Raw genomic sequence first — 72,089 nt, forward strand, 5'->3', positions numbered from 1 at the left:
TCTGTGAAACTGCTTTGTGAAGTATGAATCCAACTCACAGAGTTGAACACTTCTTTTGAAAGAGCAGTTTTGAAACACTCGTTTTGTAGAATCTGCAAGTGTTCATTTGGAGCGCTTTGAGGCCTATGGTGGAAAAGGAAATATCTTCACATAAAACCTAGACAGAAGCATTCTTTGAAACTTCTTTATGATGTGTGCATTCAACTCACAGAGTTGAACCTTCCTTATCATGGAGCAGTTTGGAAAGAGTCTTTTTGCAGCATCTGCAAGTGGATATTTGGAGCCCTTTCAGGCCTTTGTTAGAAGCGGGAATATCTTCCCATAAAAACTGGACAGAAGCATTCTCACAAACTGCTTTGAGATGTGTGTGTTCAACTCACAGAGGTGAACCTTTCCTTTGCTAGAGCAGTTATGAAACACTCTTTTTGTAGAATCTGCAAGTGTTCATTTGGAGCGATTTGAGGCCTATGGTGGAAAAAGAAATATCTTCATATATAAACAAGGCAGAAGCATTCTCAGAAACCCCTTTATGATGTGTGCATTCAACTCAGAGAGATAAGCCTTCCTTTTGATAGAGCAGTTTTGAAACTGTGTTTTTGCAGAATCTGCAAGTGGATATTTGGAGTCCTTTCAGGCCTTCGTTGGAAACGGGAATATCTTCCCATAAAAACTAAACAGAAGAGTTCTGTGAAACTGGTTTGTGTAGTATGAATCCAACTCACAGAGTTGAACACTTCCTTTGAAAGAGCAGTTTTGAAACCCTCTTTTTGTAGAATCTGCAAGTGATCGTTTGGAGCGCTTTGAGGCCTATGGTGGAAAAGGAAATATCTTCACATATAAACCAGGCAGAAGCATTCTCAGAAACCTCTTTATGATGTGTGCATTCAACTCGGAGAGATAAGCCTTCCTTTTGATAGAGCAGTTTTGAAACTGTGTTTTGGCAGAATCTGCAAGTGGATACTTAGAGCCCTTTCAGGCCTTCGTTGCAAACGGGAATATCTTCCCATAAAAACGAAACAGAAACGTTCTGTGAAACTGCTTTGTGAAGTATGAATCCAACTCACAGAGTTGAACACTTCTTTTGAAAGAGCAGCTTTGAAACACTCTTTTTGTAGAATCTACATGTGTTCATTTGGAGCGCTTTGAGGCCTATGGTGGAAAAGGAAATATCGTCACATAATACCTAGACAGAAGCATTCTTTGAAACTTCTTTATGATGTGTGCATTCAACTCACAGAGTTGAACTTTCCTTTTCATGGAGCAGTTTGGAAAGAGTCTTTTTGCAGCATCTGCAATAGGATATTTGGAGCTCTTTCAGGCCTTTGTTAGAAGCGGGAATATCTTCCCATAAAAACTGGACAGAAGCATTCTCACAAACTGCTTTGAGATGTGTGTGTTCAACTCACAGAGGTGAAACTTTCCTTTGCTAGAGCAGTTATGAAACACTCTTTTTGTAGAATCTGCAAGTGTTCATTTGGAGCGATTTGAGGCCTATGTTGGAAAAAGAAATATCTTCACATAAAACCTAGACAGAAGCATTCTTTGAAACTTCTTTATGATGTGCGCATTCAACTCACAGATTTGAAACTTCTTTTTCATGGAGCAGTTTGGAAAGAGTCTTTTTGCAGCATCTGCAAGTGGATATATGGAGCTCTTTCAGGCCTTTGTTAGAAGCGGGAATATCTTCCCATAAAAACTAAACCGAAGCATTCTCACAAACTGCTTTGTGATGTGTGTGTTCAACTCACAGAGGTGAACCTTTCCTTTGCTAGAGCACTTATGAAACACTCTTTTTGTAGAATCTGCAAGTGTTCATTTGGAGCGCTTTGAGGCCTATGGTGGAAAAAGAAATATCTTCATATATAAACAAGGCAGAAGCATTCTCAGAAACCCCTTTATGATGTGTGCATTCAACTCAGAGAGATAAGCCTTCCTTTTGATAGAGCAGTTTTGAACCTGTGTTTTTGCAGAATCTGCAAGTGGATATTTGGAGCCCTTCCAGGCCTTCGTTGGAAACGGGAATATCTTCCCATAAAAACTAAACAGAAGAGTTCTGTGAAACTGCTTTGTGTAGTATGAATCCAACTCACAGAGTTGAACACTTCCTTTGAAAGAGCAGTTTTGAAACACTCTTTTTGTAGAATCTGCAAGTGTTCGTTTGGAGCGCTTTGAGGCCTATGGTGGAAAAGGAAATATCTTCACTTATAAACCAGGCAGAAGCATTCTCAGAAACCTCTTTATGATGTGTGCATTCAACTCGGAGAGATAAGCCTTCCTTTTGATAGAGCAGTTTTGAACCTGTGTTTTTGCAGAATCTGCAAGTGGATATTTGGAGCCCTTCCAGGCCTTCGTTGGAAACGGGAATATCTTCCCATAAAAACTAAACAGAAGAGTTCTGTGAAACTGCTTTGTGTAGTATGAATCCAACTCACAGAGTTGAACACTTCCTTTGAAAGAGCAGTTTTGAAACACTCTTTTTGTAGAATCTGCAAGTGTTCGTTTGGAGCGCTTGGAGGCCTATGGTGGAAAAGGAAATATCTTCACTTATAAACCAGGCAGAAGCATTCTCAGAAACCTCTTTATGATGTGTGTATTCAACTCGGAGAGATAAGCCTTCCTTTTGATAGAGCAGTTTTGCAACTGTGTTTTTGCAGAATCTGCAATTGTATATTTGGAGCCCTTTCAGGCCTTTGTTGGAAAAGGGAATATCTTCCCATAAAAACTAAACAGAAGCGTTCTGTGAAACTGCTTTGTGAAGTATGAATCCAACTCACAGAGTTGAACACTTCTTTTGAAAGAGCAGTTTTGAAACACTCGTTTTGTAGAATCTGCAAGTGTTCATTTGGAGCGCTTTGAGGCCTATGGTGGAAAAGGAAATATCTTCACATAAAACCTAGACAGAAGCATACTTTAAAACTTCTTTATGATGTGTGCATTCAACTCACAGAGTTGAACCTTCCTTATTATGGAGCAGTTTGGAAAGAGTCTTTTTGCAGCATCTGCAAGTGGATATTTGGAGCTCTTTCAGGCGTTCGTTAAAAGCGGGAATATCTTCCCATAAAAATTAAACAGAAGCATTCTCACAAACTGCTTTGTGATGTGTGTGTTCAACTCACAGAGGTGAACCTTTCCTTTGCTAGAGCAGTTATGAAACACTCTTTTTGTAGAATCTGCAAGTGTTCATTTGGAGCGCTTTGAGGCCTATGGTGGAAAAAGAAATATCTTCACATAAAACCTAGACAGAAGCATTCTTTGAAACTTCTTTATGATGTGTGCATTCAACTCACAGAGCTGAACCTTCTTTTTCATGGAGCAGTATGGAAAGAGTCTTTTTGCAGCATCTGCAAGTGGATATTTGGAGCTCTTTCAGGCCTTTGTTAGAAGCGGGAATATCTTCCCATAAAAACTGGACAGAAGCATTCCCACAAACTGCTTTGAGATGTGTGTGTTCAACTCACAGAGTTGAACCTTTCCTTTGCTAGAGCAGTTATGAAACACTCTTTTTGTAGAATCTGCAAGTGTTCATTTGGAGCGATTTGAGGCCTATGGTGGAAAAAGAAATATCTTCATATATAAACAAGGCAGAAGCATTCTCAGAAACCCCTTTATGATGTGTGCATTCAACTCAGAGAGATAAGCCTTCCTTTTGATAGAGCAGTTTTGAAACTGTGTTCTTGCAGAATCTGCAAGTGGATATTGGGAGCCCTTTCAGGCCTTCGTTGGAAACGGGAATATCTTCCCATAAAAACTAAACAGAAGAGTTCTGTGAAACTGCTTTGTGTAGTATGAATCCAACTCACAGAGTTGAACACTTCCTTTGAAAGAGCAGTTTTGAAACACTCTTTTTGTAGAATCTGCAAGTGTTCGTTTGGAGCGCTTTGAGGCCTATGGTGGAAAAGGAAATATCTTCACATATAAACCAGGCAGAAGCATTCTCAGAAACCTCTTTATGATGTGTGCATTCAACTCGGAGAGATAAGCCTTCCTTTTGATAGAGCAGTTTTGAAAGTGTGTTTTGGCAGAATCTGCAAGTGGATACTTAGAGCCATTTCAGGCCTTCGTTGCAAACGGGAATATCTTCCGATAAAAACGAAACAGAAACGTTCTGTGAAACTGCTTTGTGAAGTATGAATCCAACTCACAGAGTTGAACACTTCTTTTGAAAGAGCAGCTTTGAAACACTGTTTTTGTAGAATCTACATGTGTTCATTTGGAGCGCTTTGAGGCCTATGGTGGAAAAGGAAATATCGTCACATAATACCTAGACAGAAGCATTCTTTGAAACTCCTTTATGATGTGTGCATTCAACTCACAGAGTTGAACTTTCCTTTTCATGGAGCAGTTTTTAAAGAGTCTTTTTGCAGCATCTGCAAGTGGATATTTGGAGCTCTTTCAGGCCTTTGTTAGAAGCGGGAATATCTTCCCATTAAATCTGGACAGAAGCATTCTCACAAACTGCTTTGTGATGTGTGGGTTCAACTCACAGTGGTGAACCTTTCCTTTGCTAGAGCAGTTATGAAACACTCTTTTTGTAGAATCTGCAAGTGTTCATTTGGAGCGCTTTGAGGCCTATGGTGGACAAAGAAATATCTTCACATAAAACCTAGACAGAAGCATTCTTTGAAACTTCTTTATGATGTGTGCATTCAACTCACAGAGTTGAACCTTCTTTTTCATGGAGCAGTTTGGAAAGAGTCTTTTTGCAGCATCTGCAAGTGGATATTTGGAGCTCTTTCAGGCCTTTGCTAGAAGCGGGAATATCTTCCCATAAAAACTGGACAGAAGCATTCTCACAAACTGCTTTGAGATGTGTGTGTTCAACTCACAGAGGTGAATCTTTCCTTTGCTAGGGCAGTTATGAAACACTCTTTTTGTAGAATCTGCAAGTGTTCATTTGGAGCGATTTGAGGCCTATGGTGGAAAAAGAAATATCTTCATATATAAACAAGGCAGAAGCATTCTCAGAAAGCTCTTTATGATGTGTGCATTCAACTCAGAGAGATAAGCCTTCCTTTTGATAGAGCAGTTTTGCAACTGTGTTTTTACAGAATCTGCAAGTGGATATTTGGAGCCCTTACAGGCCTTCGTTGGAAACGGGAATATCTTCCCATAAAAACTAAACAGAAGAGTTCTGTGAAACTGCTTTGTGTAGTATGAATCCAACTCACAGATTTGAACACTTCCTTTGAAAGAGCAGTTTTGAAACACTCTTTTTGTAGAATCTGCAAGTGTTCGTTTGGAGCGCTTTGAGGCCTATGGTGGAAAAGAAAATATCTTCACATATAAACCAGGCAGAAGCATTCTCAGAAACCTCTTAATGATGTGTGCATTCAACTCGGAGAGATAAGCCTTCCTTTTGATAGAGCAGTTTTGAAAGTGTGTTTTGGCAGAATCTGCAAGTGGATACTTAGAGACCTTTCAGGCCTTCGTTGCAAACGGGAATATCTTCCGATAAAAACGAAACAGAAACGTTCTGTGAAACTGCTTTGTGAAGTATGAATCCAACTCACAGAGTTGAACACTTCTTTTGAAAGAGCAGCTTTGAAACACTGTTTTTGTAGAATCTACATGTGTTCATTTGGAGCGCTTTGAGGCCTATGGTGGAAAAGGAAATATCGTCACATAATACCTAGACAGAAGCATTCTTTGAAACTTCTTTATGATGTGTGCATTCAACTCACAGAGTTGAACTTAACTTTTCATGGAGCAGTGTGGAAAGAGTCTTTTTGCAGCATCTGCAAGTGGATATTTGGAGCTCTTTCAGGCCTTTGTTAGAAGCGGGAATATCTTCCCGTAAAAACTGGACAGAAGCATTCTCACAAACTGCTTTGTGATGTGTGTGTTCAACTCACAGAAGTGAACCTTTCCTTTGCCAGAGCAGTTATGAAACACTCTTTTTGTAGAATCTGCAAGTGTTCATTTGGAGCGATTTGAGGCCTATGGTTGAAAAAGAAATATCTTCACATAAAACCTAGACAGAAGCATTCTTTGAAACTTCTTTATGACGTGCATTCAACTCACAGAGTTGAACCTTCTTTTTCATGGAGAAGTTTGGAAAGTCGTTTTGCAGCATCTGCAAGTGGATATTTGGAGCTCTTTCAGGCCTTTGCTAGAAGCGGGAATATCTTCCCATAAAAACTGGACAGAACCATTCTCACAAACTGCTTTGAGATGTGTGTGTTCAACTCACAGAGGTGAACCTTTCCTTTGCTAGAGCAGTTATGAAACACTCTTATTGTAGAATCTGCAAGTGTTCATTTGGAGCGATTTGAGGCCTATGGTGGAAAAAGAAATATCTTCATATATAAACAAGGCAGAAGCATTCTCAGAAAGCTCTTTATGATGTGTGCATTCAACTCGGAGAGATAAGCCTTCCTTTTGATAGAGCAGTTTTGAAACTGTGTTTTGGCAGAATCTGCAAGTGGTTACTTAGAGCCCTTTCAGGCCTTCGTTGCAAACGGGAATATCTTCCCATAAAAAGGAAAGAGAAACGTTCTGTGAAACTGCTTTGTGAAGTATGAATCCAACTCACAGAGTTGAACACTTCTTTTGAAAGAGCAGCTTTGAAACACTCTTTTTGTAGAATCTACATGTGTTCATTTGGAGCGCTTTGAGGCCTATGGTGGAAAAGGAAATATCGTCACATAATACCTAGACAGAAGCATTCTTTGAAACTTCTTTATGATGTGTGCATTCAACTCACAGAGTTGAACTTTCCTTTTCATGGAGCAGTTTGGAAAGAGTCTTTTTGCAGCATCTGCAAGTGGATATTTGGAGCTCTTTCAGGCCTTTGTTAGAAGCGGGAATATCTTCCCATAAAAACTGGACAGAAGCATTCTAACAAACTGCTTTGTGATGTGTGTGTTCAACTCACAGAGGTGAACCTTTCCTTTGCTAGAGCAGTTATGAAACACTCTTTTTGTAGAATCTGCAAGTGTTCATTTGGAGCGATTTGAGGCCTATGGTGGAAAAAGAAATATCTTCATATATAAACAAGGCAGAAGCATTCTCAGAAACCCCTTTATGATGTGTGCATTCAACTCAGAGAGATAAGCCTTCCTTTTGATAGAGCAGTTTTGAACCTGTGTTTTTGCAGAATCTGCAAGTGGATATTTGGAGCCCTTTCAGGCCTTCGTTGGAAACGGGAATATCTTCCCATAAAAACTAAACAGAAGAGTTCTGTGAAACTGCTTTGTGTAGTATGAATCCAACTCACAGAGTTGAACACTTCCTTTGAAAGAGCAGTTTTGAAACACTCTTTTTGTAGAATCTGCAAGTGTTCGTTTTGAGCGCTTTGAGGCCTATGGTGGAAAAGGAAATATCTTCACATATAAACCAGGCAGAAGCATTCTCAGAAACCTCTTAATGATGTGTGCATTCAACTCGGAGAGATAAGCCTTCCTTTTGATAGAGCAGTTTTGAAAGTGTGTTTTGGCCGAATCTGCAAGTGGATACTTAGAGCCCTTTCAGGCCTTCGTTGCAAACGGGAATATCTTCCCATAAAAACGAAACAGAAACGTTCTGTGAAACTGCTTTGTGAAGTATGAATCCAACTCACAGAGTTGAACACTTCTTTTGAAAGAGCAGCTTTGAAACCCTCTTTTTGTAGAATCTGCAAGTGTTCATTTGGAGCGCTTTGAGGCCTATGGTGGAAAAGGAAATATCTTCACATAAAACCTAGACAGAGGCATTCTTTGAAACTTCTTTATGATGTGTGCATTCAACTCACAGAGTTGAACATTCCTTTTCATGGAGCAGTTTGGAAAGAGTCTTTTTGCAGCATCTGCAAGTGGATATTTGGAGCTCTTTCAGGCCTTTGTTAGAAGCGGGAATATCTTCCCATTAAAACTGGACAGAAGCATTCTCACAAACTGCTTTGTGATGTGTGTGTTCAACTCACAGAGGTGAACCTTTCCTTTGCTAGAGCAGTTATGAAACACTCTTTTTGTAGAATCTGCAAGTGTTCATTTGGAGCGCTTTGAGGCCTATGGTGGAAAAAGAAATATCTTCATATATAAACAAGGCAGAAGCATTCTCAGAAACCCCTTTATGATGTGTGCATTCAACTCAGAGAGATAAGCCTTCCTTTTGATAGAGCAGTTTTGAACCTGTGTTTTTGCAGAACCTGCAAGTGGATATTTGGAGCCCTTTCAGGCCTTCGTTGGAAACGGGAATATCTTCCAATAAAAACTAAACAGAAGAGTTCTGTGAAACTGCTTTGTGAAGTATGAATCCAACTCACAGAGTTGAACACTTCTTTTGAAAGAGCAGCTTTGAAACACTCTTTTTGTAGAATCTACATGTGTTCATTTGGAGCGCTTTGAGGCCTATGGTGGAAAAGGAAATATCGTCACATAATACCTAGACAGAAGCATTCTTTGAAACTTCTTTATGATGTGTGCATTCAACTCACAGAGTTGAACTTTCCTTTTCATGGAGCAGTTTGGAAAGAGTCTTTTTGCAGCATCTGCAAGTGGATATTTGGAGCTCTTTCAGGCCTTTGTTAGAAGCGGGAATATATTCCCATAAAAACTGGACAGAAGCATTCTCACAAACTGCTTTGTGATGTGTGTGTTCAACTCACAGAGGTGAACCTTTCCTTTGCTAGAGCAGTTATGAAACACTCTTTTTGTAGAATCTGCAAGTGTTCATTTGGAGCGATTTGAGGCCTATGGTTGAAAAAGAAATATCTTCACATAAAACCTAGACAGAAACATTCTTTGAAACTTCTTTATGATGTGTGCATTCAACTCACAGAGTTGAACCTTCTTTTTCATGGAGCAGTTTGGAAAGTCTTTTTGCAGCATCTGCAAGTGGATATTTTGAGCTCTTTCAGGCCTTTGCTAGAAGCGGGAATATCTTCCCATAAAAACTGGACAGAAGCATTCTCACAAACTGCTTTGAGATGTGTGTGTTCAACTCACAGAGGTGAACCTTTCCTTTGCTAGAGCAGTTATGAAACACTCTTTTTGTAGAATCTGCAAGTGTTCATTTGGAGCGATTTGAGGCCTATGGTGGAAAAAGAAATATCTTCATATATAAACAAGGCAGAAGCATTCTCAAAAACCCCTTTATGATGTGTGCATTCAACTCAGAGAGATAAGCCTTCCTTTTGATAGAGCAGTTTTGAAACTGTGTTTTTGCAGAATCTGCAAGTGGATATTTGGAGTCCTTTCAGGCCTTCGTTGGAAACGGGAATATCTTCCCATAAAAACTAAACAGAAGAGTTCTGTGAAACTGCTTTGTGTAGTATGAATCCAACCCACAGAGTTGAACACTTCCTTTGAAAGAGCAGTTTTGAAACCCTCTTTTTGTAGAATCTGCAAGTGTTCGTTTGGAGCGCTTTGAGGCCTATGGTGGAAAAGGAAATATCTTCACATATAAACCAGGCAGAAGCATTCTCAGAAACCTCTTTATGATGTGTGCATTCAACTCGGAGAGATAAGCCTTCCTTTTGATAGAGCAGTTTTGAAACTGTGTTTTGGCAGAATCTGCAAGTGGATACTTAGAGCCCTTTCAGGCCTTCGTTGCAAACGGGAATATCTTCCCATAAAAACGAAACAGAAACGTTCTGTGAAACTGCTTTGTGAAGTATGAATCCAACTCACAGAGTTGAACACTTCTTTTGAAAGAGCAGCTTTGAAACACTCTTTTTGTAGAATCTACATGTGTTCATTTGGAGCGCTTTGATGCCTATGGTGGAAAAGGAAATATCGTCACATAATACCTAGACAGAAGCATTCTTTGAAACTTCTTTATGATGTGTGCATTCAACTCACAGAGTTGAACTTTCCTTTTCATGGAGCAGTTTGGAAAGAGTCTTTTTGCAGCATCTGCAATAGGATATTTGGAGCTCTTTCAGGCCTTTGTTAGAAGCGGGAATATCTTCCCATAAAAACTGGACAGAAGCATTCTCACAAACTGCTTTGAGATGTGTGTGTTCAACTCACAGAGGTGAAACTTTCCTTTGCTAGAGCAGTTATGAAACACTCTTTTTGTAGAATCTGCAAGTGTTCATTTGGAGCGATTTGAGGCCTATGTTGGAAAAAGAAATATCTTCACATAAAACCTAGACAGAAGCATTCTTTGAAACTTCTTTATGATGTGCGCATTCAACTCACAGAGTTGAAACTTCTTTTTCATGGAGCAGTTTGGAAAGAGTCTTTTTGCAGCATCTGCAAGTGGATATATGGAGCTCTTTCAGGCCTTTGTTAGAAGCGGGAATATCTTCCCATAAAAACTAAACCGAAGCATTCTCACAAACTGCTTTGTGATGTGTGTGTTCAACTCACAGAGGTGAACCTTTCCTTTGCTAGAGCACTTATGAAACACTGTTTTTGTAGAATCTGCAAGTGTTCATTTGGAGCGCTTTGAGGCCTATGGTGGAAAAAGAAATATCTTCATATATAAACAAGGCAGAAGCATTCTCAGAAACCCCTTTATGATGTGTGCATTCAACTCAGAGAGATAAGCCTTCCTTTTGATAGAGCAGTTTTGAACCTGTGTTTTTGCAGAATCTGCAAGTGGATATTTGGAGCCCTTCCAGGCCTTCGTTGGAAACGGGAATATCTTCCCATAAAAACTAAACAGAAGAGTTCTGTGAAACTGCTTTGTGTAGTATGAATCCAACTCACAGAGTTGAACACTTCCTTTGAAAGAGCAGTTTTGAAACACTCTTTTTGTAGAATCTGCAAGTGTTCGTTTGGAGCGCTTTGAGGCCTATGGTGGAAAAGGAAATATCTTCACTTATAAACCAGGCAGAAGCATTCTCAGAAACCTCTTTATGACGTGTGCATTCAACTCGGAGAGATAAGCCTTCCTTTTGATAGAGCAGTTTTGAACCTGTGTTTTTGCAGAATCTGCAAGTGGATATTTGGAGCCCTTCCAGGCCTTCGTTGGAAACGGGAATATCTTCCCATAAAAACTAAACAGAAGAGTTCTGTGAAACTGCTTTGTGTAGTATGAATCCAACTCACAGAGTTGAACACTTCCTTTGAAAGAGCAGTTTTGAAACACTCTTTTTGTAGAATCTGCAAGTGTTCGTTTGGAGCGCTTTGAGGCCTATGGTGGAAAAGGAAATATCTTCACTTATAAACCAGGCAGAAGCATTCTCAGAAACCTCTTTATGATGTGTGCATTCAACTCGGAGAGATAAGCCTTCCTTTTGATAGAGCAGTTTTGCAACTGTGTTTTTGCAGAATCTGCAATTGTATATTTGGAGCCCTTTCAGGCCTTTGTTGGAAAAGGGAATATCTTCCCATAAAAACTAAACAGAAGCGTTCTGTGAAACTGCTTTGTGAAGTATGAATCCAACTCACAGAGTTGAACACTTCTTTTGAAAGAGCAGTTTTGAAACACTCGTTTTGTAGAATCTGCAAGTGTTCATTTGGAGCGCTTTGAGGCCTATGGTGGAAAAGGAAATATCTTCACATAAAACCTAGACAGAAGCATACTTTAAAACTTCTTTATGATGTGTGCATTCAACTCACAGAGTTGAACCTTCCTTATTATGGAGCAGTTTGGAAAGAGTCTTTTTGCAGCATCTGCAAGTGGATATTTGGAGCTCTTTCAGGCGTTTGTTAAAAGCGGGAATATCTTCCCATAAAAACTAAACAGAAGCATTCTCACAAACTGCTTTGTGATGTGTGTGTTCAACTCACAGAGGTGAACCTTTCCTTTGCTAGAGCAGTTATGAAACACTCTTTTTGTAGAATCTGCAAGTGCTCATTTGGAGCGCTTTGAGGCCTATGGTGGAAAAAGAAATATCTTCACATAAAACCTAGACAGAAGCATTCTTTGAAACTTCTTTATGATGTGTGCATTCAACTCACAGAGCTGAACCTTCTTTTTCATGGAGCAGTATGGAAAGAGTCTTTTTGCAGCATCTGCAACTGGATATTTGGAGCTCTTTCAGGCCTTTGTTAGAAGCGGGAATATCTTCCCATAAAAACTGGACAGAAGCATTCCCACAAACTGCTTTGAGATGTGTGTGTTCAACTCACAGAGGTGAACCTTTCCTTTGCTAGAGCAGTTATGAAACACTCTTTTTGTAGAATCTGCAAGTGTTCATTTGGAGCGATTTGAGGCCTATGGTGGAAAAAGAAATATCTTCATATATAAACAAGGCAGAAGCATTCTCAGAAAGCTCTTTATGATGTGTGCATTCAACTCAGAGAGATAAGCCTTCCTTTTGATAGAGCAGTTTTGCAACTGTGTATTTGCAGAATCTGCAAGTGGATATTTGGAGCCCTTTCAGGCCTTCGTTGGAAACGGGAATATCTTCCCGTAAAAACTAAACAGAAGCGTTCTGTGAAACTCCTTTGTGAAGTATGAATCCAACTCACAGAGTTGAACACTTCTTTTGAAAGAGCAGCTTTGAAACACCCTTTTTGTAGAATCTGCAAGTGTTCGTTTGGAGCGCTTTGAGGCCTATGGTGGAAAAGGAAATATCTTCACATATAAACCAGGCAGAAGCATTCTCAGAAACCTCTTTATGATGTGTGCATTCAACTCGGAGAGATAAGCCTTCCCTTTGATAGAGCAGTTTTGAAACTGTGTTTTGGCAGAATCTGCAAGTGGATACTTGGAGCCCTTTCAGGCCTTCGTTGCAAACGGGAATATCTTCCGATAAAAACGAAACGGAAACGTTCTGTGAAACTGCTTTGTGAAGTATGAATCCAACTCACAGAGTTGAACACTTCTTTTGAAAGAGCAGTTTTGAAACACTCTTTTTGTAGAATCTGCAAGTGGTCGTTTGGAGCGCTTTGAGGCCTATGGTGGAAAAGGAAATATCTTCACATATAAACCAGGCAGAAGCATTCTCAGAAACCTCTTTATGATGTGTACATTCAACTAGGAGATATAAGCCTTCCTTTTGATAGAGCAGTTTTGAAACTGTGTTTTGGCAGAATCTGCAAGTGGATACTTGGAGCCCTTTCAGGCCTTCGTTGCAAACGGGAATATCTTCCGATAAAAACGAAACAGAAACGTTCTGTGAAACTGCTTTGTGAAGTATGAATCCAACTCACAGAGTTGAACACTTCTTTTGAAAGAGCAGCTTTGAAACACTCTTTTTGTAGAATCTACATGTGTTCATTTGGAGCGCTTTGAGGCCTATGGTGGAAAAGGAAATATCGTCACATAATACCTAGACAGAAGCATTCTTTGAAACTTCTTTATGATGTGTGCATTCAACTCACAGAGTTGAACTTTCCTTTTCCTGGAGCAGTTTGGAAAGAGTCTTTTTGCAGCATCTGCAAGTGGATATTTGGAGCTCTTTCAGGCCTTTGTTAGAAGCGGGAATATCTTCCCATAAAAACTGGACAGAAGCATTCTCACAAACTGCTTTGTGATGTGTGTGTTCAACTCACAGAGGTGAACCTTTCCTTTGCTAGAGCAGTTATGAAACACTCTTTTTGTAGAATCTGCAAGTGTTCATTTGGAGCGATTTGAGGCCTATGGTGGAAAAAGAAATATCTTCATATATAAACAAGGCAGAAGCATTCTCAGAAAGCTCTTTATGATGTGTGCATTCAACTCAGAGAGATAAGCCTTCCTTTTGATAGAGCAGTTTTGAAACTGTGTTTTTGCAGAATCTGCAAGTGGATATTTGGAGCCCTTTCAGGAGTTCGTTGGAAACGGGAATATCTTCCATTAAAAACTAAACAGAAGAGTTCTGTGAAACTGCTTTGTGTAGTATGAATCCAACTCACAGAGTTGAACACTTCCTTTCAAAGAGCAGTTTTGAAACACTCTTTTTGTAGAATCTGCAAGTGTTCGTTTGGAGCGCTTGGAGGCCTATGGTGGAAAAGGAAATATCTTCACATATAATCCAGGCAGAAGCATTCTCAGAAACTTCTTTGTGATGTGTGCATTCAACTCGGAGAGATAAGCCTTCCTTTTGATAGAGCAGTTTTGCAACTGTGTTTTTGCAGAATCTGCAAGTGTATATTTGGAGCCCTTTCAGGCCTTCGTTGGAAACGGGAATATCTTCCCATAAAAACTAAACAGAAGCGTTCTGTGAAACTCCTTTGTGAAGTATGAATCCAACTCACAGAGTTGAACACTTCTTTTGAAAGAGCAGCTTTGAAACACTCTTTTTGTAGAATCTGCAAGTGTTCATTTGGAGCGCTTTGAGGCCTATGGTGGAAAAGGAAATATCTTCACATAAAACCTAGACAGAAGCATTCTTTGAAACTTCTTTATGATGTGTGCATTCAACTCACAGAGTTGAACGTTCCTTTTCATGGAGCAGTTTGGAAAGAGTCTTTTTGCAGCATCTGCAAGTGGATATTTGGAGCTCTTTCAGGCCTTTGTTAGAAGCGGGAATATCTTCCCATTAAAACTGGACAGAAGCATTCTCACAAACTGCTTTGTGATGTGTGTGTTCAACTCACAGAGGTGAACCTTTCCTTTGCTAGAGCAGTTATGAAACACTCTTTTTGTAGAATCTGCAAGTGTTCATTTGGAGGGCTTTGAGGCCTATGGTGGAAAAAGAAATATCTTCACATAAAAGCTAGACAGAAGCATTCTTTGAAACTTCTTTATGATGTGTGCATTCAACTCACAGAGTTGAACCTTCTTTTTCATGGAGCAGTTTGGAAGAGTCTTTTTGCAGCATCTGCAAGTGGATATTTGGAGCCCTTTCAGGCCTTTGTTAGAAGCGGGAATATCTTCCCATAAAAACTGGACAGAAGCATTCTCACAAACTGCTTTGAGATGTGTGTGTTCAACTCACAGAGGTGAACCTTTCCTTTGCTAGAGCAGTTATGAAACACTCTTTTTGTAGAATCTGCAAGTGTTCATTTGGAGCGCTTTGAGGCCTATGGTGGAAAAAGAAATATCTTCATATATAAACAAGGCAGAAGCATTCTCAGAAACCCCTTTATGATGTGTGCATTCAACTCAGAGAGATAAGCCTTCCTTTTGATAGAGCAGTTTTGAAACTGTGTTTTTGCAGAATCTGCAAGTGGATATTTGGAGTCCTTTCAGGCCTTCGTTGGAAACGGGAATATCTTCCCATAAAAACTAAACAGAAGAGTTCTGTGAAACTGCTTTGTGTAGTATGAATCCAACTCACAGAGTTGAACACTTCCTTTGAAAGAGCAGTTTTGAAACACTCTTTTTGTAGAATCTGCAAGTGTTCGTTTGGAGCGCTTTGAGGCCTATGGTGGAAAAGGAAATATCTTCACATATAAACCAGGCAGAAGCATTCTCAGAAACCTCTTTATGATGTGTGCATTCAACTCGGAGAGATAAGCCTTCCTTTTGATAGAGCAGTTTTGAAACTGTGTTTTGGCAGAATCTGCAAGTGGATACTTAGAGCCCTTTCAGGCCTTCGTTGCAAACGGGAATATCTTCCGATAAAAACGAAACAGAAACGTTCTGTGAAACTGCTTTGTGAAGTATGAATCCAACTCACAGAGTTGAACACTTCTTTTGAAAGAGCAGCTTTGAAACACTCTTTTTGTAGAATCTACATGTGTTCATTTGGAGCGCTTTGAGGCCTATGGTGGAAAAGGAAATATCGTCACATAATACCTAGACAGAAGCATTCTTTGAAACTTCTTTATGATGTGTGCATTCAACTCACAGAGTTGAACTTTCCTTTTCATGGAGCAGTTTGGAAAGAGTCTTTTTGCAGCATCTGCAATAGGATATTTGGAGCTCTTTCAGGCCTTTGTTAGAAGCGGGAATATCTTCCCATAAAAACTGGACAGAAGCATTCTCACAAACTGCTTTGAGATGTGTGTGTTCAACTCACAGAGGTGAAACTTTCCTTTGCTAGAGCAGTTATGAAACACTCTTTTTGTAGAATCTGCAAGTGTTCATTTGGAGCGATTTGAGGCCTATGTTGGAAAAAGAAATATCTTCACATAAAACCTAGACAGAAGCATTCTTTGAAACTTCTTTATGATGTGCGCATTCAACTCACAGTGTTGAAACTTCTTTTTCATGGAGCAGTTTGGAAAGAGTCTTTTTGCAGCATCTGCAAGTGGATATATGGAGCTCTTTCAGGCCTTTGTTAGAAGCGGGAATATCTTCCCATAAAAACTAAACCGAAGCATTCTCACAAACTGCTTTGTGATGTGTGTGTTCAACTCACAGTGGTGAACATTTCCTTTGCTAGAGCACTTATGAAACACTCTTTTTGTAGAATCTGCAAGTGTTCATTTGGAGCGCTTTGAGGCCTATGGTGGAAAAAGAAATATCTTCATATATAAACAAGGCAGAAGCATTCTCAGAAACCCCTTTATGATGTGTGCATTCAACTCAGAGAGATAAGCCTTCCTTTTGATAGAGCAGTTTTGAACCTGTGTTTTTGCAGAATCTGCAAGTGGATATTTGGAGCCCTTCCAGGCCTTCGTTGGAAACGGGAATATCTTCCCATAAAAACTAAACAGAAGAGTTCTGTGAAACTGCTTTGTGTAGTATGAATCCAACTCACAGAGTTGAACACTTCCTTTGAAAGAGCAGTTTTGAAACACTCTTTTTGTAGAATCTGCAAGTGTTCGTTTGGAGCGCTTTGAGGCCTATGGTGGAAAAGGAAATATCTTCACTTATAAACCAGGCAGAAGCATTCTCAGAAACCTCTTTATGATGTGTGCATTCAACTCGGAGAAATAAGCCTTCCTTTTGATAGAGCAGTTTTGAAACTGTGTTTTTGCAGAATCTGCAATTGTATATTTGGAGCCCTTTCAGGCCTTTGTTGGAAAAGGGAATATCTTCCCATAAAAACTAAACAGAAGCGTTCTGTGAAACTGCTTTGTGAAGTATGAATCCAACTCACAGAGTTGAACACTTCTTTTGAAAGAGCAGTTTTGAAACACTCGTTTTGTAGAATCTGCAAGTGTTCATTTGGAGCGCTTTGAGGCCTATGGTGGAAAAGGAAATATCTTCACATAAAACCTAGACAGAAGCATACTTTAAAACTTCTTTATGATGTGTGCATTCAACTCACAGAGTTGAACCTTCCTTATTATGGAGCAGTTTGGAAAGAGTCTTTTTGAAGCATCTGCAAGGGGATATTTGGAGCTGTTTCAGGCGTTTGTTAAAAGCGGGAATATCTTCCCATAAAAACTAAACAGAAGCATTCTCACAAACTGCTTTGTGATGTGTGTGTTCAACTCACAGAGGTGAACCTTTCCTTTGCTAGAGCAGTTATGAAACACTCTTTTTGTAGAATCTGCAAGTGTTCATTTGGAGCGCTTTGAGGCCTATGGTGGAAAAAGAAATATCTTCACATAAAACCTAGACAGAAGCATTCTTTGAAACTTCTTTATGATGTGTGCATTCAACTCACAGAGCTGAACATTCTTTTTCATGGAGCAGTATGGAAAGAGTCTTTTTGCAGCATCTGCAAGTGGATATTTGGAGCTCTTTCAGGCCTTTGTTAGAAGCGGGAATATCTTCCCATAAAAACTGGACAGAAGCATTCCCACAAACTGCTTTGAGATGTGTGTGTTCAACTCACAGAGGTGAACCTTTCCTTTGCTAGAGCAGTTATGAAACACTCTTTTTGTAGAATCTGCTAGTGTTCATTTGGAGCGATTTGAGGCCTATGGTGGAAAAAGAAATATCTTCATATATAAACAAGGCAGAAGCATTCTCAGAAACCCCTTTATGATGTGTGCATTCAACTCAGAGAGATAAGCCTTCCTTTTGATAGAGCAGTTTTGAAACTGTGTTCTTGCAGAATCTGCAAGTGGATATTTGGAGCCCTTTCAGGCCTTCGTTGGAAACGGGAATATCTTCCCATAAAAACTAAACAGAAGAGTTCTGTGAAACTGCTTTGTGTAGTATGAATCCAACTCACAGAGTTGAACACTTCCTTTGAAAGAGCAGTTTTGAAACACTCTTTTTGTAGAATCTGCAAGTGTTCGTTTGGAGCGCTTTGAGGCCTATGGTGGAAAAGGAAATATCTTCACATATAAACCAGGCAGAAGCATTCTCAGAAACCTCTTTATGATGTGTGCATTCAACTCGGAGAGATAAGCCTTCCTTTTGATAGAGCAGTTTTGAAAGTGTGTTTTGGCAGAATCTGCAAGTGGATACTTAGAGCCCTTTCAGGCCTTCGTTGCAAACGGGAATATCTTCCGATAAAAACGAAACAGAAACGTTCTGTGAAACTGCTTTGTGAAGTATGAATCCAACTCACAGAGTTGAACACTTCTTTTGAAAGAGCAGCTTTGAAACACTGTTTTTGTAGAATCTACATGTGTTCATTTGGAGCGCTTTGAGGCCTATGGTGGAAAAGGAAATATCGTCACATAATACCTAGACAGAAGCATTCTTTGAAACTCCTTTATGATGTGTGCATTCAACTCACAGAGTTGAACTTTCCTTTTCATGGAGCAGTTTTTAAAGATTCTTTTTGCAGCATCTGCAAGTGGATATTTGGAGCTCTTTCAGGCCTTTGTTAGAAGCGGGAATATCTTCCCATTAAATCTGGACAGAAGCATTCTCACAAACTGCTTTGTGATGTGTGTGTTCAACTCACAGAGGTGAACCTTTCCTTTGCTAGAGCAGTTATGAAACACTCTTTTTGTAGAATCTGCAAGTGTTCATTTGGAGCGCTTTGAGGCCTATGGTGGAAAAAGAAATATCTTCACATAAAACCTAGACAGAAGCATTCTTTGAAACTTCTTTATGATGTGTGCATTCAACTCACAGAGTTGAACCTTCTTTTTCATGGAGCAGTTTGGAAAGAGTCTTTTTGCAGCATCTGCAAGTGGATATTTGGAGCTCTTTCAGGCCTTTGCTAGAAGCGGGAATATCTTCCCATAAAAACTGGACAGAAGCATTCTCACAAACTGCTTTGAGATGTGTGTGTTCAACTCACAGAGGTGAATCTTTCCTTTGCTAGAGCAGTTATGAAACACTCTTTTTGTAGAATCTGCAAGTGTTCATTTGGAGCGATTTGAGGCCTATGGTGGAAAAAGAAATATCTTCATATATAAACAAGGCAGAAGCATTCTCAGAAAGCTCTTTATGATGTGTGCATTCAACTCAGAGAGATAAGCCTTCCTTTTGATAGAGCAGTTTTGAAACTGTATTTTTGCAGAATCTGCAAGTGGATATTTGGAGCCCTTTCAGGCCTTCGTTGGAAACGGGAATATCTTCCCATAAAAACTAAACAGAAGAGTTCTGTGAAACTGCTTTGTGTAGTATGAATCCAACTCACAGATTTGAACACTTCCTTTGAAAGAGCAGTTTTGAAACACTCTTTTCGTAGAATCTGCAAGTGTTCGTTTGGAGCGCTTTGAGGCCTATGGTGGAAAAGGAAATATCTTCACATATAAACCAGGCAGAAGCATTCTCAGAAACCTCTTTATGATGTGTGCATTCAACTCGGAGAGATAAGCCTTCCTTTTGATAGAGCAGTTTTGAAACTGTGTTTTGGCAGAATCTGCAAGTGGTTACTTAGAGCCCTTTCAGGCCTTCGTTGCAAACGGGAATATCTTCCCATAAAAACGAAACAGAAACGTTCTGTGAAACTGCTTTGTGAAGTATGAATCCAACTCACAGAGTTGAACACTTCTTTTGAAAGAGCAGCTTTGAAACACTCTTTTTGTAGAATCTACATGTGTTCATTTGGAGCGCTTTGAGGCCTATGGTGGAAAAGGAAATATCGTCACATAATACCTAGACAGAAGCATTCTTTGAAACTTATTTATGATGTGTGCATTCAACTCACAGAGTTGAACTTTCCTTTTCATGGAGCAGTTTGGAAAGAGTCTTTTTGCAGCATCTGCAAGTGGATATTTGGAGCTCTTTCAGGCCTTTGTTAGAAGCGGGAATATCTTCCCATAAAAACTGGACAGAAGCATTCTCACAAACTGCTTTGTGATGTGTGTGTTCAACTCACAGAAGTGAACCTTTCCTTTGCCAGAGCAGTTATGAAACACTCTTTTTGTAGAATCTGCAAGTGTTCATTTGGAGCGATTTGAGGCCTATGGTTGAAAAAGAAATATCTTCACATAAAACCTAGACAGAAGCATTCTTTGAAACTTCTTTATGATGTGTGCATTCAACTCACAGAGTTGAACCTTCTTTTTCATGGAGCAGTTTGGAAAGTCTTTTTGCAGCATCTGCAAGTGGATATTTGGAGCTCTTTCAGGCCTTTGCTAGAAGCGGGAATATCTTCCCATAAAAACTGGACAGAAGCATTCTCACAAACTTCTTTGAGATGTGTGTGTTCAACTCACAGAGGTGAACCTTTCCTTTGCTAGAGCAGTTATGAAACACTCTTTTTGTAGAATCTGCAAGTGGTCATTTGGAGCGATTTGAGGCCTATGGTGGAAAAAGAAATATCTTCATATATAAACAAGGCAGAAGCATTCTCAGAAAGCTCTTTATGATGTGTGCATTCAACTCGGAGAGATAAGCCTTCCTTTTGATAGAGCAGTTTTGAAACTGTGTTTTGGCAGAATCTGCAAGTGGATATTTGGAGCCCTTTCAGGCCTTCGTTGGAAACGGGAATATCTTCCCATAAAAACTAAACAGAAGAGTTCTGTGAAACTGCTTTGTGAAGTATGAATCCAACTCACAGAGTTGAACACTTCTTTTGAAAGAGCAGCTTTGAAACACTCTTTTTGTAGAATCTACATGTGTTCATTTGGAGCGCTTTGAGGCCTATGGTGGAAAAGGAAATATCGTCACATAATACCTAGACAGAAGCATTCTTTGAAACTTCTTTATGATGTGTGCATTCAACTCACAGAGTTGAACTTTCCTTTTCATGGAGCAGTTTGGAAAGAGTCTTTTTGCAGCATCTGCTAGTGGATATTTGGAGCTCTTTCAGGCCTTTGTTAGAAGCGGGAATATCTTCCCATAAAAACTGGACAGAAGCATTCTCACAAACTGCTTTGTGATGTGTGTGTTCAACTCACAGAGGTGAACCTTTCCTTTGCTATAGCAGTTATGAAACACTCTTTTTGTAGAATCTGCAAGTGTTCATTTGGAGCGATTTGAGGCCTATGGTTGAAAAAGAAATATCTTCACATAAAACCTAGACAGAAACATTCTTTGAAACTTCTTTATGATGTGTGCATTCAACTCACAGAGTTGAACCTTCTTTTTCATGGAGCAGTTTGGAAAGTCTTTTTGCAGCATCTGCAAGTGGATATTTTGAGCTCTTTCAGGCCTTTGCTAGAAGCGGGAATATCTTCCCATAAAAACTGGACAGAAGCATTCTCACAAACTGCTTTGAGATGTGTGTGTTCAACTCACAGAGGTGAACCTTTCCTTTGCTAGAGCAGTTATGAAACACTCTTTTTGTAGAATCTGCAAGTGTTCATTTGGAGCGATTTGAGGCCTATGGTGGAAAAAGAAATATCTTCATATATAAACAAGGCAGAAGCATTCTCAGAAAGCTCTTTATGATGTGTGCATTCAGCCCAGAGAGATAAGCCTTCCTTTTGATAGAGCAGTTTTGAAACTGTATTTTTGCAGAATCTGCAAGTGGATATTTGGAGCCCTTTCAGGCCTTCGTTGGAAACGGGAATATCTTCCCATAAAAACTAAACAGAAGAGTTCTGTGAAACTGCTTTGTGTAGTATGAATCCAACTCACAGAGTTGAACACTTCCTTTGAAAGAGCAGTTTTGAAACACTCTTTTTGTAGAATCTGCAAGTGTTCGTTTGGAGCGCTTTGAGGCCTATGGTGGAAAAGGAAATATCTTCACATATAAACCAGGCAGAAGCATTCTCAGAAACCTCTTTATAATGTGTGCATTCAACTCGGAGAGATAAGCCTTCCTTTTGATAGAGCAGTTTTGAAACTGTGTTTTGGCAGAATCTGCAAGTGGTTACTTAGAGCCCTTTCAGGCCTTCGTTGCAAACGGGAATATCTTCCCATAAAAACGAAACAGAAACGTTCTGTGAAACTGCTTTGTGAAGTATGAATCCAACTCACAGAGTTGAACACTTCTTTTGAAAGAGCAGCTTTGAAACACTCTTTTTGTAGAATCTACATGTGTTCATTTGGAGCGCTTTGAGGCCTATGGTGGAAAAGGAAATATCGTCACATAATACCTAGACAGAAGCATTCTTTGAAACTTCTTTATGATGTGTGCATTCAACTCACAGAGTTGAACTTTCCTTTTCATGGAGCAGTTTGGAAAGAGTCTTTTTGCAGCATCTGCAAGTGGATATTTGGAGCTCTTTCAGGCCTTTGTTAGAAGCGGGAATATCTTCCCATAAAAACTGGACAGAAGCATTCTCACAAACTGCTTTGTGATGTGTGCGTTCAACTCACAGAGGTGAACCTTTCCTTTGCTAGAGCAGTTATGAAACACTCTTTTTGTAGAATCTGCAAGTGTTCATTTGGAGCGATTTGAGGCCTATGGTGGAAAAAGAAATATCTTCATATATAAACAAGGCAGAAGCATTCTCAGAAAGCTCTTTATGATGTGTGCATTCAACTCAGAGAGATAAGCCTTCCTTTTGATAGAGCAGTTTTGCAACTGTGTATTTGCAGAATCTGCAAGTGGATATTTGGAGCCCTTTCAGGCCTTCGTTGGAAACGGGAATATCTTCCCATAAAAACTAAACAGAAGCGTTCTGTGAAACTCCTTTGTGAAGTATGAATCCAACTCACAGAGTTGAACACTTCTTTTGAAAGAGCAGCTTTGAAACACCCTTTTTGTAGAATCTGCAAGTGTTCGTTTGGAGCGCTTTGAGGCCTATGGTGGAAAAGGAAATATCTTCACATATAAACCAGGCAGAAGCATTCTCAGAAACCTCTTTATGATGTGTACATTCAACTCGGAGAGATAAGCCTTCCTTTTGATAGAGCAGTTTTGAAACTGTGTTTTGGCAGAATCTGCAAGTGGATACTTGGAGCCCTTTCAGGCCTTCGTTGCAAACGGGAATATCTTCCGATAAAAACGAAACAGAAACGTTCTGTGAAACTGCTTTGCGAAGTATGAATCCAACTCACAGAGTTGAACACTTCTTTTGAAAGAGCAGCTTTGAAACACTCTTTTTGTAGAATCTACATGTGTTCATTTGGAGCGCTTTGAGGCCTATGGTGGAAAAGGAAATATCGTCACATAATACCTAGACAGAAGCATTCTTTGAAACTTCTTTATGATGTGTGCATTCAACTCACAGAGTTGAACTTTCCTTTTCCTGGAGCAGTTTGGAAAGAGTCTTTTTGCAGCATCTGCAAGTGGATATTTGGAGCTCTTTCAGGCCTTTGTTAGAAGCGGGAATATCTTCCCATAAAAACTGGACAGAAGCATTCTCACAAACTGCTTTGTGATGTGTGTGTTCAACTCACAGAGGTGAACCTTTCCTTTGCTAGAGCAGTTATGAAACACTCTTTTTGTAGAATCTGCAAGTGTTCATTTGGAGCGATTTGAGGCCTATGGTGGAAAAAGAAATATCTTCATATATAAACAAGGCAGAAGCATTCTCAGAAAGCTCTTTATGATGTGTGCATTCAACTCAGAGAGATAAGCCTTCCTTTTGATAGAGCAGTTTTGAAACTGTGTTTTTGCAGAATCTGCAAGTGGATATTTGGAGCCCTTTCAGGAGTTCGTTGGAAACGGGAATATCTTCCATTAAAAACTAAACAGAAGAGTTCTGTGAAACTGCTTTGTGTAGTATGAATCCAACTCACAGAGTTGAACACTTCCTTTCAAAGAGCAGTTTTGAAACACTCTTTTTGTAGAATCTGCAAGTGTTCGTTTGGAGCGCTTGGAGGCCTATGGTGGAAAAGGAAATATCTTCACATATAATCCAGGCAGAAGCATTCTCAGAAACTTCTTTGTGATGTGTGCATTCAACTCGGAGAGATAAGCCTTCTTTTGATAGAGCAGTTTTGCAACTGTGTTTTTGCAGAATCTGCAAGTGTATATTTGGAGCCCTTTCAGGCCTTCGTTGGAAACGGGAATATCTTCCCACAAAAACTAAACAGAAGCGTTCTGTGAAACTCCTTTGTGAAGTATGAATCCAACTCACAGAGTTGAACACTTCTTTTGAAAGAGCAGCTTTGAAACACTCTTTTTGTAGAATCTGCAAGTGTTCATTTGGAGCGCTTTGAGGCCTATGGTGGAAAAGGAAATATCTTCACATAAAACCTAGACAGAAGCATTCTTTGAAACTTCTTTATGATGTGTGCATTCAACTCACAGAGTTGAACGTTCCTTTTCATGGAGCAGTTTGGAAAGAGTCTTTTTGCAGCATCTGCAAGTGGATATTTGGAGCTCTTTCAGGCCTTTGTTAGAAGCGGGAATATCTTCCCATTAAAACTGGACAGAAGCATTCTCACAAACTGCTTTGTGATGTGTGTGTTCAACTCACAGAGGTGAACCTTTCCTTTGCTAGAGCAGTTATGAAACACTCTTTTTGTAGAATCTGCAAGTGTTCATTTGGAGCGCTTTGAGGCCTATGGTGGAAAAAGAAATATCTTCACATAAAACCTAGACAGAAGCATTCTTTGAAACTTCTTTATGATGTGTGCATTCAACTCACAGAGTTGAACCTTCTTTTTCATGGAGCAGTTTGGAAAGAGTCTTTTTGCAGCATCTGCAAGTGGATATTTGGAGCTCTTTCAGGCCTTTGTTAGAAGCGGGAATATCTTCCCATAAAAACTAAACCGAAGCATTCTCACAAACTGCTTTGTGATGTGTGTGTTCAACTCACAGAGGTGAACCTTTCCTTTGCTAGAGCAGTTATGAAACACTCTTTTTGTAGAATCTGCAAGTGTTCATTTGGAGCGCTTTGAGGCCTATGGTGGAAAAAGAAATATCCTCATATATAAACAAGGCAGAAGCATTCTCAGAAACCACTTTATGATGTGTGCATTCAACTCAGAGAGATAAGCCTTCCTTTTGATAGAGCAGTTTTGAACCTGTGTTTTTGCAGAATCTGCAAGTGGATATTTGGAGCCCTTTCAGGCCTTCGTTGGAAACGGGAATATCTTCCCATAAAAACTAAACAGAAGAGTTCTGTGAAACTGCTTTGTGTAGTATGAATCCAACTCACAGAGTTGAACACTTCCTTTGAAAGAGCAGTTTTGAAACACTCTTTTTGTAGAATCTGCAAGTGTTCGTTTGGAGCGCTTTGAGGCCTATGGTGGAAAAGGAAATATCTTCACATATAAACCAGGCAGAAGCATTCTCAGAAACCTCTTTATGATGTGTGCATTCAACTCGGAGAGATAAGCCTTCCTTTTGATAGAGCAGTTTTGAAAGTGTGTTTTGGCAGAATCTGCAAGTGGATACTTAGAGCCCTTTCAGGCCTTCGTTGCAAACGGGAATATCTTCCCATAAAAACGAAACAGAAACGTTCTGTGAAACTGCTTTGTGAAGTATGAATCCAACTCACAGAGTTGAACACTTCTTTTGAAAGAGCAGCTTTGAAACACTCTTTTTGTAGAATCTGCAAGTGTTCATTTGGAGCGCTTTGAGGCCTATGGTGGAAAAGGAAATATCTTCACATAAAACCTAGACAGAAGCATTCTTTGAAACTTCTTTATGATGTGTGCATTCAACTCACAGAGGTGAACATTCCTTTTCATGGAGCAGTTTGGAAAGAGTCTTTTTGCAGCATCTGCAAGTGGATATTTGGAGCTCTTTCAGGCCTTTGTTAGAAGCGGGAATATCTTCCCATTAAAACTGGACAGAAGCATTCTCACAAACTGCTTTGTGATGTGTGTGTTCAACTCACAGAGGTGAACCTTTCCTTTGCTAGAGCAGTTATGAAACACTCTTTTTTTGGAATCTGCAAGTGTTCATTTGGAGCGTTTTGAGGCCTATGGTGGAAAAAGAAATATCTTCACATAAAACCTAGACAGAAGCATTCTTTGAAACTTCTTTATGATGTGTGCATTCAACTCACAGAGTTGAACTTTCCTTTTCATGGAGCAGTTTGGAAAGAGTCTTTTTGCAGCATCTGCAAGTGGATATTTGGAGCTCTTTCAGGCCTTTGTTAGAAGCGGGAATATCTTCCCATAAAAACTGGACAGAAGCATTCTCACAAACTGCTTTGTGATGTGTGCGTTCAACTCACAGAGGTGAACCTTTCCTTTGCTAGAGCAGTTATGAAACACTCTTTTTGTAGAATCTGCAAGTGTTCATTTGGAGCGATTTGAGGCCTATGGTGGAAAAAGAAATATCTTCATATATAAACAAGGCAGAAGCATTCTCAGAAAGCTCTTTATGATGTGTGCATTCAACTCAGAGAGATAAGCCTTCCTTTTGATAGAGCAGTTTTGCAACTGTGTATTTGCAGAATCTGCAAGTGGATATTTGGAGCCCTTTCAGGCCTTCGTTGGAAACGGGAATATCTTCCCATAAAAACTAAACAGAAGCGTTCTGTGAAACTCCTTTGTGAAGTATGAATCCAACTCACAGAGTTGAACACTTCTTTTGAAAGAGCAGCTTTGAAACACCCTTTTTGTAGAATCTGCAAGTGTTCGTTTGGAGCGCTTTGAGGCCTATGGTGGAAAAGGAAATATCTTCACATATAAACCAGGCAGAAGCATTCTCAGAAACCTCTTTATGATGTGTACATTCAACTCGGAGAGATAAGCCTTCCTTTTGATAGAGCAGTTTTGAAACTGTGTTTTGGCAGTATCTGCAAGTGGATACTTGGAGCCCTTTCAGGCCTTCGTTGCAAACGGGAATATCTTCCGATAAAAACGAAACAGAAACGTTCTGTGAAACTGCTTTGCGAAGTATGAATCCAACTCACAGAGTTGAACACTTCTTTTGAAAGAGCAGCTTTGAAACACTCTTTTTGTAGAATCTACATGTGTTCATTTGGAGCGCTTTGAGGCCTATGGTGGAAAAGGAAATATCGTCACATAATACCTAGACAGAAGCATTCTTTGAAACTTCTTTATGATGTGTGCATTCAACTCACAGAGTTGAACTTTCCTTTTCCTGGAGCAGTTTGGAAAGAGTCTTTTTGCAGCATCTGCAAGTGGATATTTGGAGCTCTTTCAGGCCTTTGTTAGAAGCGGGAATATCTTCCCATAAAAACTGGACAGAAGCATTCTCACAAACTGCTTTGTGATGTGTGTGTTCAACTCACAGAGGTGAACTTTTCCTTTGCTAGAGCCGTTATGAAACACTCTTTTTGTAGAATCTGCAAGTGTTCATTTGGAGCGATTTGAGGCCTATGGTGGAAAAAGAAATATCTTCATATATAAACAAGGCAGAAGCATTCTCAGAAAGCTCTTTATGATGTGTGCATTCAACTCAGAGAGATAAGCCTTCCTTTTGATAGAGCAGTTTTGAAACTGTGTTTTTGCAGAATCTGCAAGTGTATATTTGGAGCCCTTTCAGGCCTTCGTTGGAAACGGGAATATCTTCCCATAAAAACTAAACAGAAGCGTTCTGTGAAACTCCTTTGTGAAGTATGAATCCAACTCACAGAGTTGAACACTTCTTTTGGAAGAGCAGTTTTGAAACACTCTTTTTGTAGAATCTACAAGTGTTCATTTGGTGCGCTTTGAGGCCTATGGTGGAAAAGGAAATATCGTCACATAAAACCTAGACAGAAGCATTCTTTGAAACTTCTTTATGATGTGTGCATTCAACTCACAGAGTTCAACTATCCTTTTCATGGAGCAGTTTGGAAAGAGTCTTTTTTCAGCATCTGCAAGTGGATATTTGGAGCTCTTTCAGGCCTTTGTTAGAAGCGGGAATATCTTCCCATAAAAACTAAAGAGAAGCGTTCTGTGAAACTGCTTTGTGTGGTATCAATCCAACTCACAGAGTTGGACACTTCCTTTGAAAGAGCTGTTTTGAAACACTCTTTTTGTAGAATCTGCAAGTGTTCATTTGGAGCGCTTTGAGGCCTATGGTGGAAAAGGAAATATCTTCACTTATAAACCAGGCAGAAGCATTCCCAGAAACCTCTGTATGATGTGTGCATTCTACTCCGAGAGATAAGACTTCCTTTTGATAGAGCAGTTTTGAAACTGTGTTTTTGCAGAATCTACAAGTGCATATCTGGAGCCCTTTCAGGCCTTCGTTGGAAACGGGAATATCTTCCCAAAAAAACTAAACAGAAGGTTTTGTGAAACTGCTTTGTGTAGTATGAATCCAACTCACAGAGTTGAACACTTCCTTTGAAAGAGCTGTTTTGAAACACTCTTTTTGTAGAATCTGCAAGTGTTCATTTGGAGCGCTTTGAGGCCTATGGTGGAAAAGGAAATATCTTCACTTATAAACCAGGCAGAAGCATTCTCAGAAACCTCTTTATGATGTGTGCATTCAACTCGGAGAGAAAAGCCTTCCTTTTGATAGAGCAGTTTTGAAACTGTGTTTTGGCAGAATCTGCAATTGTATATTTGGAGCCCTTTCAGGCCTTTGTTTGAAAAGGGAATATCTTCCCATAAAAACTAAACAGAAGCGTTCTGTGAAATTGCTTTCTGAAGTATGAATCCAAATCACAGGGTTGAACACTTCTTTTGAAAGAGCAGTTTTGAAACACTCGTTTTGTAGAATCTGCAAGTGTTCATTTGGAGCGCTTTGAGGCCTATGGTGGAAAAGGAAATATCTTCACATAAAACGTAGACAGAAGCATTCTTTGAAACTTCTTTATGATGTGTGCATTCAACTCACAGAGTTGAACCTTCCTTATCATGGTGCAGTCTGGAAAGAGTCTTTTTGCAGCATCCGCAAGTGGATATTTGGAGCTCTTTCAGGCCTTTGTTAGAAGCGGGAATATCTTCCCATTAAATCTGGACAGAAGCATTCTCACAAACTGCTTTGTGATGTGTGTGTTCAACTCACAGAGGTGAACCTTTCCTTTGCTAGAGCAGTTATGAAACACTCTTTTTGTAGAATCTGCAAGTGTTCATTTGGAGCGATTTCAGGCCTATGGTGGAAAAAGAAATATCTTCATATATAAACAAGGCAGAAGCATTCTCAGAAAGCTCTTTATGATGTGTGCATTCAACTCAGAGAGATAAGCCTTCCTTTTGATAGAGCAGTTTTGCAACTGTGTTTTTGCAGAATCTGCAAGTGGATATTTGGAGCCCTTTCAGGCCTTCGTTGGAAACGGGAATATCTTCCCAGAAAAACTAAACAGAAGCGTTCTGTGAAACTCCTTTGTGAAGTATGAATCCAACTCACAGAGTTGAACACTTCTTTTGAAAGAGCAGCTTTGAAACACTCTTTTTGTAGAATCTGCAAGTGTTCGTTTGGAGCGCTTTGAGGCCTCTGGTGGAAAAGGAAATATCTTCACATATAAACCAGGCAGAAGCATTCTCAGAAACCTCTTTATGATGTGTGCATTCAAATCGGAGAGATAAGCCTTCCTTTTGATAGAGCAGTTTTGAAACTGTGTTTTGGCAGAATCTGCAAGTGGATACTTGGAGCCCTTTCAGGCCTTCGTTGCAAACGGGAATATCTTCCGATAAAAACGAAACAGAAACGTTCTGTGAAACTGCTTTGTGAAGTATGAATCCAGCTCACAGAGTTGAACACTTCTTTTGCAAGAGCAGCTTTGAAACACTCTTTTTGTAGAATCTACATGTGTTCATTTGGAGCGCTTTGAGGCCTATGGTGGAAAAGGAAATATCGTCATATAATACCTAGACAGAAGCATTCTTTGAAACTTCTTTATGATGTGTGCATTCAACTCACAGAGTTGAACTTTCCTTTTCATGGAGCAGTTTGGAAAGAGTCTTTTTGCAGCATCTGCAACTGGATATTTGGAGCTCTTTCAGGCCTTTGTTAGAAGCGGGAATATCTTCCCATAAAAACTGGACAGAAGCATTCTCACAAACTGCTTTGTGATGTGTGTGTTCAACTCACAGAGGTGAACCTTTCCTTTGCTAGAGCCGTTATGAAACACTCTTTTTGTAGAATCTGCAAGTGTTCATTTGGAGCGATTTGAGGCCTATGGTGGAAAAAGAAATATCTTCATATATAAACAAGGCAGAAGCATTCTCAGAAAGCTCTTTATGATGTGTGCATTCAACTCAGAGAGATAAGTCTTCCTTTTGATAGAGCAGTTTTGAAACTGTGTTTTTGCAGAATCTGCAAGTGGATATTTGGAGCCCTTTCAGGCCTTCGTTGGAAACGGGAATATCTTCCATTAAAAACTAAACAGAAGAGTTCTGTGAAATTGCTTTGTGTAGTATGAATCCAACTCACAGAGTTGAACACTTCCTTTCAAAGAGCAGTTTTGAAACACTCTTTTTGTAGAATCTGCAAGTGTTCGTTTGGAGCGCTTTGAGGCCTATGGTGGAAAAGGAAATATCTTCACATATAATCCAGGCAGAAGCATTCTCAGAAACCTCTTTATGATGTGTGCATTCAACTCGGAGAGATAAGCCTTCCTTTTGATAGAGCAGTTTTGCAACTGTGTTTTTGCAGAATCTGCAAGTGTATATTTGGAGCCCTTTCAGGCCTTCGTTGGAAACGGGAATATCTTCCCATAAAAACTAAACAGAAGCGTTCTGTGAAACTCCTTTGTGAAGTATGAATCCAACTCACAGAATTGAACACTTCTTTTGAAAGAGCAGTTTTGAAACACTCTTTTTGTAGAATCTACAAGTGTTCATTTGGTGCGCTTTGAGGCCTATGGTGGAAAAGGAAATATCGTCACATAAAACCTAGACAGAAGCATTCTTTGAAACTTCTTTATGATGTGTGCATTCAACTCACAGAGTTGAACTATCCTTTTCATGGAGCAGTTTGGAAAGAGTCTTTTTGCAGCATCTGCAAGTGGATATTTGGAGCTCTTTCAGGCCTTTGTTAGAAGCGGGAATATCTTCCCATAAAAACTAAAGAGAAGCGTTCTGTGAAACTGCTTTGTGTAGTACAATCCAACTCACAAAGTTGGACACTTCCTTTGAAAGAGCTGTTTTGAAAGACTCTTTTTGTAGAATCTGCAAGTGTTCATTTGGAGCGCTTTGAGGCCTATGGTGGAAAAGGAAATATCTTCACTTATAAACCAGGCAGAAGCATTCCCAGAAACCTCTGTATGATGCGTGCATTCTACTCGGAGAGATAAGACTTCCTTTTGATAGAGCAGTTTTGAAACTGTGTTTTTGCAGAATCTACAAGTGCATATCTGGAGCCCTTTCAGGCCTTCGTTGGAAACGGGAATATCTTCCCAAAAAAACTAAACAGAAGGTTTTGTGAAACTCCTTTGTGTAGTATGAATCCAACTCACAGAGTTGAACACTTCCTTTGAAAGAGCTGTTTTGAAACACTCTTTTTGTAGAATCTGCAAGTGTTCATTTGGAGCGCTTTGAGGCCTACGGTGGAAAAGGAAATATCTTCACTTATAAACCAGGCAGAAGCATTCTCAAAAACCTCTTTATGATGTGTGCATTCAACTCGGAGAGATAAGCCTTCCTTTTGATAGAGCAGTTTTGAAACTGTGTTTTGGCAGAATCTGCAATTGTATATTTGGAGCCCTTTCAGGCCTTTGTTGGAAAAGGGAATATCTTCCCATAAAAACTAAACAGAAGCGTTCTGTGAAACTGCTTTGTGAAGTATGAATCCAACTCACAGAGTTGAACACTTCTTTTGAAAGAGCAGTTTTGAAACACTCGTTTTGTAGAATCTGCAAGTGTTCATTTGGAGCGCTTTGAGGCCTATGGTGGAAAAGGAAATATCTTCACATAAAACCTAGACAGAAGCATTCTTTGAAACTTCTTTATGATGTGTGCATTCAACTCACAGAGGTGAACCTTCCTTATCATGGTGCAGTTTGGAAAGAGTCTTTTTGCAGCATCTGCAAGTGGATATTTGGAGCTCTTTCAGGCCTTTGTTAGAAGCGGGAATATCTTCCCATAAAAACTGGACAGAAGCATTCTCACAAACTGCTTTGTGATGTGTGTGTTCAACTCACAGAGGTGAACTATTCCTTTGCTAGAGCAGTTATGAAACACTCTTTTTGTAGAATCTGCAAGTGTTCATTTGGAGCGCTTTGAGGCCTATGGTTGAAAAAGAAATATCTTCATATATAAACAAGGCAGAAGCATTCTCAGAAACCTCTTTATGATGTGTGCATTCAACTCGGGGAGATAAGCCTTCCTGTTGATAGAGCAGTTTTGAAACTGTGTTTTTGCAGGATCTGCAAGTGGATATTTTGAGCCCTTTCTGGACTTCGTTGGAAACGGGGATATCTTCCCAAAAAACCTAACAGAAGCGTTCTGTGAAACTTCTTTGTATAGTATGAATCCAACTCACAGAGTTGGACACTTCCTTTGAAAGAGCTGTTTTGGAACACTCTTTTTGTAGAATCTGCAAGTGTTCATTTGGAGCGCTTTGAGTCCTATGGTGGAAAAGGGAATACCTTCACTTATAAACCAGGCAGAAGCATTCTCAGAAACCTCTTTATGATGTGTGTATTCAACTTGGAGAGATAAGCCTTCCTTTTGATAGAGCAGTTTTGAAACTGTGTTTTGGCAGAATCTGCAAGTGGATATTTAGAGCCCTTTCAGGCCTTCGTTGGAAACGGGAATATCTTCCCATAAAAACTAAACAGAAGCGTTCTGTGAAACTGCTTTGTGAAGTATGAATCCAACTCACAGAGTTGAACACTTCTTTTGAAAGAGCAGTTTTGAAACACTCTTTTTGTAGAATCTACAAGTGTTCATTTGGTGCGCTTTGAGGCCTATGGTGGAAAAGGAAATATCGTCACATAAAACCTAGACAGAAGCATTCTTTGAAACTTCTTTATGATGTGTGCATTCAACACACAGAGTTGAACTTTCCTTTTAATGGAGCAGTTTGGAAAGAGTCTTTTTGCAGCATCTGCAAGTGGATATTTGGAGCTCTTTCAGGCCTTTGTAAGAAGCGGGAATATCTTCCCAGAAAAACTAAAGAGAAGCGTTCTGTGAAACTGCTTTGGGTAGTATCAATCCAACTCACAAAGTTGGACACTTCCTTTGAAAGAGCTGTTTTGAAACACTCTTTTTGTAGAATCTGCAAGTGTTCATTTGGAGCGCTTTGAGGCCTATGGTGGCAAAGGAAATATCTTCACCTATAAACCAGGCAGAAGCATTCCCAGAAACCTCTGTATGATGTGTGCATTCAACTCGGAGAGATAAGACTTCCTTTTGATAGAGCAGTTTTGAAACTGTGTTTTTGCAGAATCTACAAGTGCATATCTGGAGCCCTTTCAGGCCTTCGTTGGAAACGGGAATATCTTCCCAAAAAAACTAAACAGAAGGTTCTGTGAAACTGCTTTGTGTAGTATGAATCCAACTCACAGAGTTGAACACTTCCTTTGAAAGAGCTGTTTTGAAACACTCTTTTTGTAGAATCTGCAAGTGTTCATTTGGAGCGCTTTGAGGCCTATGGTGGAAAAGGAAATATCTTCACTTATAAACCAGGCAGAAGCATTCTCAGAAACCTCTTTATGATGTGTGCATTCAACTCGGAGAGATAAGCCTTCCTTTTGATAGAGCAGTTTTGCAACTGTGTTTTTGCAGAATCTGCAATTGTATATTTGGAGCCCTTTCAGGCCTTTGTTGGAAAAGGGAATATCTTCCCATAAAAACTAAACAGAAGCGTTCTGTGAAACTGCTTTGTGAAGTATGAATCCAACTCACAGAGTTGAACACTTCTTTTGAAAGAGCAGTTTTGAAACACTCGTTTTGTAGAATCTGCAAGTGTTCATTTGGAGCGCTGTGAGGCCTATGGTGGAAAAGGAAATATCTTCACATAAAACCTAGACAGAAGCATTCTTTGAAACTTCTTTATGATGTGTGCATTCAACTCACAGAGTTGAACCTTCCTTATCATGGAGCAGTTTGGAAAGAGTCTTTTTGCAGCATCTGCAAGTGGATATTTGGAGCTCTTTCAGGCGTTTGTTAAAAGCGGGAATATCTTCCCATAAAAACTAAACAGAAGAATTCTCACAAACTGCTTTGTGATGTGTGTGTCCAACTCTCAGAGGTGAACCTTTCCTTTGCTAGAGCAGTTATGAAACACTCTTTTTGTAGAATCTGCAAGTGTTGATTAGGAGCGCTTTGAGGCCTATGGTGGAAAAAGAAATATCTTCACATAAAACCTAGACAGAATCATTCTTTGAAACTTCTTTATGATGTGTGCATTCAACTCACAGAGTTGTACCTTCTTTTTCATGGAGCAGTTTGGAAAGAGTCTTTTTGCAGCATCTGCAAGTGGATATTTGGAGCTCTTTCAGGCCTTTGTTAGAAGCGGGAATATCTTCCCATAAAAACGGGACAGAAGCATTCTCACAAACTGCTTTGAGATGTGTGTGTTCAACTCACAGAGGTGAACCTTTCCTTTGCTAGAGCAGTTATGAAACACTCTTTTTGTAGAATCTGCAAGTGTTCATTTGGAGCGCTTTGAGGCCTATGGTGGAAAAAGAAATATCTTCATATATAAACAAGGCAGAAGCATTCTCAGAAACCCCTTTATGATGTGTGCATTCAACTCAGAGAGATAAGCCTTCCTTTTGATAGAGCAGTTTTGAAACTGTGTTTTTGCAGAATCTGCAAGTGGATATTTGGAGCCCTTTCAGGCCTTCGTTGGAAACGGGAATATCTTCCCATAAAAACTAAACAGAAGAGTTCTGTGAAACTGCTTTGTGTAGTATGAATCCAACCCACAGAGTTGAACACTTCCTTTGAAAGAGCAGTTTTGAAACACTCTTTTTGTAGAATCTGCAAGTGTTCGTTTGGAGCGCTTTGAGGCCTATGGTGGAAAAGGAAATATCTTCACATATAAACCAGGCAGAAGCATTCTCAGAAACCTCTTTATGATGTGTGCATTCAACTCGGAGAGATAAGCCTTCCTTTTGATAGAGCAGTTTTGAAACTGTGTTTTGGCAGAATCTGCAAGTGGATACTTGGAGCCCTTTCAGGCCTTCGTTGCAAACGGGAATATCTTCCGATAAAAACGAAACAGAAACGTTCTGTGAAACTGATTTGTGAAGTATGAATCCAACTCACAGAGTTGAACACTTCTTTTGAAAGAGCAGCTTTGAAACACTCTTTTTGTAGAATCTATATGTGTTCATTTGGAGCGCTTTGAGGCCTATGGTGGAAAAGGAAATATCGTCATATAATACCTAGACAGAAGCATTCTTTGAAACTTCTTTATGATGTGTGCATTCAACTCACAGAGTTGAACTATCCTTTTCATGGAGCAGTTTGGAAAGAGTCTTTTTGCAGCATCTGCAAGTGGATATTTGGAGCTCTTTCAGGCCTTTGTTAGAAGCGGGAATATCTTCCCATAAAAACTGGACAGAAGCATTCTCACAAACTGCTTTGTGATGTGTGTGTTCAACTCACAGAGGTGAACTTTCCCTTTGCTAGAGCCGTTATGAAATACTCTTTTTGTAGAATCTGCAAGTGTTCATTTGGAGCGATTTGAGGCCTATGGTGGAAAAAGAAATATCTTCATATATAAACAAGGCAGAAGCATTCTCAGAAAGCTCTTTATGATGTGTGCATTCAACTCAGAGAGATAAGTCTTCCTTTTGATAGAGCAGTTTTGAAACTGTGTTTTTGCAGAATCTGCAAGTGGATATTTGGAGCCCTTTCAGGCCTTCGTTGGAAACGGGAATATCTTCCATTAAAAACTAAACAGAAGAGTTCTGTGAAACTGCTTTGTGTAGTATGAATCCAAATCACAGAGTTGAACACTTCCTTTCAAAGAGCAGTTTTGAAACACTCTTTTTGTAGAATCTGCAAGTGTTCGTTTGGAACGCTTTGAGGCCTATGGTGGAAAAGGAAATATCTTCACATATAATCCAGGCAGAAGCATTCTCAGAAACCTCTTTATGATGTGTGCATTCAACTCGGAGAGATAAGCCTTCCTTTTGATAGAGCAGTTTTGCAACTGTGTTTTTGCAGAATCTGCAAGTGTATATTTGGAGCCCTTTCGGGCCTTCGTTGGAAACGGGAATATCTTCCCATAAAAACTAAACAGAAGCGTTCTGTGAAACTCCTTTGTGAAGTATGAATCCAACTCACAGAGTTGAACACTTCTTTTGAAAGAGCAGTTTTGAAACACTCTTTTTGTAGAATCTGCAAGTGTTCATTTGGAGCGCTTTGAGGCCTATGGTGGAAAAGGAAATATCTTCACATAAAACCTAGACAGAAGCATTCTTTGAAACTTCTTTATGATGTGTGCATTCAACTCACAGAGTTGAACATTCCTTTTCATGGAGCAGTTTGGAAAGAGTCTTTTTGCAGCATCTGCAAGTGGATATTTTGAGCTCTTTCAGGCCTTTGTTAGAAGCGGGAATATCTTCCCATTAAAACTGGACAGAAGCATTCTCACAAACTGCTTTGTGATGTGTGTGTTCAACTCACAGAGGTGAACCTTTCCTTTGCTAGAGCAGTTATGAAACACTCTTTTTGTAGAATCTGCAAGTGTTCATTTGGAGCGCTTTGAGGCCTATGGTGGAAAAAGAAATATCTTCACATAAAACCTAGACAGAAGCATTCTTTGAAACTTCTTTATGATGTGCGCATTCAACTCACAGAGTTGAACCTTCTTTTTCATGGAGCAGTTAGGAAAGAGTCTTTTTGCAGCATCTGCAAGTGGATATTTGGAGCTCTTTCAGGCCTTTGTTAGAAGCGGGAATATCTTCCCATTAAAACTAAACCGAAGCATTCTCACAAACTGCTTTGTGATGTGTGTGTTCAACTCACAGAGGTGAACCTTTCCTTTGCTAGAGCAGTTATGAAACACTCTTTTTGTAGAATCTGCAAGTGTTCATTTGGAGCGCTTTGAGGCCTATGGTGGAAAAAGAAATATCTTCACATAAAACCTAGACAGAAGCATTCATTGAAACTTCTTTATGATGTGTGCATTCAACTCACAGAGTTGAACCTTCTTTTTCATGGAGCAGTTTGGAAAGAGTCTTTTTGCAGCATCTGCAAGTGGATATTTGGAGCTCTTTCAGGCCTTTGTTAGAAGCGGGAATATCTTCCCATAAAAACTGGACAGAAGCATTCTCACAAACTGCTTTGAGATGTGTGTGTTCAACTCACAGAGGTGAACCTTTCCTTTGCTAGAGCAGTTATGAAACACTCTTTTTGTAGAATCTGCAAGTGTTCATTTGGAGCGATTTGAGGCCTACGGTGGAAAAAGAAATATCTTCATATATAAACAAGGCAGAAGCATTCTCAGAAACCCCTTTATGATGTGTGCATTCAACTCAGAGAGATAAGCCTTCCTTTTGATAGAGCAGTTTTGAAACTGTGTTTTTGCAGAATCTGCAAGTGGATATTTGGAGCCCTTTCAGGCCTTCGTTGGAAATGGGAATATCTTCCCATAAAAACTAAACAGAAGAGTTCTGTGAAACTGCTTTGTGTAGTATGAATCCAACCCACAGAGTTGAACACTTCCTTTGAAAGAGCAGTTTTGAAACACTCTTTTTGTAGAATCTGCAAGTGTTCGTTTGGAGCGCTTTGAGGCCTATGGTGGAAAAGGAAATATCTTCACATATAAACCAGGCAGAAGCATTCTCAGAAACCTCTTTATGATGTGTGCATTCAACTCGGAGAGATAAGCCTTCCTTTTGATAGAGCAGTTTTGAAACTGTGTTTTGGCAGAATCTGCAAGTGGATACTTAGAGCCCTTTCAGGCCTTCGTTGCAAACGGGAATATCTTCCGATAAAAACGAAACAGAAACGTTCTGTGAAACTGCTTTGTGAAGTATGAATCCAACTCACAGAGTTGAACACTTCTTTTGAAAGAGCAGCTTTGAAACACTCTTTTTGTAGAATCTACATGTGTTCATTTGGAGCGCTTTGAGGCCTATGGTGGAAAAGGAAATATCGTCACATAATACCTAGACAGAAGCATTCTTTGAAACTTCTTTATGATGTGTGCATTCAACTCACAGAGTTGAACTTTCCTTTTCATGGAGCAGTTTGGAAAGAGTCTTTTTGCAGCATCTGCAAGTGGATATTTGGAGCTCTTTCAGGCCTTTGTTAGAAGCGGGAATATCTTCCCATAAAAACTGGACAGAAGCATTCTCACAAACTGCTTTGTGATGTGTGTGTTCAACTCACAGAGGTGAACCTTTCCTTTGCTAGAGCAGTTATGAAACACTCTTTTTGTAGAATCTGCAAGTGTTCATTTGGAGCGATTTGAGGCCTATGGTGGAAAAGGAAATATCTTCACTTATAAACCAGGCAGAAGCATTCCCAGAAACCTCTGTATGATGTGTGCATTCAACTCGGAGAGATAAGACTTCCTTTTGATAGAGCAGTTTTGAAACTGTGTTTTTGCAGAATCTACAAGTGCATATCTGGAGCCCTTTCAGGCCTTCGTTGGAAACGGGAATATCTTCCCAAAAAAACTAAACAGAAGGTTCTGTGAAACTGCTTTGTGTAGTATGAATCCAACTCACAGAGTTGAACACTTCCTTTGAAAGAGCTGTTTTGAAACACTCTTTTTGTAGAATCTGCAAGTGTTCATTTGGAGCGCTTTGAGGCCTATGGTGGAAAAGGAAATATCTTCACTTATAAACCAGGCAGAAGCATTCTCAGAAACCTCTTTATGATGTGTGCATTCAACTCGGAGAGATAAGCCTTCCTTTTGATAGAGCAGTTTTGCAACTGTGTTTTTGCAGAATCTGCAATTGTATATTTGGAGCCATTTCAGGCCTTTGTTGGAAAAGGGATATCTTCCCATAAAAACTAAACAGAAGCGTTCTGTGAAACTGCTTTGTGAAGTATGAATCCAACTCACAGAGTTGAACACTTCTTTTGAAAGAGCAGTTTTGAAACACTCGTTTTGTAGAATCTGCAAGTGTTCATTTGGAGCGCTTTGAGGCCTATGGTGGAAAAGGAAATATCTTCACATAAAACCTAGACAGAAGCATTCTTTGAAACTTCTTTATGATGTGTGCATTCAACTCACAGAGTTGAACCTTCCTTATCATGGAGCAGTTTGGAAAGAGTCTTTTTGCAGCATCTGCAAGTGGATATTTGGAGCTCTTTCAGGCGTTTGTTAAAAGCGGGAATATCTTCCCATAAAAACTAAACAGAAGCATTCTCACAAACTGCTTTGTGATGTGTGTGTTCAACTCACAGAGGTGAACCTTTCCTTTGCTAGAGCAGTTATGAAACACTCTTTTTGTAGAATCTGCAAGTGTTCATTTGGAGCGCTTTGAGGCCTATGGTGGAAAAAGAAATAGCTTCACATAGAACCTAGAGAGAAGCATCCTTTGAAACTTCTTTATGATGTGTGCATTCAACTCACAGAGTTGAACCTTCTTTTTCATGGAGCAGTTTGGAAAGAGTCTTTTTGCAGCATCTGCAAGTGGATATTTGGAGCTCTTTCAGGCCTTTGTTAGAAGCGGGAATATCTTCCCATAAAAACTGGACAGAAGCATTCTCACAAACTGCTTTGAGATGTGTGTGTTCAACTCACAGAGGTGAACCTTTCCTTTGCTAGAGCAGTTATGAAACACTCTTTTTGTAGAATCTGCAAGTGTTCATTTGGAGCGATTTGAGGCCTATGGTGGAAAAAGAAATATCTTCATATATAAACAAGGCAGAAGCATTCTCAGAAACCCCTTTATGATGTGTGCATTCAACTCAGAGAGATAAGCCTTCCTTTTGATAGAGCAGTTTTGAAACTGTGTTTTTGAAGAATCTGCAAGTGGATATTTGGAGTCCTTTCAGGCCTTCGTTGGAAACGGGAATATCTTCCCATAAAAACTAAACAGAAGAGTTCTGTGAAACTGCTTTGTGTAGTATGAATCCAACTCACAGAGTTGAACACTTCCTTTGAAAGAGCAGTTTTGAAACACTCTTTTTGTAGAATCTGCAAGTGTTCGTTTGGAGCGCTTTGAGGCCTATGGTGGAAAAGGAAATATCTTCACTTATAAACCAGGCAGAAGCATTCTCAGATACCTCTTTATGATGTGTGCATTCAACTCGGAGAGATAAGCCTTCCTTTTGATAGAGCAGTTTTGCAACTGTGTTTTTGCAGAATCTGCAATTGTATATTTGGAGCCCTTTCAGGCCTTTGTTGGAAAAGGGAATATCTTCCCATAAAAACTAAACAGAAGCGTTCTGTGAAACTGCTTTGTGAAGTATGAATCCAACTCACAGAGTTGAACACTTCTTTTGAAAGAGCAGTTTTGAAACACTCGTTTTGTAGAATCTGCAAGTGTTCATTTGGAGCGCCTTGAGGCCTATGGTGGAAAAGGAAATATCTTCACATAAAACCTAGACAGAAGCATACTTTAAAACTTCTTTATGATGTGTGCATTCAACTCAGAGAGTTGAACCTTCCTTATCATGGAGCAGTTTGGAAAGAGTCTTTTTGCAGCATCTGCAAGTGGATATTTGGAGCTCTTTCAGGCGTTTGTTAAAAGCGGGAATATCTTCCCATAAAAACTAAACAGAGGCATTCTCACAAACTGCTTTGTATTGTGTGTGTTCAACTCACAGAGGTGAACCTTTCCTTTGCTAGAGCAGTTATGAAACACTCTTTTTGTAGAATCTGCAAGTGTTCATTTGGAGCGATTTGAGGCCTATGGTGGAAAAAGAAATATCTTCATATATAAACAAGGCAGAAGCATTCTCAGAAAGCTCTTTATGATGTGTGCATTCAACTCAGAGAGATAAGCCTTCCTTTTGATAGAGCAGTTTTGAAACTGTGTTTTTGCAGAATCTGCAAGTGGATATTTGGAGCCCTATCAGGCCTTCGTTGGAAACGGGAATATCTTCCATTAAAAACTAAACAGAAGAGTTCTGTGAAACTGGTTTGTGTAGTATGAATCCAACTCACAGAGTTGAACACTTCCTTTCAAAGAGCAGTTTTGAAACACTCTTTTTGTAGAATCTGCAAGTGTTCGTTTGGAGCGCTTTGAGGCCTATGGTGGAAAAGGAAATATCTTCACATATAATCCAGGCAGAAGCATTCTCAGAAACCTCTTTATGATGTGTGCATTCAACTCGGAGAGATAAGCCTTCCTTTTGATAGAGCAGTTTTGAAACTGTGTTTTTGCAGAATCTGCAAGTATATATTTGGAGCCCTTTCAGGCCTTCGTTGGAAACGGGAATATCTTCCCATAAAAACTAAACAGAAGCGTTCTGTGAAACTCCTTTGTGAAGTATGAATCCAACTCACAGAGTTGAACACTTCTGTTGAAAGAGCAGCTTTGAAACACTCTTTTTGTAGAATCTGCATGTGTTCATTTGGAGCGCTTTGAGGCCTATGGTGGAAAAGGAAATATCTTCACATAAAACCTAGACGGAAGCATTCTTTGAAACTTCTTTATGATGTGTGCATTCAACTCACACAGTTGAACATTCCTTTTCATGGAGCAGTTTGGAAAGAGTCTTTTTGCAGCATCTGCAAGTGGATATTTGGAGCTCTTTCAGGCCTTTGTTAGAAGCGGGAATATCTTCCCATTGAAACTGGACAGAAGCATTCTCACAAGCTGCTTTGTGATGTGTGTGTTCAACTCACAGAGGTGAACCTTTCCTTTGCTAGAGCAGTTATGAAACACTCTTTTTGTAGGATCTGCAAGTGTTCATTTGGAGCGCTTTGAGGCCTATGGTGGAAAAAGAAATATCTTCACATAAAACCTAGACAGAAGCATTCTTTGAAACTTCTTTATGATGTGTGCATTCAACTCACAGAGTTGAACCTTCTTTTTCATGGAGCAGTTTGGAAAGAGTCTTTTTGCAGCATCTGCAAGTGGATATTTGGACCTCTTTCAGGCCTTTGTTAGAAGCGGGAGTATCTTCCCATAAAAACTGGACAGAAGCATTCTCACAAACTGCTTTGAGATGTGTGTGTTCAACTCACAGAGGTGAACCTTTCCTTTGCTATAGCAGTTATGAAACACTCTTTTTGTAGAATCTGCAAGTGTTCATTTGGAGCGATTTGAGGCCTATGGTGGAAAAAGAAATATCTTCATATATAAACAAGGCAGAAGCATTCTCAGAAACCTCTTTATGATGTGTGCATTCAACTCGGAGAGATAAGCCTTCCTTTTGATAGAGCAGTTTTGAAAGTGTGTTTTGGCAGAATCTGCAAGTGGATACTTAGAGCCATTTCAGGCCTTCGTTGCAAACGGGAATATCTTCCGATAAAAACGAAACAGAAACGTTCTGTGAAACTGCTTTGTGAAGTATGAATCCAACTCACAGAGTTGAACACTTCTTTTGAAAGAGCAGCTTTGAAACACTCTTTTTGTAGAATCTACATGTGTTCATTTGGAGCGCTTTGAGGCCTATGGTGGAAAAGGAAATATCGTCACATAATACCTAGACAGAAGCATTCTTTGAAACTTCTTTATGATGTGTGCATTCAACTCACAGAGTTGAACTTTCCTTTTCATGGAGCAGTTTGGAAAGAGTCCTTTTGCAGCATCTGCAAGTGGATATTTGGAGCTCTTTCAGGCCTTTGTTAGAAGCGGGAATATCTTCCCATAAAAACTGGACAGAAGCATTCTCACAAACTGCTTTGTGATGTGTGTGTTCAACTCACAGAGGTGAACCTTTCCTTTGCTAGAGCAGTTATGAAACACTCTTTTTGTAGAATCTGCAAGTGTTCATTTGGAGAGATTTGAGGCCTATGGTGGAAAAGGAAATATCTTCACTTATAAATCAGGCAGAAGCATTCCCAGAAACCTCTGTATGATGTGTGCATTCAACTCGGAGAGATAAGACTTCCTTTTGATAGAGCAGTTTTGAAACTGTGTTTTTGCAAAATCTACATGTGCATATCTGGAGCCCTTTCAGGCCTTCGTTGGAAACGGGAATATCTTCCCAAAAAAACTAAACAGAAGGTTCTGTGAAACTGCTTTGTGTAGTATGAATCCAACTCACAGAGTTGAACACTTCCTTTGAAAGAGCTGTTTTGAAACACTCTTTTTGTAGAATCTGCAAGTGTTCATTTGGAGCGCTTTGAGGCCTATGGTGGAAAAGGAAATATCTTCACTTATAAACCAGGCAGAAGCATTCTCAGAAACCTCTTTATGATGTGTGCATTCAACTCGGAGAGATAAGCCTTCCTTTTGATAGAGCAGTTTTGCAACTGTGTTTTTGCAGAATGTGCAATTGTATATTTGGAACCATTTCAGGCCTTTGTTGGAAAAGGGATATCTTCCCACAAAAACTAAACAGAAGCGTTCTGTGAAACTGCTTTGTGAAGTATGAATCCAACTCACAGAGTTGAACACTTCTTTTGAAAGAGCAGTTTTGAAACACTCGTTTTGTAGTCTCTGCAAGTGTTCATTTGGAGCTCTTTGAGGCCTATGGTGGAAAAGGAAATATCTTCACATAAAACCTAGACAGAAGCATTCTTTGAAACTTCTTTATGATGTGTGCATTCAACTCACAGAGTTGAACCTTCCTTATCATGGAGCAGTTTGGAAAGAGTCTTTTTGCAGCATCTGCAAGTGGATATTTGGAGCTCTTTCAGGCGTTTGTTAAAAGCGGGAATATCTTCCCATAAAAACTAAACAGAAGCATTCTCACAAACTGCTTTGTGATGTGTGTGTTCAACTCACAGAGGTGAACCTTTCCTTTGCTAGAGCAGTTATGAAACACTCTTTTTGTAGAATCTGCAAGTGTTCATTTGGAGCGCTTTGAGGCCTATGGTGGAAAAAGAAATATCTTCATATAAAACCTAGAGAGAAGCATTCTTTGAAACATCTTTATGATGTGTGCATTCAACTCACAGAGTTGAACCTTCTTTTTCATGGAGCAGTTTGGAAAGAGTCTTTTTGCAGCATCTGCAAGTGGATATTTGGAGCTCTTTCAGGCCTTTGTTAGAAGTGGGAATATCTTCCCATAAAAACTGGACAGAAGCATTCTCACAAACTGCTTTGAGATGTGTGTGTTCAACTCACAGAGGTGAACCTTTCCTTTGCTAGAGCAGTTATGAAACACTCTTTTTGTAGAATCTGCAAGTGTTCATTTGGAGCGATTTGAGGCCTATGGTGGAAAAAGAAATATCTTCATACATAAACAAGGCAGAAGCATTCTCAGAAAGCTCTTTATGATGTGTGCATTCAACTCAGAGAGATAAGCCTTCCTTTTGATAGAGCAGTTTTGAAACTGTGTTTTTGCAGAATCTGCAAGTGGATATTTGGAGCCCTTTCAGGCCTTCTTTGGAAACGGGAATATCTTCCATTAAAAACTAAACAGAAGAGTTCTGTGAAACTGGTTTGTGTAGTATGAATCCAACTCACAGAGTTGAACACTTCCTTTCAAAGAGCAGTTTTGAAACACTCTTTTTGTAGAATCTGCAAGTGTTCGTTTGGAGCGCTTTGAGGCCTATGGTGGAAAAGGAAATATCTTCACATATAATCCAGGCAGAAGCATTCTCAGAAACCTCTTTATGATGTGTGCATTCAACTCGGAGAGATAAGCCTTCCTTTTGATAGAGCAGTTTTGAAACTGTGTTTTTGCAGAATCTGCAAGTGTATATTTGGAGCCCTTTCAGGCCTTCGTTGGAAACGGGAATATCTTCCCATAAAAACTAAACAGAAGCGTTCTGTGAAACTCCTTTGTGAAGTATGAATCCAACTCACAGAGTTGAACACTTCTTTTGAAAGAGCAGCTTTGAAACACTCTTTTTGTAGAATCTGCAAGTGTTGATTTGGAGCGCTTTGAGGCCTATGGTGGAAAAGGAAATATCTTCACATAAAACCTAGACAGAAGCATTCTTTGAAACTTCTTTATGATGTGTGCATTCAACTCACAGAGTTGAACCTTCCTTATCATGGAGCAGTTTGGAAAGAGTCTTTTTGCAGCATCTGCAAGTGGATATTTGGAGCTCTTTCAGGCGTTTGTTAAAAGCGGGAATATCTTCCCATAAAAACTAAACAGAAGCATTCTCACAAACTGCTTTGTGATGTGTGTGTTCAACTCACAGAGGTGAACCTTTCCTTTGCTAGAGCAGTTATGAAACACTCTTTTTGTAGAATCTGCAAGTGTTCATTTGGAGCGCTTTGAGGCCTATGGTGGAAAAAGAAATATCTTCACATAAAACCTAGACAGAAGCATTCTTTGAAACTTCTTTATGATGTGTGCATTCAACTCACAGAGTTGAACTTTCTTTTTCATGGAGCAGTTTGGAAAGAGTCTTTTTGCAGCATCTGCAAGTGGATATTTGGAGCTCTTTCAGGCCTTTGTTAGAAGCGGGAATATCTTCCCATAAAAACGGGACAGAAGCATTCTCACAAACTGCTTTGAGATGTGTGTGTTCAACTCACAGAGGTGAACCTTTCCTTTGCTAGAGCAGTTATGAAACACTCTTTTTGTAGAATCTGCAAGTGTTCATTTGGAGCGATTTGAGGCCTATGGTGGAAAAAGAAATATCTTCATATATAAACAAGGCAGAAGCATTCTCAGAAACCCCTTTATGATGTGTGCATTCAACTCAGAGAGATAAGCCTTCCTTTTGATAGAGCAGTTTTGAACCTGTGTTTTTGCAGAATCTGCAAGTGGATATTTGGAGCCCTTTCAGGCCTTCGTTGGAAACGGGAATATCTTCCCATAAAAACTAAACAGAAGAGTTCTGTGAAACTGCTTTGTGTAGTATGAATCCAACTCACAGAGTTGAACACTTCTTTTGAAAGAGCAGTTTTGAAACACTCTTTTTGTAGAATCTGCAAGTGTTCGTTTGGAGCGCTTTGAGGCCTATGGTGGAATAGGAAATATCTTCACATATAAACCAGGCAGAAGCATTCTCAGAAACCTCTTTATGATGTGTGCATTCAACTCGGAGAGATAAGCCTTCCTTTTGATAGAGCAGTTTTGAAAGTGTGTTTTGGCAGAATCTGCAAGTGGATACTTAGAGCCCTTTCAGGCCTTCGTTGCAAACGGGAATATCTTCCCATAAACACGAAACAGAAACGTTCTGTGAAACTGCTTTGTGAAGTATGAATCCAACTCACAGAGTTGAACACTTCTTTTGAAAGAGCAGCTTTGAAACACTCTTTTTGTAGAATCTACATGTGTTCATTTGGAGCGCTTTGAGGCCTATGGTGGAAAAGGAAATATCGTCACATAATACCTAGACAGAAGCATTCTTTGAAACTTCTTTATGATGTGTGCATTCAACTCACAGAGTTGAACTTTCCTTTTCATGGAGCAGTTTGGAAAGAGTCTTTTTGCAGCATCTGCAAGTGGATATTTGGAGCTCTTTCAGGCCTTTGTTAGAAGCGGGAATATCTTCCCATAAAACCTGGACAGAAGCATTCTCACAAACTGCTTTGTGATGTGTGTGTTCAACTCACAGAGGTGAACCTTTCCTTTGCTAGAGCAGTTATGAAACACTCTTTTTGTAGAATCTGCAAGTGTTCATTTGGAGCGATTTGAGGCCTATGGTGGAAAAAGAAATATCTTCATATATAAACAAGGCAGAAGCATTCTCAGAAAGCTCTTTATGATGTGTGCATTCAACTCAGAGAGATAAGCCTTCCTTTTGATAGAGCAGTTTTGCAACTGTGTTTTTGCAGAATCTGCAAGTGGATATTTGGAGCCCTTTCAGGCCTTCGTTGGAAACGGGAATATCTTCCCATAAAAACTAAACAGAAGCGTTCTGTGAAACTCCTTTGTGAAGTATGAATCCAACTCACAGAGTTGAACACTTCTTTTGAAAGAGCAGCTTTGAAACACTCTTTTTGTAGAATCTGCAAGTGTTCATTTAGAGCGCTTTGAGGCCTATGGTGGAAAAGGAAATATCTTCACATAAAACCTAGACAGAAGCATTCTTTGAAACTTCTTTATGATGTGTGCATTCAACTCACCGAGTTGAACATTCCTTTTCATGGAGCAGTTTGGAAAGAGTCTTTTTGCAGCATCTGCAAGTGGATATTTGAAGCTCTTTCAGGCGTTTGTTAAAAGCGGGAATATCTTCCCATAAAAACTAAACAGAAGCATTCTCACAAACTGCTTTGCGAAGTGTGTGTTCAACTCACAGAGGTGAACCTTTCGTTTGCTAGAGCAGTTATGAAACACTCTTTTTGTAGAATCTGCAAGGGTTCATTTGGAGCGCTTTGAGGCCTATGGTGGAAAAAGAAATATCTTCATATATAAACAAGGCAGAAGCATTCTCAGAAACCCCTTTATGATGTGTGCATTCAACTCAGAGAGATGAGCCTTCCTTTTGATAGAGCAGTTTTGAAACTGTGTTTTTGCAGAATCTGCAAGTGGATATTTGGAGCCCTTTCAGGCCTTCGTTGGAAACGGGAATATCTTCCCATAAAAACTAAACAGAAGAGTTCTGTGAAACTGCTTTGTGTAGTATGAATCCAACTCACAGAGTTGAACACTTCCTTTGAAAGAGCAGTTTTGAAACACTCTTTTTGTAGAATCTGCAAGTGTTCGTTTGGAGCGCTTTGAGGCCTATGGTGGAAAAGGAAATATCTTCACATATAAACCAGGCAGAAGCATTCTCAGAAACCTCTTTATGATGTGTGCATTCAACTCGGAGAGATAAGCCTTCCTTTTGATAGAGCAGTTTTGAAAGTGTGTTTTGGCAGAATCTGCAAGTGGATACTTAGAGCCATTTCAGGCCTTCGTTGCAAACGGGAATATCTTCCGATAAAAACGAAACAGAAACGTTCTGTGAAACTGCTTTGTGAAGTATGAATCCAACTCACAGAGTTGAACACTTCTTTTGAAAGAGCAGCTTTGAAACACTGTTTTTGTAGAATCTACATGTGTTCATTTGGAGCGCTTTGAGGCCTATGGTGGAAAAGGAAATATCGTCACATAATACCTAGACAGAAGCATTCTTTGAAACTCCTTTATGATGTGTGCATTCAACTCACAGAGTTGAACTTTCCTTTTCATGGAGCAGTTTTTAAAGAGTCTTTTTGCAGCATCTGCAAGTGGATATTTGGAGCTCTTTCAGGCCTTTGTTAGAAGCGGGAATATCTTCCCATTAAATCTGGACAGAAGCATTCTCACAAACTGCTTTGTGATGTGTGTGTTCAACTCACAGAGGTGAACCTTTCCTTTGCTAGAGCAGTTATGAAACACTCTTTTTGTAGAATCTGCAAGTGTTCATTTGGAGCGCTTTGAGGCCTATGGTGGACAAAGAAATATCTTCACATAAAACCTAGACAGAAGCATTCTTTGAAACTTCTTTATGATGTGTGCATTCAACTCACAGAGTTGAACCTTCTTTTTCATGGAGCAGTTTGGAAAGAGTCTTTTTGCAGCATCTGCAAGTGGATACTTGGAGCTCTTTCAGGCCTTTGCTAGAAGCGGGAATATCTTCCCATAAAAACTGGACAGAAGCATTCTCACAAACTGCTTTGAGATGTGTGTGTTCAACTCACAGAGGTGAATCTTTCCTTTGCTAGGGCAGTTATGAAACACTCTTTTTGTAGAATCTGCAAGTGTTCATTTGGAGCGATTTGAGGCCTATGGTGGAAAAAGAAATATCTTCATATATAAACAAGGCAGAAGCATTCTCAGAAAGCTCTTTATGATGTGTGCATTCAACTCAGAGAGATAAGCCTTCCTTTTGATAGAGCAGTTTTGCAACTGTGTTTTTACAGAATCTGCAAGTGGATATTTGGAGCCCTATCAGGCCTTCGTTGGAAACGGGAATATCTTCCCATAAAAACTAAACAGAAGAGTTCTGTGAAACTGCTTTGTGTAGTATGAATCCAACTCACAGATTTGAACACTTCCTTTGAAAGAGCAGTTTTGAAACACTCTTTTTGTAGAATCTGCAAGTGTTCGTTTGGAGCGCTTTGAGGCCTATGGTGGAAAAGGAAATATCTTCACATATAAACCAGGCAGAAGCATTCTCAGAAACCTCTTTATGATGTGTGCATTCAACTCGGAGAGATAAGCCTTCCTTTTGATAGAGCAGTTTTGAAAGTGTGTTTTGGCAGAATCTGCAAGTGGATACTTAGAGCCCTTTCAGGCCTTCGTTGCAAACGGGAATATCTTCCGATAAAAACGAAACAGAAACGTTCTGTGAAACTGCTTTGTGAAGTATGAATCCAACTCACAGAGTTGAACACTTCTTTTGAAAGAGCAGCTTTGAAACACTCTTTTTGTAGAATCTACATGTGTTCATTTGGAGCGCTTTGAGGCCTATGGTGGAAAAGGAAATATCGTCACATAATACCTAGACAGAAGCATTCTTTGAAACTTCTTTATGATGTGTGCATTCAACTCACAGAGTTGAACTTAACTTTTCATGGAGCAGTGTGGAAAGAGTCTTTTTGCAGCATCTGCAAGTGGATATTTGGAGCTCTTTCAGGCCTTTGTTAGAAGCGGGAATATCTTCCCGTAAAAACTGGACAGAAGCATTCTCACAAACTGCTTTGTGATGTGTGTGTTCAACTCACAGAAGTGAACCTTTCCTTTGCCAGAGCAGTTATGAAACACTCTTTTTGTAGAATCTGCAAGTGTTCATTTGGAGCGATTTGAGGCCTGTGGTTGAAAAAGAAATATCTTCACATAAAACCTAGACAGAAGCATTCTTTGAAACTTCTTTATGATGTGTGCATTCAACTCACAGAGTTGAACCTTCTTTTTCATGGAGCAGTTTGGAAAGTCGTTTTGCAGCATCTGCAAGTGGATATTTGGAGCTCTTTCAGGCCTTTGCTAGAAGCGGGAATATCTTCCCATAAAAACTGGACAGAACCATTCTCACAAACTGCTTTGAGATGTGTGTGTTCAACTCACAGAGGTGAACCTTTCCTTTGCTAGAGCAGTTATGAAACACTCTTTTTGTAGAATCTGCAAGTGTTCATTTGGAGCGATTTGAGGCCTATGGTGGAAAAAGAAATATCTTCATATATAAACAAGGCAGAAGCATTCTCAGAAAGCTCTTTATGATGTGTGCATTCAACTCGGAGAGATAAGCCTTCCTTTTGATAGAGCAGTTTTGAAACTGTGTTTTGGCAGAATCTGCAGGTGGTTACTTAGACCCCTTTCAGGCCTTCGTTGCAAACGGGAATATCTTCCCATAAAAAGGAAAGAGAAACGTTCTGTGAAACTGCTTTGTGAAGTATGAATCCAACTCACAGAGTTGAACACTTCTTTTGAAAGAGCAGCTTTGAAACACTCTTTTTGTAGAATCTACATGTGTTCATTTGGAGCGCTTTGAGGCCTATGGTGGAAAAGGAAATATCGTCACATAATACCTAGACAGAAGCATTCTTTGAAACTTCTTTATGATGTGTGCATTCAACTCACAGAGTTGAACTTTCCTTTTCATGGAGCAGTTTGGAAAGAGTCTTTTTGCAGCATCTGCAAGTGGATATTTGGAGCTCTTTCAGGCCTTTGTTAGAAGCGGGAATATCTTCCCATAAAAACTGGACAGAAGCATTCTCACAAACTGCTTTGTGATGTGTGTGTTCAACTCACAGAGGTGAACCTTTCCTTTGCTAGAGCAGTTATGAAACACTCTTTTTGTAGAATCTGCAAGTGTTCATTTGGAGCGATTGAGGCCTATGGTGGAAAAAGAAATATCTTCATATATAAACAAGGCAGAAGCATTCTCAGAAACCCCTTTATGATGTGTGCATTCAACTCATAGAGATAAGCCTTCCTTTTGATAGAGCAGTTTTGAACCTGTGTTTTTGCAGAATCTGCAAGTGGATATTTGGAGCCCTTTCAGGCCTTCGTTGGAAACGGGAATATCTTCCCATAAAAACTAAACAGAAGAGTTCTGTGAAACTGCTTTGTGTAGTATGAATCCAACTCACAGAGTTGAACACTTCCTTTGAAAGAGCAGTTTTGAAACACTCTTTTTGTAGAATCTGCAAGTGTTCGTTTTGAGCGCTTTGAGGCCTATGGTGGAAAAGGAAATATCTTCACATATAAACCAGGCAGAAGCATTCTCAGAAACCTCTTAATGATGTGTGCATTCAACTCGGAGAGATAAGCCTTCCTTTTGATAGAGCAGTTTTGAAAGTGTGTTTTGGCCGAATCTGCAAGTGGATACTTAGAGCCCTTTCAGGCCTTCGTTGCAAACGGGAATATCTTCCCATAAAAAGGAAACAGAAACGTTCTGTGAAACTGCTTTGTGAAGTATGAATCCAACTCACAGAGTTGAACACTTCTTTTGAAAGAGCAGCTTTGAAACACTCGTTTTGTAGTCTCTGCAAGTGTTCATTTGGAGCTCTTTGAGGCCTATGGTGGAAAAGGAAATATCTTCACATAAAACCTAGACAGAAGCATTCTTTGAAACTTCTTTATGATGTGTGCATTCAACTCACAGAGTTGAACCTTCCTTATCATGGAGCAGTTTGGAAAGAGTCTTTTTGCAGCATCTGCAAGTGGATATTTGGAGCTCTTTCAGGCGTTTGTTAAAAGCGGGAATATCTTCCCATAAAAACTAAACAGAAGCATTCTCACAAACTGCTTTGTGATGTGTGTGTTCAACTCACAGAGGTGAACCTTTCCTTTGCTAGAGCAGTTATGAAACACTCTTTTTGTAGAATCTGCAAGTGTTCATTTGGAGCGCTTTGAGGCCTATGGTGGAAAAAGAAATATCTTCATATAAAACCTAGAGAGAAGCATTCTTTGAAACATCTTTATGATGTGTGCATTCAACTCACAGAGTTGAACCTTCTTTTTCATGGAGCAGTTTGGAAAGAGTCTTTTTGCAGCATCTGCAAGTGGATATTTGGAGCTCTTTCAGGCCTTTGTTAGAAGTGGGAATATCTTCCCATAAAAACTGGACAGAAGCATTCTCACAAACTGCTTTGAGATGTGTGTGTTCAACTCACAGAGGTGAACCTTTCCTTTGCTAGAGCAGTTATGAAACACTCTTTTTGTAGAATCTGCAAGTGTTCATTTGGAGCGATTTGAGGCCTATGGTGGAAAAAGAAATATCTTCATACATAAACAAGGCAGAAGCATTCTCAGAAAGCTCTTTATGATGTGTGCATTCAACTCAGAGAGATAAGCCTTCCTTTTGATAGAGCAGTTTTGAAACTGTGTTTTTGCAGAATCTGCAAGTGGATATTTGGAGCCCTTTCAGGCCTTCTTTGGAAACGGGAATATCTTCCATTAAAAACTAAACAGAAGAGTTCTGTGAAACTGGTTTGTGTAGTATGAATCCAACTCACAGAGTTGAACACTTCCTTTCAAAGAGCAGTTTTGAAACACTCTTTTTGTAGAATCTGCAAGTGTTCGTTTGGAGCGCTTTGAGGCCTATGGTGGAAAAGGAAATATCTTCACATATAATCCAGGCAGAAGCATTCTCAGAAACCTCTTTATGATGTGTGCATTCAACTCGGAGAGATAAGCCTTCCTTTTGATAGAGCAGTTTTGAAACTGTGTTTTTGCAGAATCTGCAAGTGTATATTTGGAGCCCTTTCAGGCCTTCGTTGGAAACGGGAATATCTTCCCATAAAAACTAAACAGAAGCGTTCTGTGAAACTCCTTTGTGAAGTATGAATCCAACTCACAGAGTTGAACACTTCTTTTGAAAGAGCAGCTTTGAAACACTCTTTTTGTAGAATCTGCAAGTGTTGATTTGGAGCGCTTTGAGGCCTATGGTGGAAAAGAAAATATCTTCACATAAAACCTAGACAGAAGCATTCTTTGAAACTTCTTTATGATGTGTGCATTCAACTCACAGAGTTGAACCTTCCTTATCATGGAGCAGTTTGGAAAGAGTCTTTTTGCAGCATCTGCAAGTGGATATTTGGAGCTCTTTCAGGCGTTTGTTAAAAGCGGGAATATCTTCCCATAAAAACTAAACAGAAGCATTCTCACAAACTGCTTTGTGATGTGTGTGTTCAACTCACAGAGGTGAACCTTTCCTTTGCTAGAGCAGTTATGAAACACTCTTTTTGTAGAATCTGCAAGTGTTCATTTGGAGCGATTTGAGGCCTATGGTGGAAAAAGAAATATCTTCATATATAAACAAGGCAGAAGCATTCTCAGAAACCCCTTTATGATGTGTGCATTCAACTCATAGAGATAAGCCTTCCTTTTGATAGAGCAGTTTTGAACCTGTGTTTTTGCAGAATCTGCAAGTGGATATTTGGAGCCCTTTCAGGCCTTCGTTGGAAACGGGAATATCTTCCCATAAAAACTAAACAGAAGAGTTCTGTGAAACTGCTTTGTGTAGTATGAATCCAACTCACAGAGTTGAACACTTCCTTTGAAAGAGCAGTTTTGAAACACTCTTTTTGTAGAATCTGCAAGTGTTCGTTTTGAGCGCTTTGAGGCCTATGGTGGAAAAGGAAATATCTTCACATATAAACCAGGCAGAAGCATTCTCAGAAACCTCTTAATGATGTGTGCATTCAACTCGGAGAGATAAGCCTTCCTTTTGATAGAGCAGTTTTGAAAGTGTGTTTTGGCCGAATCTGCAAGTGGATACTTAGAGCCCTTTCAGGCCTTCGTTGCAAACGGGAATATCTTCCCATAAAAAGGAAACAGAAACGTTCTGTGAAACTGCTTTGTGAAGTATGAATCCAACTCACAGAGTTGAACACTTCTTTTGAAAGAGCAGCTTTGAAACACTCGTTTTGTAGTCTCTGCAAGTGTTCATTTGGAGCTCTTTGAGGCCTATGGTGGAAAAGGAAATATCTTCACATAAAACCTAGACAGAAGCATTCTTTGAAACTTCTTTATGATGTGTGCATTCAACTCACAGAGTTGAACCTTCCTTATCATGGAGCAGTTTGGAAAGAGTCTTTTTGCAGCATCTGCAAGTGGATATTTGGAGCTCTTTCAGGCGTTTGTTAAAAGCGGGAATATCTTCCCATAAAAACTAAACAGAAGCATTCTCACAAACTGCTTTGTGATGTGTGTGTTCAACTCACAGAGGTGAACCTTTCCTTTGCTAGAGCAGTTATGAAACACTCTTTTTGTAGAATCTGCAAGTGTTCATTTGGAGCGCTTTGAGGCCTATGGTGGAAAAAGAAATATCTTCATATAAAACCTAGAGAGAAGCATTCTTTGAAACATCTTTATGATGTGTGCATTCAACTCACAGAGTTGAACCTTCTTTTTCATGGAGCAGTTTGGAAAGAGTCTTTTTGCAGCATCTGCAAGTGGATATTTGGAGCTCTTTCAGGCCTTTGTTAGAAGTGGGAATATCTTCCCATAAAAACTGGACAGAAGCATTCTCACAAACTGCTTTGAGATGTGTGTGTTCAACTCACAGAGGTGAACCTTTCCTTTGCTAGAGCAGTTATGAAACACTCTTTTTGTAGAATCTGCAAGTGTTCATTTGGAGCGATTTGAGGCCTATGGTGGAAAAAGAAATATCTTCATACATAAACAAGGCAGAAGCATTCTCAGAAAGCTCTTTATGATGTGTGCATTCAACTCAGAGAGATAAGCCTTCCTTTTGATAGAGCAGTTTTGAAACTGTGTTTTTGCAGAATCTGCAAGTGGATATTTGGAGCCCTTTCAGGCCTTCTTTGGAAACGGGAATATCTTCCATTAAAAACTAAACAGAAGAGTTCTGTGAAACTGGTTTGTGTAGTATGAATCCAACTCACAGAGTTGAACACTTCCTTTCAAAGAGCAGTTTTGAAACACTCTTTTTGTAGAATCTGCAAGTGTTCGTTTGGAGCGCTTTGAGGCCTATGGTGGAAAAGGAAATATCTTCACATATAATCCAGGCAGAAGCATTCTCAGAAACCTCTTTATGATGTGTGCATTCAACTCGGAGAGATAAGCCTTCCTTTTGATAGAGCAGTTTTGAAACTGTGTTTTTGCAGAATCTGCAAGTGTATATTTGGAGCCCTTTCAGGCCTTCGTTGGAAACGGGAATATCTTCCCATAAAAACTAAACAGAAGCGTTCTGTGAAACTCCTTTGTGAAGTATGAATCCAACTCACAGAGTTGAACACTTCTTTTGAAAGAGCAGCTTTGAAACACTCTTTTTGTAGAATCTGCAAGTGTTGATTTGGAGCGCTTTGAGGCCTATGGTGGAAAAGGAAATATCTTCACATAAAACCTAGACAGAAGCATTCTTTGAAACTTCTTTATGATGTGTGCATTCAACTCACAGAGTTGAACCTTCCTTATCATGGAGCAGTTTGGAAAGAGTCTTTTTGCAGCATCTGCAAGTGGATATTTGGAGCTCTTTCAGGCGTTTGTTAAAAGCGGGAATATCTTCCCATAAAAACTAAACAGAAGCATTCTCACAAACTGCTTTGTGATGTGTGTGTTCAACTCACAGAGGTGAACCTTTCCTTTGCTAGAGCAGTTATGAAACACTCTTTTTGTAGAATCTGCAAGTGTTCATTTGGAGCGCTTTGAGGCCTATGGTGGAAAAAGAAATATCTTCACATAAAACCTAGACAGAAGCATTCTTTGAAACTTCTTTATGATGTGTGCATTCAACTCACAGAGTTGAACTTTCTTTTTCATGGAGCAGTTTGGAAAGAGTCTTTTTGCAGCATCTGCAAGTGGATATTTGGAGCTCTTTCAGGCCTTTGTTAGAAGCGGGAATATCTTCCCATAAAAACGGGACAGAAGCATTCTCACAAACTGCTTTGAGATGTGTGTGTTCAACTCACAGAGGTGAACCTTTCCTTTGCTAGAGCAGTTATGAAACACTCTTTTTGTAGAATCTGCAAGTGTTCATTTGGAGCGATTTGAGGCCTATGGTGGAAAAAGAAATATCTTCATATATAAACAAGGCAGAAGCATTCTCAGAAACCCCTTTATGATGTGTGCATTCAACTCAGAGAGATAAGCCTTCCTTTTGATAGAGCAGTTTTGAACCTGTGTTTTTGCAGAATCTGCAAGTGGATATTTGGAGCCCTTTCAGGCCTTCGTTGGAAACGGGAATATCTTCCCATAAAAACTAAACAGAAGAGTTCTGTGAAACTGCTTTGTGTAGTATGAATCCAACTCACAGAGTTGAACACTTCTTTTGAAAGAGCAGTTTTGAAACACTCTTTTTGTAGAATCTGCAAGTGTTCGTTTGGAGCGCTTTGAGGCCTATGGTGGAATAGGAAATATCTTCACATATAAACCAGGCAGAAGCATTCTCAGAAACCTCTTTATGATGTGTGCATTCAACTCGGAGAGATAAGCCTTCCTTTTGATAGAGCAGTTTTGAAAGTGTGTTTTGGCAGAATCTGCAAGTGGATACTTAGAGCCCTTTCAGGCCTTCGTTGCAAACGGGAATATCTTCCCATAAACACGAAACAGAAACGTTCTGTGAAACTGCTTTGTGAAGTATGAATCCAACTCACAGAGTTGAACACTTCTTTTGAAAGAGCAGCTTTGAAACACTCTTTTTGTAGAATCTACATGTGTTCATTTGGAGCGCTTTGAGGCCTATGGTGGAAAAGGAAATATCGTCACATAATACCTAGACAGAAGCATTCTTTGAAACTTCTTTATGATGTGTGCATTCAACTCACAGAGTTGAACTTTCCTTTTCATGGAGCAGTTTGGAAAGAGTCTTTTTGCAGCATCTGCAAGTGGATATTTGGAGCTCTTTCAGGCCTTTGTTAGAAGCGGGAATATCTTCCCATAAAACCTGGACAGAAGCATTCTCACAAACTGCTTTGTGATGTGTGTGTTCAACTCACAGAGGTGAACCTTTCCTTTGCTAGAGCAGTTATGAAACACTCTTTTTGTAGAATCTGCAAGTGTTCATTTGGAGCGATTTGATGCCTATGGTGGAAAAAGAAATATCTTCATATATAAACAAGGCAGAAGCATTCTCAGAAAGCTCTTTATGATGTGTGCATTCAACTCAGAGAGATAAGCCTTCCTTTTGATAGAGCAGTTTTGCAACTGTGTTTTTGCAGAATCTGCAAGTGGATATTTGGAGCCCTTTCAGGCCTTCGTTGGAAACGGGAATATCTTCCCATAAAAACTAAACAGAAGCGTTCTGTGAAACTCCTTTGTGAAGTATGAATCCAACTCACAGAGTTGAACACTTCTTTTGAAAGAGCAGCTTTGAAACACTCTTTTTGTAGAATCTGCAAGTGTTCATTTAGAGCGCTTTGAGGCCTATGGTGGAAAAGGAAATATCTTCACATAAAACCTAGACAGAAGCATTCTTTGAAACTTCTTTATGATGTGTGCATTCAACTCACCGAGTTGAACATTCCTTTTCATGGAGCAGTTTGGAAAGAGTCTTTTTGCAGCATCTGCAAGTGGATATTTGAAGCTCTTTCAGGCGTTTGTTAAAAGCGGGAATATCTTCCCATAAAAACTAAACAGAAGCATTCTCACAAACTGCTTTGCGAAGTGTGTGTTCAACTCACAGAGGTGAACCTTTCGTTTGCTAGAGCAGTTATGAAACACTCTTTTTGTAGAATCTGCAAGTGTTCATTTGGAGCGCTTTGAGGCCTATGGTGGAAAAAGAAATATCTTCATATATAAACAAGGCAGAAGCATTCTCAGAAACCCCTTTATGATGTGTGCATTCAACTCAGAGAGATGAGCCTTCCTTTTGATAGAGCAGTTTTGAAACTGTGTTTTTGCAGAATCTGCAAGTGGATATTTGGAGCCCTTTCAGGCCTTCGTTGGAAACGGGAATATCTTCCCATAAAAACTAAACAGAAGAGTTCTGTGAAACTGCTTTGTGTAGTATGAATCCAACTCACAGAGTTGAACACTTCCTTTGAAAGAGCAGTTTTGAAACACTCTTTTTGTAGAATCTGCAAGTGTTCGTTTGGAGCGCTTTGAGGCCTATGGTGGAAAAGGAAATATCTTCACATATAAACCAGGCAGAAGCATTCTCAGAAACCTCTTTATGATGTGTGCATTCAACTCGGAGAGATAAGCCTTCCTTTTGATAGAGCAGTTTTGAAAGTGTGTTTTGGCAGAATCTGCAAGTGGATACTTAGAGCCATTTCAGGCCTTCGTTGCAAACGGGAATATCTTCCGATAAAAACGAAACAGAAACGTTCTGTGAAACTGCTTTGTGAAGTATGAATCCAACTCACAGAGTTGAACACTTCTTTTGAAAGAGCAGCTTTGAAACACTGTTTTTGTAGAATCTACATGTGTTCATTTGGAGCGCTTTGAGGCCTATGGTGGAAAAGGAAATATCGTCACATAATACCTAGACAGAAGCATTCTTTGAAACTCCTTTATGATGTGTGCATTCAACTCACAGAGTTGAACTTTCCTTTTCATGGAGCAGTTTTTAAAGAGTCTTTTTGCAGCATCTGCAAGTGGATATTTGGAGCTCTTTCAGGCCTTTGTTAGAAGCGGGAATATCTTCCCATTAAATCTGGACAGAAGCATTCTCACAAACTGCTTTGTGATGTGTGTGTTCAACTCACAGAGGTGAACCTTTCCTTTGCTAGAGCAGTTATGAAACACTCTTTTTGTAGAATCTGCAAGTGTTCATTTGGAGCGCTTTGAGGCCTATGGTGGACAAAGAAATATCTTCACATAAAACCTAGACAGAAGCATTCTTTGAAACTTCTTTATGATGTGTGCATTCAACTCACAGAGTTGAACCTTCTTTTTCATGGAGCAGTTTGGAAAGAGTCTTTTTGCAGCATCTGCAAGTGGATACTTGGAGCTCTTTCAGGCCTTTGCTAGAAGCGGGAATATCTTCCCATAAAAACTGGACAGAAGCATTCTCACAAACTGCTTTGAGATGTGTGTGTTCAACTCACAGAGGTGAATCTTTCCTTTGCTAGGGCAGTTATGAAACACTCTTTTTGTAGAATCTGCAAGTGTTCATTTGGAGCGATTTGAGGCCTATGGTGGAAAAAGAAATATCTTCATATATAAACAAGGCAGAAGCATTCTCAGAAAGCTCTTTATGATGTGTGCATTCAACTCAGAGAGATAAGCCTTCCTTTTGATAGAGCAGTTTTGCAACTGTGTTTTTACAGAATCTGCAAGTGGATATTTGGAGCCCTTTCAGGCCTTCGTTGGAAACGGGAATATCTTCCCATAAAAACTAAACAGAAGAGTTCTGTGAAACTGCTTTGTGTAGTATGAATCCAACTCACAGATTTGAACACTTCCTTTGAAAGAGCAGTTTTGAAACACTCTTTTTGTAGAATCTGCAAGTGTTCGTTTGGAGCGCTTTGAGGCCTATGGTGGAAAAGGAAATATCTTCACATATAAACCAGGCAGAAGCATTCTCAGAAACCTCTTTATGATGTGTGCATTCAACTCGGAGAGATAAGCCTTCCTTTTGATAGAGCAGTTTTGAAAGTGTGTTTTGGCAGAATCTGCAAGTGGATACTTAGAGCCCTTTCAGGCCTTCGTTGCAAACGGGAATATCTTCCGATAAAAACGAAACAGAAACGTTCTGTGAAACTGCTTTGTGAAGTATGAATCCAACTCACAGAGTTGAACACTTCTTTTGAAAGAGCAGCTTTGAAACACTCTTTTTGTAGAATCTACATGTGTTCATTTGGAGCGCTTTGAGGCCTATGGTGGAAAAGGAAATATCGTCACATAATACCTAGACAGAAGCATTCTTTGAAACTTCTTTATGATGTGTGCATTCAACTCACAGAGTTGAACTTAACTTTTCATGGAGCAGTGTGGAAAGAGTCTTTTTGCAGCATCTGCAAGTGGATATTTGGAGCTCTTTCAGGCCTTTGTTAGAAGCGGGAATATCTTCCCGTAAAAACTGGACAGAAGCATTCTCACAAACTGCTTTGTGATGTGTGTGTTCAACTCACAGAAGTGAACCTTTCCTTTGCCAGAGCAGTTATGAAACACTCTTTTTGTAGAATCTGCAAGTGTTCATTTGGAGCGATTTGAGGCCTATGGTTGAAAAAGAAATATCTTCACATAAAACCTAGACAGAAGCATTCTTTGAAACTTCTTTATGATGTGTGCATTCAACTCACAGAGTTGAACCTTCTTTTTCATGGAGCAGTTTGGAAAGTCGTTTTGCAGCATCTGCAAGTGGATATTTGGAGCTCTTTCAGGCCTTTGCTAGAAGCGGGAATATCTTCCCATAAAAACTGGACAGAACCATTCTCACAAACTGCTTTGAGATGTGTGTGTTCAACTCACAGAGGTGAACCTTTCCTTTGCTAGAGCAGTTATGAAACACTCTTTTTGTAGAATCTGCAAGTGTTCATTTGGAGCGATTTGAGGCCTATGGTGGAAAAAGAAATATCTTCATATATAAACAAGGCAGAAGCATTCTCAGAAAGCTCTTTATGATGTGTGCATTCAACTCGGAGAGATAAGCCTTCCTTTTGATAGAGCAGTTTTGAAACTGTGTTTTGGCAGAATCTGCAGGTGGTTACTTAGACCCCTTTCAGGCCTTCGTTGCAAACGGGAATATCTTCCCATAAAAAGGAAAGAGAAACGTTCTGTGAAACTGCTTTGTGAAGTATGAATCCAACTCACAGAGTTGAACACTTCTTTTGAAAGAGCAGCTTTGAAACACTCTTTTTGTAGAATCTACATGTGTTCATTTGGAGCGCTTTGAGGCCTATGGTGGAAAAGGAAATATCGTCACATAATACCTAGACAGAAGCATTCTTTGAAACTTCTTTATGATGTGTGCATTCAACTCACAGAGTTGAACTTTCCTTTTCATGGAGCAGTTTGGAAAGAGTCTTTTTGCAGCATCTGCAAGTGGATATTTGGAGCTCTTTCAGGCCTTTGTTAGAAGCGGGAATATCTTCCCATAAAAACTGGACAGAAGCATTCTCAAAAACTGCTTTGTGATGTGTGTGTTCAACTCACAGAGGTGAACCTTTCCTTTGCTAGAGCAGTTATGAAACACTCTTTTTGTAGAATCTGCAAGTGTTCATTTGGAGCGATTTGAGGCCTATGGTGGAAAAAGAAATATCTTCATATATAAACAAGGCAGAAGCATTCTCAGAAACCCCTTTATGATGTGTGCATTCAACTCATAGAGATAAGCCTTCCTTTTGATAGAGCAGTTTTGAACCTGTGTTTTTGCAGAATCTGCAAGTGGATATTTGGAGCCCTTTCAGGCCTTCGTTGGAAACGGGAATATCTTCCCATAAAAACTAAACAGAAGAGTTCTGTGAAACTGCTTTGTGTAGTATGAATCCAACTCACAGAGTTGAACACTTCCTTTGAAAGAGCAGTTTTGAAACACTCTTTTTGTAGAATCTGCAAGTGTTCGTTTTGAGCGCTTTGAGGCCTATGGTGGAAAAGGAAATATCTTCACATATAAACCAGGCAGAAGCATTCTCAGAAACCTCTTAATGATGTGTGCATTCAACTCGGAGAGATAAGCCTTCCTTTTGATAGAGCAGTTTTGAAAGTGTGTTTTGGCCGAATCTGCAAGTGGATACTTAGAGCCCTTTCAGGCCTTCGTTGCAAACGGGAATATCTTCCCATAAAAAGGAAACAGAAACGTTCTGTGAAACTGCTTTGTGAAGTATGAATCCAACTCACAGAGTTGAACACTTCTTTTGAAAGAGCAGCTTTGAAACCCTCTTTTTGTAGAATCTGCAAGTGTTCATTTGGAGCGCTTTGAGGCCTATGGTGGAAAAGGAAATATCTTCACATAAAACCTAGACAGAGGCATTCTTTGAAACTTCTTTATGATGTGTGCATTCAACTCACAGAGTTGAACATTCCTTTTCATGGAGCAGTTTGGAAAGAGTCTTTTTGCAGCATCTGCAAGTGGATATTTGGAGCTCTTTCAGGCCTTTGCTAGAAGCGGGAATATCTTCCCATAAAAACTGGACAGAAGCATTCTCACAAACTGCTTTGAGATGTGTGTGTTCAACTCACAGAGGTGAACCTTTCCTTTGCTAGAGCAGTTATGAAACACTCTTTTTGTAGAATCTGCAAGTGTTCATTTGGAGCGATTTGAGGCCTATGGTGGAAAAAGAAATATCTTCATATATAAACAAGGCAGAAGCATTCTCAGAAACCCCTTTATGATGTGTGCATTCAACTCAGAGAGATAAGCCTTCCTTTTGATAGAGCAGTTTTGAAACTGTGTTTTTGCAGAATCTGCAAGTGGATATTTGGAGTCCTTTCAGGCCTTCGTTGGAAACGGGAATATCTTCCCATAAAAACTAAACAGAAGAGTTCTGTGAAACTGCTTTGTGTAGTATGAATCCAACCCACAGAGTTGAACACTTCCTTTGAAAGAGCAGTTTTGAAACCCTCTTTTTGTAGAATCTGCAAGTGTTCGTTTGGAGCGCTTTGAGGCCTATGGTGGAAAAGGAAATATCTTCACATATAAACCAGGCAGAAGCATTCTCAGAAACCTCTTTATGATGTGTGCATTCAACTCGGAGAGATAAGCCTTCCTTTTGATAGAGCAGTTTTGAAACTGTGTTTTGGCAGAATCTGCAAGTGGATACTTAGAGCCCTTTCAGGCCTTCGTTGCAAACGGGAATATCTTCCCATAAAAACGAAACAGAAACGTTCTGTGAAACTGCTTTGTGAAGTATGAATCCAACTCACAGAGTTGAACACTTCTTTTCAAAGAGCAGCTTTGAAACACTCTTTTTGTAGAATCTACATGTGTTCATTTGGAGCGCTTTGAGGCCTATGGTGGAAAAGGAAATATCGTCACATAATACCTAGACAGAAGCATTCTTTGAAACTTCTTTATGATGTGTGCATTCAACTCACAGAGTTGAACTTTCCTTTTCATGGAGCAGTGTGGAAAGAGTCTTTTTGCAGCATCTGCAATAGGATATTTGGAGCTCTTTCAGGCCTTTGTTAGAAGCGGGAATATCTTCCCATAAAAACTGGACAGAAGCATTCTCACAAACTGCTTTGAGATGTGTGTGTTCAACTCACAGAGGTGAAACTTTCCTTTGCTAGAGCAGTTATGAAACACTCTTTTTGTAGAATCTGCAAGTGTTCATTTGGAGCGATTTGAGGCCTATGTTGGAAAAAGAAATATCTTCACATAAAACCTAGACAGAAGCATTCTTTGAAACTTCTTTATGATGTGCGCATTCAACTCACAGAGTTGAAACTTCTTTTTCATGGAGCAGTTTGGAAAGAGTCTTTTTGCAGCATCTGCAAGTGGATATATGGAGCTCTTTCAGGCCTTTGTTAGAAGCGGGAATATCTTCCCATAAAAACTAAACCGAAGCATTCTCACAAACTGCTTTGTGATGTGTGTGTTCAACTCACAGAGGTGAACCTTTCCTTTGCTAGAGCACTTATGAAACACTCTTTTTGTAGAATCTGCAAGTGTTCATTTGGAGCGCTTTGAGGCCTATGGTGGAAAAAGAAATATCTTCATATATAAACAAGGCAGAAGCATTCTCAGAAACCCCTTTATGATGTGTGCATTCAACTCAGAGAGATAAGCCTTCCTTTTGATAGAGCAGTTTTGAACCTGTGTTTTTGCAGAATCTGCAAGTGGATATTTGGAGCCCTTCCAGGCCTTCGTTGGAAACGGGAATATCTTCCCATAAAAACTAAACAGAAGAGTTCTGTGAAACTGCTTTGTGTAGTATGAATCCAACTCACAGAGTTGAACACTTCCTTTGAAAGAGCAGTTTTGAAACACTCTTTTTGTAGAATCTGCAAGTGTTCGTTTGGAGCGCTTTGAGGCCTATGGTGGAAAAGGAAATATCTTCACTTATAAACCAGGCAGAAGCATTCTCAGAAACCTCTTTATGATGTGTGCATTCAACTCGGAGAGATAAGCCTTCCTTTTGATAGAGCAGCTTTGCAACTGTGTTTTTGCAGAATCTGCAATTGTATATTTGGAGCCCTTTCAGGCCTTTGTTGGAAAAGGGAATATCTTCCCATAAAAACTAAACAGAAGCGTTCTGTGAAACTGCTTTGTGAAGTATGAATCCAACTCACAGAGTTGAACACTTCTTTTGAAAGAGCAGTTTTGAAACACTCGTTTTGTAGAATCTGCAAGTGTTCATTTGGAGCGCTTTGAGGCCTATGGTGGAAAAGGAAATATCTTCACATAAAACCTAGACAGAAGCATACTTTAAAACTTCTTTATGATGTGTGCATTCAACTCACAGAGTTGAACCTTCCTTATTATGGAGCAGTTTGGAAAGAGTCTTTTTGCAGCATCTGCAAGTGGATATTTGGAGCTCTTTCAGGCGTTTGTTAAAAGCGGGAATATCTTCCCATAAAAACTAAACAGAAGCATTCTCACAAACTGCTTTGTGATGTGTGTGTTCAACTCACAGAGGTGAACCTTTCCTTTGCTAGAGCAGTTATGAAACACTCTTTTTGTAGAATCTGCAAGTGCTCATTTGGAGCGCTTTGAGGCCTATGGTGGAAAAAGAAATATCTTCACATAAAACCTAGACAGAAGCATTCTTTGAAACTTCTTTATGATGTGTGCATTCAACTCACAGAGCTGAACCTTCTTTTTCATGGAGCAGTATGGAAAGAGTCTTTTTGCAGCATCTGCAAGTGGATATTTGGAGCTCTTTCAGGCCTTTGTTAGAAGCGGGAATATCTTCCCATAAAAACTGGACAGAAGCATTCTCACAAACTGCTTTGAGATGTGTGTGTTCAACTCACAGAGGTGAACCTTTCCTTTGCTAGAGCAGTTATGAAACATTCTTTTTGTAGAATCTGCAAGTGTTCATTTGGAGCGATTTGAGGCCTATGGTGGAAAAAGAAATATCTTCATATATAAACAAGGCAGAAGCATTCTCAGAAAGCTCTTTATGATGTGTGCATTCAACTCAGAGAGATAAGCCTTCCTTTTGATAGAGCAGTTTTGAAACTGTGTTTTTGCAGAATCTGCAAGTGGATATTTGGAGCCCTATCAGGCCTTCGTTGGAAACGGGAATATCTTCCATTAAAAACTAAACAGAAGAGTTCTGTGAAACTGGTTTGTGTAGTATGAATCCAACTCACAGAGTTGAACACTTCCTTTCAAAGAGCAGTTTTGAAACACTCTTTTTGTAGAATCTGCAAGTGTTCGTTTGGAGCGCTTTGAGGCCTATGGTGGAAAAGGAAATATCTTCACATATAATCCAGGCAGAAGCATTCTCAGAAACCTCTTTATGATGTGTGCATTCAACTCGGAGAGATAAGCCTTCCTTTTGATAGAGCAGTTTTGAAACTGTGTTTTTGCAGAATCTGCAAGTGTATATTTGGAGCCCTTTCAGGCCTTCGTTGGAAACGGGAATATCTTCCCATAAAAACTAAACAGAAGCGTTCTGTGAAACTCCTTTGTGAAGTATGAATCCAACTCACAGAGTTGAACACTTCTTTTGAAAGAGCAGCTTTGAAACACTCTTTTTGTAGAATCTGCAAGTGTTCATTTGGAGCGCTTTGAGGCCTATGGTGGAAAAGGAAATATCTTCACATAAAACCTAGACAGAAGCATTCTTTGAAACTTCTTTATGATGTGTGCATTCAACTCACACAGTTGAACATTCCTTTTCATGGAGCAGTTTGGAAAGAGTCTTTTTGCAGCATCTGCAAGTGGATATTTTGAGCTCTTTCAGGCCTTTGTTAGAAGCGGGAATATCTTCCCATTAAAACTGGACAGAAGCATTCTCACAAGCTGCTTTGTGATGTGTGTGTTCAACTCACAGAGGTGAACCTTTCCTTTGCTAGAGCAGTTATGAAACACTCTTTTTGTAGAATCTGCAAGTGTTCATTTGGAGCGCTTTGAGGCCTATGGTGGAAAAAGAAATATCTTCACATAAAACCTAGACAAAAGCATTCTTTGAAACTTCTTTATGATGTGCACATTCAACTCACAGAGTTGAACCTTCTTTTTCATGGAGCAGTTTGGAAAGAGTCTTTTTGCAGCATCTGCAAGTGGATATATGGAGCTCTTTCAGGCCTTTGTTAGAAGCGGGTATATCTTCCCATAAAAACTAAACCGAAGCATTCTCACAAACTGCTTTGTGATGTGTGTGTTCAACTCACAGAGGTGAACCTTTCCTTTGCTAGAGCACTTATGAAACACTCTTTTTGTAGAATCTGCAAGTGTTCATTTGGAGCGCTTTGAGGCCTATGGTGGAAAAAGAAATATCTTCATATATAAACAAGGCAGAAGCATTCTCAGAAACCCCTTTATGATGTGTGCATTCAACTCAGAGAGATAAGCCTTCCTTTTGATAGAGCAGATTTGAACCTGTGTTTTTGCAGAATCTGCAAGTGGATATTTGGAGGCCTTCCAGGCCTTCGTTGGAAACGGGAATATCTTCCCATAAAAACTAAACAGAAGAGTTCTGTGAAACTGCTTTATGAAGTATGAATCCAACTCACAGAGTTGAACACTTCCTTTGAAAGAGCAGTTTTGAAACACTCTTTTTGTAGAATCTGCAAGTGTTCGTTTGGAGCGCTTTGAGGCCTATGGTGGAAAAGGAAATATCTTCACTTATAAACCAGGCAGAAGCATTCTCAGATACCTCTTTATGATGTGTGCATTCAACTCGGAGAGATAAGCCTTCCTTTTGATAGAGCAGTTTTGCAACTGTGTTTTTGCAGAATCTGCAATTGTATATTTGGAGCCCTTTCAGGCCTTTGTTGGAAAAGGGAATATCTTCCCATAAAAACTAAACAGAAGCGTTCTGTGAAACTGCTTTGTGAAGTATGAATCCAACTCACAGAGTTGAACACTTCTTTTGAAAGAGCAGTTTTGAAACACTCGTTTTGTAGAATCTGCAAGTGTTCATTTGGAGCGCCTTGAGGCCTATGGTGGAAAAGGAAATATCTTCACATAAAACCTAGACAGAAGCATACTTTAAAACTTCTTTATGATGTGTGCATTCAACTCAGAGAGTTGAACCTTCCTTATCATGGAGCAGTTTGGAAAGAGTCTTTTTGCAGCATCTGCAAGTGGATATTTGGAGCTCTTTCAGGCGTTTGTTAAAAGCGGGAATATCTTCCCATAAAAACTAAACAGAGGCATTCTCACAAACTGCTTTGTATTGTGTGTGTTCAACTCACAGAGGTGAACCTTTCCTTTGCTAGAGCAGTTATGAAACACTCTTTTTGTAGAATCTGCAAGTGTTCATTTGGAGCGATTTGAGGCCTATGGTGGAAAAAGAAATATCTTCATATATAAACAAGGCAGAAGCATTCTCAGAAACCCCTTTATGATGTGTGCATTCAACTCATAGAGATAAGCCTTCCTTTTGATAGAGCAGTTTTGAACTTGTGTTTTTGCAGAAACTGCAAGTGGATATTTGGAGCCCTTTCAGGCCTTCGTTGGAAACGGGAATATCTTCCCATAAAAACTAAACAGAAGAGTTCTGTGAAACTGCTTTGTGTAGTATGAATCCAACTCACAGAGTTGAACACTTCCTTTGAAAGAGCAGTTTTGAAACACTCTTTTTGTAGAATCTGCAAGTGTTCGTTTTGAGCGCTTTGAGGCCTATGGTGGAAAAGGAAATATCTTCACATATAAACCAGGCAGAAGCATTCTCAGAAACCTCTTAATGATGTGTGCATTCAACTCGGAGAGATAAGCCTTCCTTTTGATAGAGCAGTTTTGAAAGTGTGTTTTGGCCGAATCTGCAAGTGGATACTTAGAGCCCTTTCAGGCCTTCGTTGCAAACGGGAATATCTTCCCATAAAAAGGAAACAGAAACGTTCTGTGAAACTGCTTTGTGAAGTATGAATCCAACTCACAGAGTTGAACACTTCTTTTGAAAGAGCAGCTTTGAAACCCTCTTTTTGTAGAATCTGCAAGTGTTCATTTGGAGCGCTTTGAGGCCTATGGTGGAAAAGGAAATATCTTCACATAAAACCTAGACAGAGGCATTCTTTGAAACTTCTTTATGATGTGTGCATTCAACTCACAGAGTTGAACATTCCTTTTCATGGAGCAGTTTGGAAAGAGTCTTTTTGCAGCATCTGCAAGTGGATATTTGGAGCTCTTTCAGGCCTTTGCTAGAAGCGGGAATATCTTCCCATAAAAACTGGACAGAAGCATTCTCACAAACTGCTTTGAGATGTGTGTGTTCAACTCACAGAGGTGAACCTTTCCTTTGCTAGAGCAGTTATGAAACACTATTTTTGTAGAATCTGCAAGTGTTCATTTGGAGCGATTTGAGGCCTATGGTGGAAAAAGAAATATCTTCATATATAAACAAGGCAGAAGCATTCTCAGAAACCCCTTTATGATGTGTGCATTCAACTCAGAGAGATAAGCCTTCCTTTTGATAGAGCAGTTTTGAAACTGTGTTTTTGCAGAATCTGCAAGTGGATATTTGGAGTCCTTTCAGGCCTTCGTTGGAAACGGGAATATCTTCCCATAAAAACTAAACAGAAGAGTTCTGTGAAACTGCTTTGTGTAGTATGAATCCAACCCACAGAGTTGAACACTTCCTTTGAAAGAGCAGTTTTGAAACCCTCTTTTTGTAGAATCTGCAAGTGTTCGTTTGGAGCGCTTTGAGGCCTATGGTGGAAAAGGAAATATCTTCACATATAAACCAGGCAGAAGCATTCTCAGAAACCTCTTTATGATGTGTGCATTCAACTCGGAGAGATAAGCCTTCCTTTTGATAGAGCAGTTTTGAAACTGTGTTTTGGCAGAATCTGCAAGTGGATACTTAGAGCCCTTTCAGGCCTTCGTTGCAAACGGGAATATCTTCCCATAAAAACGAAACAGAAACGTTCTGTGAAACTGCTTTGTGAAGTATGAATCCAACTCACAGAGTTGAACACTTCTTTTCAAAGAGCAGCTTTGAAACACTCTTTTTGTAGAATCTACATGTGTTCATTTGGAGCGCTTTGAGGCCTATGGTGGAAAAGGAAATATCGTCACATAATACCTAGACAGAAGCATTCTTTGAAACTTCTTTATGATGTGTGCATTCAACTCACAGAGTTGAACTTTCCTTTTCATGGAGCAGTGTGGAAAGAGTCTTTTTGCGGCATCTGCAATAGGATATTTGGAGCTCTTTCAGGCCTTTGTTAGAAGCGGGAATATCTTCCCATAAAAACTGGACAGAAGCATTCTCACAAACTGCTTTGAGATGTGTGTGTTCAACTCACAGAGGTGAAACTTTCCTTTGCTAGAGCAGTTATGAAACACTCTTTTTGTAGAATCTGCAAGTGTTCATTTGGAGCGATTTGAGGCCTATGTTGGAAAAAGAAATATCTTCACATAAAACCTAGACAGAAGCATTCTTTGAAACTTCTTTATGATGTGCGCATTCAACTCACAGAGTTGAAACTTCTTTTTCATGGAGCAGTTTGGAAAGAGTCTTTTTGCAGCATCTGCAAGTGGATATATGGAGCTCTTTCAGGCCTTTGTTAGAAGCGGGAATATCTTCCCATAAAAACTAAACCGAAGCATTCTCACAAACTGCTTTGTGATGTGTGTGTTCAACTCACAGAGGTGAACCTTTCCTTTGCCAGAGCACTTATGAAACACTCTTTTTGTAGAATCTGCAAGTGTTCATTTGGAGCGCTTTGAGGCCTATGGTGGAAAAAGAAATATCTTCATATATAAACAAGGCAGAAGCATTCTCAGAAACCCCTTTATGATGTGTGCATTCAACTCAGAGAGATAAGCCTTCCTTTTGATAGAGCAGTTTTGAACCTGTGTTTTTGCAGAATCTGCAAGTGGATATTTGGAGCCCTTCCAGGCCTTCGTTGGAAACGGGAATATCTTCCCATAAAAACTAAACAGAAGAGTTCTGTGAAACTGCTTTGTGTAGTATGAATCCAACTCACAGAGTTGAACACTTCCTTTGAAAGAGCAGTTTTGAAACACTCTTTTTGTAGAATCTGCAAGTGTTCGTTTGGAGCGCTTTGAGGCCTATGGTGGAAAAGGAAATATCTTCACTTATAAACCAGGCAGAAGCATTCTCAGAAACCTCTTTATGATGTGTGCATTCAACTCGGAGAGATAAGCCTTCCTTTTGATAGAGCAGTTTTGAACCTGTGTTTTTGCAGAATCTGCAAGTGGATATTTGGAGCCCTTCCAGGCCTTCGTTGGAAACGGGAATATCTTCCCATAAAAACTAAACAGAAGAGTTCTGTGAAACTGCTTTGTGTAGTATGAATCCAACTCACAGAGTTGAACACTTCCTTTGAAAGAGCAGTTTTGAAACACTCTTTTTGTAGAATCTGCAAGTGTTCGTTTGGAGCGCTTTGAGGCCTATGGTGGAAAAGGAAATATCTTCACTTATAAACCAGGCAGAAGCATTCTCAGAAACCTCTTTATGATGTGTGCATTCAACTCGGAGAGATAAGCCTTCCTTTTGATAGAGCAGCTTTGCAACTGTGTTTTTGCAGAATCTGCAATTGTATATTTGGAGCCCTTTCAGGCCTTTGTTGGAAAAGGGAATATCTTCCCATAAAAACTAAACAGAAGCGTTCTGTGAAACTGCTTTGTGAAGTATGAATCCAACTCACAGAGTTGAACACTTCTTTTGAAAGAGCAGTTTTGAAACACTCGTTTTGTAGAATCTGCAAGTGTTCATTTGGAGCGCTTTGAGGCCTATGGTGGAAAAGGAAATATCTTCACATAAAACCTAGACAGAAGCATACTTTAAAACTTCTTTATGATGTGTGCATTCAACTCACAGAGTTGAACCTTCCTTATTATGGAGCAGTTTGGAAAGAGTCTTTTTGCAGCATCTGCAAGTGGATATTTGGAGCTCTTTCAGGCGTTTGTTAAAAGCGGGAATATCTTCCCATAAAAACTAAACAGAAGCATTCTCACAAACTGCTTTGTGATGTGTGTGTTCAACTCACAGAGGTGAACCTTTCCTTTGCTAGAGCAGTTATGAAACACTCTTTTTGTAGAATCTGCAAGTGCTCATTTGGAGCGCTTTGAGGCCTATGGTGGAAAAAGAAATATCTTCACATAAAACCTAGACAGAAGCATTCTTTGAAACTTCTTTATGATGTGTGCATTCAACTCACAGAGCTGAACCTTCTTTTTCATGGAGCAGTATGGAAAGAGTCTTTTTGCAGCATCTGCAAGTGGATATTTGGAGCTCTTTCAGGCCTTTGTTAGAAGCGGGAATATCTTCCCATAAAAACTGGACAGAAGCATTCTCACAAACTGCTTTGAGATGTGTGTGTTCAACTCACAGAGGTGAACCTTTCCTTTGCTAGAGCAGTTATGAAACATTCTTTTTGTAGAATCTGCAAGTGTTCATTTGGAGCGATTTGAGGCCTATGGTGGAAAAAGAAATATCTTCATATATAAACAAGGCAGAAGCATTCTCAGAAAGCTCTTTATGATGTGTGCATTCAACTCAGAGAGATAAGCCTTCCTTTTGATAGAGCAGTTTTGAAACTGTGTTTTTGCAGAATCTGCAAGTGGATATTTGGAGCCCTATCAGGCCTTCGTTGGAAACGGGAATATCTTCCATTAAAAACTAAACAGAAGAGTTCTGTGAAACTGGTTTGTGTAGTATGAATCCAACTCACAGAGTTGAACACTTCCTTTCAAAGAGCAGTTTTGAAACACTCTTTTTGTAGAATCTGCAAGTGTTCGTTTGGAGCGCTTTGAGGCCTATGGTGGAAAAGGAAATATCTTCACATATAATCCAGGCAGAAGCATTCTCAGAAACCTCTTTATGATGTGTGCATTCAACTCGGAGAGATAAGCCTTCCTTTTGATAGAGCAGTTTTGAAACTGTGTTTTTGCAGAATCTGCAAGTGTATATTTGGAGCCCTTTCAGGCCTTCGTTGGAAACGGGAATATCTTCCCATAAAAACTAAACAGAAGCGTTCTGTGAAACTCCTTTGTGAAGTATGAATCCAACTCACAGAGTTGAACACTTCTTTTGAAAGAGCAGCTTTGAAACACTCTTTTTGTAGAATCTGCAAGTGTTCATTTGGAGCGCTTTGAGGCCTATGGTGGAAAAGGAAATATCTTCACATAAAACCTAGACAGAAGCATTCTTTGAAACTTCTTTATGATGTGTGCATTCAACTCACACAGTTGAACATTCCTTTTCATGGAGCAGTTTGGAAAGAGTCTTTTTGCAGCATCTGCAAGTGGATATTTTGAGCTCTTTCAGGCCTTTGTTAGAAGCGGGAATATCTTCCCATTAAAACTGGACAGAAGCATTCTCACAAGCTGCTTTGTGATGTGTGTGTTCAACTCACAGAGGTGAACCTTTCCTTTGCTAGAGCAGTTATGAAACACTCTTTTTGTAGAATCTGCAAGTGTTCATTTGGAGCGCTTTGAGGCCTATGGTGGAAAAAGAAATATCTTCACATAAAACCTAGACAGAAGCATTCTTTGAAACTTCTTTATGATGTGCGCATTCAACTCACAGAGTTGAACCTTCTTTTTCATGGAGCAGTTTGGAAAGAGTCTTTTTGCAGCATCTGCAAGTGGATATATGGAGCTCTTTCAGGCC

Source organism: Pongo pygmaeus, chromosome 3 (assembly GCF_028885625.2).
Source record: "Pongo pygmaeus isolate AG05252 chromosome 3, NHGRI_mPonPyg2-v2.0_pri, whole genome shotgun sequence".
In the NCBI taxonomy this organism is placed as follows: Eukaryota; Metazoa; Chordata; class Mammalia; order Primates; family Hominidae; genus Pongo; species Pongo pygmaeus.